The sequence below is a fragment of the Malurus melanocephalus genome, unplaced genomic scaffold (assembly GCF_030028575.1).
Source record: "Malurus melanocephalus ecotype Western Australia unplaced genomic scaffold, MMel_1.1 scaffold_347, whole genome shotgun sequence".
Taxonomy (NCBI): Eukaryota; Metazoa; Chordata; class Aves; order Passeriformes; family Maluridae; genus Malurus; species Malurus melanocephalus.
In genome coordinates this window covers 366,654-438,490 of record NW_026623579.1, presented here as the reverse complement: position 1 = coordinate 438,490, position 71,837 = coordinate 366,654, and the positions used below count along the sequence as shown (strand labels likewise).

General features: G+C 43.6%; 2 long non-coding RNA genes across 2 annotated transcripts; both read left to right on the top strand.

Moving 5' to 3' along the window:
• The first annotated feature begins 30,907 nt into the window (after positions 1 to 30,907).
• On the top strand, positions 30,908 to 42,503 carry LOC130580605 (uncharacterized). The gene is made up of 3 exons (XR_008966124.1): positions 30,908 to 32,500; positions 32,729 to 32,934; positions 41,171 to 42,503. It is a non-coding gene; the product is annotated as an uncharacterized LOC130580605 (long non-coding RNA).
• Positions 42,504 to 47,269: 4,766 nt separating this feature from the next.
• Positions 47,270 to 52,117, top strand: LOC130580606 (uncharacterized). The gene is made up of 3 exons (XR_008966125.1): positions 47,270 to 47,455; positions 49,186 to 49,504; positions 50,332 to 52,117. It is a non-coding gene; the product is annotated as an uncharacterized LOC130580606 (long non-coding RNA).
• The last annotated feature ends 19,720 nt before the right edge of the window (positions 52,118 to 71,837 follow it).

The window sequence follows — 71,837 nt, the reverse complement described above, 5'->3', positions numbered from 1 at the left end:
CGGGCGGGTCAGAGGTGCTGTGGCGTAACTCATGGCTGGGACAAATCCCTATCTCCCAGTGAAAGTCTCAGAGCTGGCTGGCAGCAGCGTGACCCGTGGCAGCCAATTCATCAGAAGGATTTCCCGTCTCAATATGCAGATGTGAGCACCATTATTTCACCCATCCTCACAAACAGCGCCCGCGTCCCTGCGYGCTTAAATAAACCTTGGCAGCGTCCTTTGCGGGAGGCGTTTYGGGTTCAGCCTGGTTGCCTGCATCCTGCGGGGTTTTGTTCAGCTCAGTCCTTGCAAACAGCCCCGTCTCCTCTTCCCTTTCCGCTTCCCCTTCCTCCTCCTCCCATCCCACCGCAATCGCTGCTGCCCAGACCCATCCTTCACTCGCACAAAACTGATTTCTGTTTATGGAGCAGCTGGCAGCAGCCAGGCTCGAGCGCTGAGCGATGACTAAGAAACAAGCCCACTTTTCCCTTAGCTGTCAGGAGCTTTTAGAAATAACACCCTCCTCTGAGGAAGTCAGAATAGCAACAGGAAAATAAGTAAAACCTATTATAAAACAGTTGTCCAAGAACTTAGGCACGGCGCGGGGTAGAGATCAATATGCTGTGAAGGTTAAATCTATTTTCACACTGTGTTCTATTTCACAGTTTAATGGTGTTTTAATGTGTCTGTCACTGAGCCCCCTTCATGTTATGCAGGTAGAGCCTTTACAAAGGAGAAATAGCACTGGCTTTACAAGCTTCACAGTAACATCTTATTTACCAGCTGAGATCTGAAGCTTTCCTCTCTGGAGGTACGCCAGGGCTTGACTATTTTATTTTATTTCATTTCATTCATTTTATTTATTTTAATTTTATTTTATTTCATTTTATTCTTATTATTTTATTCCATTTAATTTAATTTTATTTATTTTCATTTTATCTTATTTTAATTTTTTATTCTTTTATTTTATTTCATTTTAATTTTTTTACTTTACTTTTTAATTTTTTTACTTTACTTTTTATTATTTTTAATTTTATTTTATTTTATTTTAATTTTTAAAATTTTTTTCTTTTTAATTAGTATTTTATTTAATTTACTTTTTTTTTAAATTTTTTTTTTAGAGCACTCAATGTGGTGTTGCATTTGCAGTAATTTTAGATGGCTTTTGGGGAATGCCTTTAGGGTTGGGAGCAGCAGGAGCATGTGTGTGCCTGTGTAGAAGGGACAGAAATATCTACTGTTGTTTATATGGAGGATCTGCAGAATTCCCAGGCTGGAGCTTGCATCCAAYTCACAGTTGTGTATTTGAGTGCTTTGGCTTGAACTCAGCTGATGCTGGGATGTTGCATCAGGTTTGGGAAGAGCATGGAGGACAAAGTGAAGGTTCTGGGAGAGGTTGGGGGAGCAGGAGAGCCAATTTCAGCCTGTGCCAGTGGGAAGGGTGAAAGGAGAAAGAGGAGCACCCACCTCCCTCATCTTCTGCTCCCTCCTTTGCTCTTCACCCTCCTCTTTCTTCATCTCACAGCCCAAAGCCTTGACTGTGCCCATCCTCCCGGGAGGGGCTGTGAGAGGGGAGCAGCACAGGAGGGGAAATAACATCAAATCTTCTCAGGAGCAACTCGTTAAAAACCTCAACTTGCCCTCAACCGCTTGCTTTGCCAGCGTAAAAGCCTTTGCTGTGTCTGGGTGTGCCGAGGGCTGGTGTTTGCTGGAGTGTGAGTTTTTAGGGTTGCAGAGCACTGATTTGGCTTAACCCACGCACCCCAGCACAGCAGCAGTGCCTGCAGTGTGAGTTTTGGCTCCTGTGTGCTGCCTGCTCTGAGTTCATCTCTTCCCCCTTTCCGTTTCCCATTGTTGGAACAACAATCTTCTGCTGGATGTGGAGCTCGGCCGTCCCTCTATTGTGGGGCCAAAACAAACTCTCTGCCTGCGTGTTTTCCATCCTCCACGAGCTAAAATACCRCTGCTGAGAGCAGCTGCCCTCCTGGGTGGGAGCCTGCTGTCCAAAAATCCAATGGCTGGCTTCACAGGGGAAAACTTTGTCCCAGGCAACGCTGCTGAGAGATGAATTTGCATCCCCTGCACCTTTGGAGGGCTCCAGGGGTTCCTTCCTCAGCCACCAAAGTGCAGCCTGGTGACCTGAAACACGGCCAACAATCTTTGCTGGAAACTGCAGCGCTGAGCCCATGCTTCATCTGTGCTTCCCAAAGGGATGGAAACCCCTGGAAAGGTCAGAGCTGGGGACAGAATCCCAAAGAGCTGCCAAAAAGAGATTCAGTCCATTTCTCTGCTCCAGTTTTTCAAATCTAAGGATGGTTGTCACYCAGTGCCCCTTGCCCAAAATCCCAAACTTATTCACATCTGGCCTTGTGTGAAATGCTTAGAAAAATATCTTTTCTGCTTGATAACAGAACCTGTTGTTTGAATCTTGTGTCTTTGGGTTTTGGTTTCTTTTGTTTTTTTGGGTTTTCTTCTTTTCCACTGGCCTTTGCTGTTKAAGAGTTATTTCTCCTACTCCAACCACTAGACCAAGTCCATGAATATCTGAATTACAAGCCTCAATGTACACTTTGAATATTTATCCAAGTGAGGTCACCTTTCTGAAAAAAGAACGGGATACCTGCTATAGTTCTAATATTTAGGGGGCAAATTTATGCAATTTTTGCCACCTTAATCACAGAGTTTTRGAATAAACAGGAAATTTRAGAAAGCTGCTTGATTAAATTGAAGTTTAATGTTAATTTTTAGAAGTAGAACTTYTGATGCCTTGGGCAATCCAGGGCCAGGTGCCTTATATCAGGTGGTGGTGTTTTGGAAAAGTGACAAAAGCCACACTGAAACAGAAATGCTTCATTATTGTAAACTCAGTTTCTTTCCTGTTTTATAGAGGAGACCTGGGGAAAAAATGTTTGGTTTTTTGTCTTGCTCAAAACAAATATTTACTGAGATCATTAATGCAATAATATAGCTTGTTTGAAACCCCAGATTTACTCTGAAATATTAAAACACTGAWTTCACAGATTACAAGTAAATAAAAGGTTAGAGACAGGAAGATATAAAAAATAYTGTGAATTTAAAAGAAATTCTTAACAGATAGGGATATGATAGTTTAGCATTGGCTAATCCTTATTTATAGAATCTAATGGATGATCTTCTAGTGCAAAAGAATTMATGTTTCTGGTAGTTGAGAGAAGAGTTTTGCATCTCCTGCTGTGAGAAATTCAACATTCCCTTGGAATTGGAGTTTCTCCACAGGTGGGTGTTGTCTGCCTGCCTGAGTTGTGCACCAGAGTCGTGCTGGGGCTCATTTAAAGGGTCAGGTTGGGAGCAGAGGGGGTGGCAGAGGGAGACTTCAGAGATCTGAGCATCTCCTTGAAAAGAAATGGATCTGGATGCTCACAGAGAGAGGGACAAGAGAATTACTGGGCATCAGCCAGGGCAGAGGCTGTGGTGCTGTCCAGACAGAGAGAACTCTGCAGGTTTGCTGGCACAGCCCATAGAAATAAATAGAAATGAATAATCTTTGGAATATAATTAAGATTTTTTTTCTTCTAGACATTCTGTTGATTAAGCTTGGAAAGTATTTTTCAGAACTTTTTCAAATGAACGTTTGAAAATGTGAAATGATGTCATGTGGAGACCTTGTCCTGGTGGGTTTTCATGAGCACCCAGAAATGTGATCCTGGACTCTGAGGTAAAGAAGTTCTTCTGCAGTTCATAGCCAATTCCATTTGCATTTTGTATAATTTCCATTGGAATATTTTGGAGATTTTTGTCCTTTGAGTTTGTTTTTGAAGCCATGTTTCTGATACTGATGATAGCTTGTGGCTGCTCATATTTTCCAAGTGTCTAAAATTTCCTTACTTCACATAAAATTCTCTCCCTGTAAAATTGACCCTATAAAACACCCAAGGTGCATCGGCGCCACTGAAGCAATTTAAGKGAATCCAAATATCTGAAAAGCATTGTTTAAAACCCTCACCTAGACCTAGCACTTTGTGAAATTTAGTGCAGAATATACATTTGAGATATTTATAAGAGAAAATCAGTTCATAACCTGATAGTAAGYGCTGTGATACAAATTTATAAGTTGCTCTGAAACGCTGAGACCKTCTTGCCATTTCTGAATTGGAAAGTCACAAACTTTGTTATGTGCTTTATTTACATCTCCAGCTATGTTTTATTGCAAGACTTTGGAAAATATTTTGTAACAGTGCAGTAGTTCTGACAGTAAGTCAATGTAAGATATCACAGGAAAAAAAATCTCAACAATTATCCTTCCCACCCAAACCTTTTCTTAGAAGCAGTATTAGAAAACTTTAATGGCATTTTACTCCCACCATTGGCAAAAAGGAGTTTTTTCATTGACTTGAAGGGAAGAAATGTTTAACCCCTTCATTTTTGCATTAGCAGAGAGGAATAGTTGTGTTGCTGATGGGTTTTGGATTGAAATGCAGTTATGTCTGTCCTTTCCAAACCCCTCTGGAGCAAGAACATCCTCTCAACAGGACTCCCTGGACAAACAAATGTAGAAAATTAATAAATGAGGAAAGTTYCAAGGTCAGAAATCACCTTCAAACCCTGTGGAAAGAGATATATTTTGGAAGTGTGAAGGCCATTCTGGATCCTTGAGCTCTCTCTCACAGCTCTTTTTTCCATGCTGGAAGTTTTGTACCTTTTCTTTTTCTAAAATATTTGCTAATGCTCTTCTCATCCTCTGCCCACCTGCCAATTCTTCTCACAGCTGTTGCATTAAATGACACATTTACAAGGTGTGATTGACCAGGCTCAGCTCTGAAATTCAGTCCATTACACTTAAAACTCTGATTCATCACTSCAAAATTATATCAACCGAAGTGCAAATTAGATAAATTCAGGATACCAGTTCTCACCTGAATTTCAGCCCTTCTTGAGAGCATCAAGTCATTACCTACACCTCTGCTGTGAGAGCTCAGTGTGGGCTGCAATATCTGTCTGAGGAGCTGGAGATGCAGCAGGGTTAACTCCTCCTGAAATGGATCTGATCGGATTGTCCACGTCACACAAAACATCTGGAACATGTCTGGGGATCAGCTTGTGGCCTTCTGTAATCATTGCAGCATCCTTTCAAGCAGTTTGCTGAGTGTTTTTGCCGCTCACAAACTCATAAAGCATTACCAGTGGATGGGAGAATTCTTGTRTAWATGTRAGTCTGTGAGRATGGGCTTGATCTTCACACCAGATYTTATGGGCATAAATCCATACCTCCCTTCAGGTGCATGTTTAGTGGTTTATTTGAAACCAGTTGTGTGCTTTTTATCTTCGTCTTTAGTGAAATATTTACATTTCTTCAGTGACCACAACAAAGTCACAACATTTAACATCAATAATATACRGAGGATTTTAAGCATTGCTAAAATCAAAAGAAGCAAAGGGCCAATCACCAAAAAAATCACAAAAACATCGAATGGCCAGTAGGATTTTAAATGGCCATTTATTCCAAGATCTGGTAGCCCTGCTTTTGTGTAACCATCCCCAGATGTGTCACCATGTTCTGAGGGAGAAGTCCCACTCGTAGGAGGAGTGTTAGTGAACCAAGGAAGCCCAGGGATTTGAGGAAATCTAATAGCTTTTATTTGACACACTAATCTCGGCTGTGGGCAGGGAGACAAGCTTTCCAATAGTGAAACCTGCTGTCAGGTCTTAGAAAACGTGCTGCTTTGCTGCTTGCAACTCTCCAGTTCAGGATTGATTGTCTCTGGTTCTACCTCAACACATAAAACCAYTGCAAGGAGCTGCAGATCTCTTTTAGTGGGATTTTCTACTGGAAACACAGTTCTTCCATTAAATTCTTTAAGAATGAAGAATTATTCGCAGCTGCTGGACCATGAACTGGACACAGCCTAAAAATGAAGCTCACTTTGACTTTCAGTTGGTTTCTTAGCAAACCAGTCATGTGTTTTCCCAGCGGGATTGCTGCAGTGAAAGTGTCCACTGTGTTCTGGCCCAGTGCAATCTGCATTTCTAATTAAGGCTATTTGCAAGTCCACTTATCTGACATGAGCAAAGAACAAATAATAAAGCAATGAGAAAGCAGCAATCTGCAATGAAACCTTTGTTTTAGATTTCCTTCTTTTATCTCTGTCTCCTATAAATGTCGAGTGCAGACAGCACAAAGGATGCCCTGGCAATGGCACTCGCTGCTGCTGGGGCATTTTTGGTTGTCCTGACCTGTTTTCCCTCTCCAGGGAGTGCCCTGTTTGGGCACAGGGTGTTGGATAGAAATGGCTCTGTGTGMTTTTAGGTCCTGCTGGTTTGGGGTAGCTCAGCACCGTGCAGGGATGGGTCTGATGCTGCATTTTGATTTTCATTCACTGTAAAGATCCTTTCCTCCTCGAGCTCTCTGTGTCCTCAGGGGCTGAGCAGGAGCATCTCCTGCTCAAAACCAGAGCTTCCTAAATCACTCACTTTCCAGGTTTCCAGTCTTTGCTCTCTTACCTCTCTTGGAAAGAGAAGTGGATTTTGAAACTCTTAAAAACAGATTATACTTTCATCTGTTTTTTAAAATTTTTTCCCCATCCTTTTTTTCTTTTTTTTTTCCTCATCACTTGACACATTTTTGCAAACTGTCTCTGCTTTCACTTTAAGCCTCACATAGAAACCAACCTTTTTTCACTGGCCTGGCCACCCTTCCTGCTTGATACCTCATCCCAGGATTTGTCTCTGATGTTTGCTGCCCATGCATCACACTCTTGGGTGAAAAACATCCACCTGCTCAGGCTGGTTAGCTCTGATTTGGGAACTGCTCTGGGATAGGAGAAAATGAAAAGGTGTGAATTATGAAGGGAAAGGTTAAACCCACCTTCCTGGAGTGTGGGTTGCTGATAATTCCTCTGAGAATTTAACAAAATGAGTGGTTCTGGACCAAAATTCATTTTAATTGGAAAAAGGAGTTTCAAATGGCCTTTAGTTTTTCTTTTCAATTTCCCCTATAGGAAAATGCTTTAAAGGGCTTAAACACCACGTTAKTTTTGAGTTGCTTAGGGAAACTGAGTAAACTGTTAATTCTTTTCAATACAAAAGTAAACTGGAGATAAATTTTAATATTCATTTTCAAATTTACGTTGGCAGTGCCAAGAGAAGCAAAGCCTTGAAGATGCACTGGCAGAGGAGTTCCCTGAGACACCACAGCCTCCCTGTGCATCCAAATGTTGGATTTAGAGAGAGAGGAGCATTCATTTTGGGGTTTGGTTTAGCTCCTGAGACTTCTCYTGTTGTAAAAGTCAGGAAAAAGCATGACCTCCAATTTTAGGTCTCAGATTCACTCCACAGAGCTCTTCTCCTATTACAAATTTTTCCTGAAACCCTGGTACTCCGTCCTTCCTAAATACATTATTTAACATGATGCATCCCAGTGTTCAGAAGTTGCCACAGGTTGTTTAAATCATGAATTGCTTTTAAAAAGCRAAATAATTTCAAGCTGTGGGGATTTTTTAGGCTCCCTCTCACTGCTAAACCTTTAGCAGTCCCTTCTTTCTATTATTCATGATTTCTCTGCTGTTCTCATAAGAGGTTCATGATGATTTTTGATTTTAGAAGACAGTGCTAAAAAAAGCAATTAAGAAAGTCAAAATATCAATAGACTTGTGATATATAACCACAAGACTTGGCAATACTTCATTTTCCTTCAAATTTAGTGTCTTCTTCCCATGCACAGGTTTTCTCAGATTTCTTTTGTGAGCAGCCAAGTCTGGAGCTTCAGTTTTGCTGGGCACAATACAGAAAGAAGAAGAGAGGAGCAGTGGACCCCTGATCTGATGGGGAAACCTAATTTTTGTSAATTTTGGTGGGTCAATGCTGTCTGGATGGAGAAGCTCTTGTGATCAGATGGAGGAAAGCTGGAACTGGGATGTGCAACCTGAGAGCTCTTTTCTGTGAAGACACAGGGAACAYAACTGGAGGGAAATATTCAGAAAAGAGGTAAATAACTTGTTTATCTTTGTCCTGTTTGGGCTGTTTTATCTRTTCAATGTTGTGTTGCTCTGTCCATCCTTTATTTTTGTTGCATCCAAAGTGTACCAAACMCAGCACCATTTGTCCCTTTCATGATTCCCTCTACTCTTTGGCACTACAGGATGAGAGACAGATCCATTTTAATAATTTCTCACCTTAGTAATCTTTCCATGGTCCAAAATTCAGCAGGATCTCATGTCTGCTGTGATTCATAGCCAGGAAGACAAGAAAACACCTGGAGGCTGCAACAGGTATGGAAAGGAAGGGAGTTATTTTATTCTGCTGCTGTCACCAAAAATAGATCTGTAAGACCAATGATGGAAACCATCAAGATRAAATGCAAATAAGAGAGAGCAGAGGTGAATCTTACTCTTTTGGTAGGTACAGAGAAATGAATGTTAGGGAAATACATGTGTCTAAACTGTGATATGCAGCTTTTAATTTCAATTTATGTTGAAACAATGGCATGCAAAAGGAGAAATTCCTGCTTCTTSCAGTCACTGCAGAAGCTCAAACCAAGACAAACCACCTGTGACCCTTGGCAGGTCAGACCTGAACAAGTCTSACCCTCTGTGTGAGGACAGGGAGAGCCCACCTCCCTTACCCATCACAGACAGCAGCCCTGGGTGCATGGGGGTAAAGAGTTCCGAGATACTCCGACTGGAAAAGGTCAGGAGAGCATCACCATCCCTTCCAGGAGCTCTGACACCGAAGGGAAAAATAAATCACACCGAGCTTAAATAGGAAACCGCAGCTGCTGTCAGATTAAATCTGTTACAAGTGCATTCCGCTGCCTCGCTGAACAGTGTTTTATTTCACACCTCAAAATGTGAGGCCCTGTGCCACGGACTTGCTCCTTTTCCCTATTCCCCCTAGATGACTTAACAAGCTGAAAGTGCAGCTGGAAATTAATGCTTCCTGTCTTTTTAAATAATGTGACATTGAAATCCTGGTATTTAATGCGTTGGCATTTAGCATGCCACAATATTTCAGTTACTTTGCACTGGTTGGGGTGCAGAAGTGTTATTACAGCTGTTCTGAAATTCTGACAAAGAGGTGCATTTCTCTCTTCTTTTTTTTTTTTTTTGTTTCTTTTTTTTTCTCTACTCTGTCCCACCATAATTGCTTTTTGCTGCATCTCTGAACCGTAACCATGGCGATTCGCCACATTCATCAGAGGACCCTCTTGTTGTTTTGCTTGTGTGAATGTAAGAAGAGGAAAAAATATAAAAAAAATTGAAAGAAAAAAAGAAAGAGGAGGCATAAAACATTTGCAGAACTTTCCAAAAAAAACTCCACAGATTTTTCTTTTTTAATCCCACCCCTCCTTTTTTATTTTTATTTTTTCCTTTTTCTTTTCTTTTCCTAAAGACAGAAGCTGCATTGGAGAAGGGGCCAGGCCAAAACACCAAGGACTTGTTCATAATCTAAAAAAGGCAGAGGAAGAGTCTGGGTCTGGAGGTGCCACTATTTGTGGAAAACAGACTTTGAAAACTGYAGCTTTCAAGCCATTTCCCCCTGAAAGGAGGAATTGTTATGTGCAGAAGGGGCAGCAAAGGTTGACCCTTTTCCATTTCTGTCTGATGTACAAGCTGGTCCTTGTCTGGAGAACAAGTTCATGCAGAACTTCATTACCATAAACTTGTGTGACTGGGGAAGGAGAAACTGCTTGGATTTGGACAGGAGCTGCCCTTTTTTGGGTCTGCTGGGTGCATGGTCTGTTCCTCATGCCATGGAATGGAGAGATGTTGAAACCACTGGCTGTGATGAGGCAGGAAAGAGATGAAGGGGAAAGGGAGTGTTCTTGCTCTGAGATGTTTTTCTATGTGACACCTTGGTRGAGTTTCTTCAAGGAGCTTTGAAAATCAGCCTGGAGTAGAGGGATTTTGGGCAGTTCATCTTTGTCCTGGAGCTGGTTGGAAAGGTTAGGAAAGCTCTCTGACATCCAAAATGTCCTTTGATCAGCTTTCCCCACCCAATCCATCACTCCTGGGGGATTCTTYGTGACACAAGGAAAGAAAAGTGGTTGTCAGAGGGCCTTCCTGGGATCCTGTAGTGTGGAGCACAGGGCATGCAATAATTTCCAGTGTCCAGTCTGTCACATGAGGTGGCTGGGGCTGAGGGTTTGGTGTCCTGTGAAACCTGGCTGGTTTGTCCCCGTGTCGAGGTAGCACAGCTCATTTCCATGGAGCAGAAACAACTGCCTGACRTTGTTTTGCCATCCTTCAGCATGACAGCCTGGAACTGAGTGATGGAGCAGCTGTGCTCTGGGTCCTGTGGCAGCACTCACAGGGTGATTTTGAGAGATTTCCTAAATGTCCTTGCTGTGGCAGCCATCTGCAGCAGGACCCAATTGTCTTGTGAAGCRGTGGCTCTTGACATAAAGCTTCATCTGAATGAATAATTGCGTGTCTCAAGGCTGTGTTTGTAATCAGGGACTGGGCTTTGTTTTGGCTTTACTGTGTTTGGCACAGGGGGCTCTGGTGTCTGGGATTTCAGAGCAGCAACAGGCTGGTGCAATTCACCCCCAAGCCTGGTCTGAAACTCCTTTGGTCTCGTGTTGGTGSCCTGCCTTGGCTGGGGGTGCCATCAGCGGTGACAGTGGAGCTGTGGCAATTTGGGGAGCTTTTCTGCCCCTCTTTGCTGTCCTCTCTAACATCCTCAGCAGTGGTTCTGGTGGATCACAGCCCCCGTGTGTGCTCTCTGGGCTCTCAGCACACACCCATTCCGTGTCACTGTTGGTGCCACCTCGCTGGTGCTGGCCTGAACAGGGGCACATGTCCCTGCTGCCACCAGCACAGCAGCCCTGGAGGAGGCAGGAGGGCTCCTCAGGCACAGCTCCTCACTGATGTGGGCATTCACTGGCGAGGCAGAGCCACCAGAGCATTGCTCAGTGACCTGAGAGGGATTTGGTTGGAAAATGTCTGCTCCTGTTCTCGTCTGGGAGCCATTTGATCCGTCCCCAAAGATGCAGCCCAGCAAAGGCCCTGGGGCTCTCCCATGGGTGACAATGGATATGTTTGGGCTCTGCAGAGCAAGCCGGGCTGTCTGCGAGTCAAAAAGTCTTAGGGACCCGTTTGTAGGTGGGATTGTCAATATAGAATAACAAAGCGAAAAGCACTCGGGGCTAAATGTTATCAGCGATTATTTTTAACTTTATTTTTACCGTTTCTGATGTGTTCTTCAATCTGTCTTGTTGATGTTTATTTTCCCCTTTGCAGTAAGGGTCATATGTCGTGCCTCCCTTGCATCAGGTGCTGCACAGCCACGTCCTGTCCTTCCCCCAAACAGTTCTCAAAGTCTTTTTCTGGGGGTGAACTCTTAATGACTTTTGCATGCCCTTTAAYAGGAGTTTCTTTAGAGGGTGTGAGACCCCTTATTTCTCTTCTGAACCTCCTGATTGGAGGTAAAATAGAACATATAAAGCGTGATAGCATTTCAAAATATTTTCYATAATCACAATTCATAATAATTAGCAACGCCTCAAAATCCAGAGATTTGKATGTTTAATATAGGGAAGCTTACTTGCCCTGGGGTTGTTTTCTTGCTTTCTGCCTTTTATTTCCACATATTTCCTCCACATTCCCTAAAAATCCAGGATATAAATGATAATCTCAAAACAGGTTTTCAACTATTTATCAACTGTATTGTAGAACTTCTAAAATGCTGAAAATTCCCTGCTGAATTCTGAATAATGGAAGAATGCCCTGTATTTTGTTTGCAGGGGGCAGTCAGAGGACAACGGCAGAACCTTTTTTATTTAGAGCAGGACCTGCACTAAAACCTGTTCCACAATGTTTGATTAAGGATTCAGTGAGTACATGTCTGCAGATGTAGAAACCTACTAGTGAAAATTTATATAAAGCTGAAGCTACTCAGTAAATGRCTTGAAAAAAGGCAAATTAAGGGGTGATTCATAAAAATTGCAACAGCAACTTTTCACTGAACAACACTGTCTTAACTTCTTTTTTTATAAGGAAAATAGGACAATGAAGGAACTGTGAAAGGTCCCACTGGACCATGTGAGGTCCATCCTGGGAAGCTMCAGGAGCTCTGGGAATGCAGCATCTCATCTCAAGGTAAAAGGGCCACAGGATGARATGGATTTGGAGATAGTGGTGGATGTGATACAAGCCTGAGGTGCCAATTTAAATTTAACTTTTTTCCCCTAGAAGTGAGCAAAGCCTGGAACTTTCAGTCTTCTGCAGATARAAAATAATAAAGAGGTTCTGCAGGGATGTGTCTTGGTGGGACTAGAAAGGTGCTCTTTCCATCCTGCTCATCTCTGAGGGAATTGCTGGAGTATGAGGTCGGTTCTGAGCCACAAATGATTTTCATTTCTTTTGGTTCTGTTTTGGTTGTTATGGCTGAGCACAAAATTCGGCCCAGAGGGGCAATTTCATGGAGCTGCTGTGGGCTTGAGCCTTCCACCGAGCAGCCCTGCAGCGTTCTGTGSGATCAACACCAGAAACTGCAATGCCAGGTAGAGCAAATGGAGCTCAGAGCTGAAAATTAAATATTTTTAATTAAAATCCACATCTGCAAGCCTTTCTCTGAGAGCCAGGGTTTGGCTGCTGAGCTCTGCTGCCTCTCTGGGATCACTGTGTCAGAGATGGTAATTCCAGAGAGGCAGCCAGCAGATCTTGCTGGTTAATATTTAAAAAGGTGCTGGCGCCTGATGGAAAATGTTTTGTGAAATGCCCTGTCAGGAGTGGTTGTGTGTGCTTGTGAGTGGTGCCACAGGTGGGGAGTGCAGCTCTTGCTGCTGCTGGGGTKAGCCTGGTGCAGGTTCTGAGGTGCCTTGGAGCCCTTTGGATGTGATGGCCACTGAATTTGGTGTAATGCCAGCAGTGTGCCATGAGCTCAAACTGAGCCATGCTCTGAGCTCCTCTAAAGTGCTCTGACTGCTCTTTCTGGGGCCTTGGATAGCAGCTCCTGACCATGTCTCTGTTTTTGTGCAGGAGGGGGCTGAGCAGAGATGGATAATGTGCTGCTGGKGTTACCAAACCTGGCGTTTGTCCCCTGTGCCCCACTGCTGCTGGCTCCTGTCCCTCCACCTCCCCCTCTGCTGCCTTGGGCACCTCACAGCATCCCTGGAGCTGAACTTCTGTCTCTGTGGGGTCTGAAGGAGCACTCTGGGGCTGCAAACACCTGCCAGGAGAGGTTTTGTTCCGCTGTTTTTTAATGGAATAACTGAATTGGTCTCACCCGTCCTTCCTCATGCAGCTACTGAGGCAGGGAAGAGCCGAGGAGGAGTTAATTACATTCCTCTGCACCTCTCTGTCTATGTTATAGGCCGTGAGAGAACAGGTTTGAAGCCTGTTAGCAATGATTTCAAAGCCAGAGTAGAGCAGCACATTCATACCTGGTTAATGTGCCTCAGCTCTCATCAGCATTTAGCAACTCCCTACCCTGCCTTTACTGCTGCGTTGSTTTTCTATGCAAATGGAGCTAATATTGTATGTTTTTCATGAAAAACAAACAACAAAACCTGCATCCCCTAACATCTCTTAGCAGGAAAGGAATAACATCAAGTGGCAGATTAAGAAAAACATGCCAGAAATATTTAGAAAGGCTTTGGGGAAGAGTTTGAGCTTTCTGTTCAGTTCCTGAATTTCRGGTTTGCTATTTAGGTTTGTGTCTGCTTAAATGGACAAACAGGAGTGGTCAGAGAGACACGAGAATTCACAGACTTCAGATGTGAAGATCTCTGCAAGACAAGAGCTTGTCACCCACCACATCTTCCCAATCAGCTGGGAAACGAGACTTAATCAGCTGAGACAGCAAACAGGGCTATCGTGCAGCTTTCTCTCAAACTGGYCAGATTAACACCTAATTCTGTCGAAGGAGAAGTGAAGTTTGGAGAATCCAGCCCACCTCAGAGAGGGGCGGCTGTCGGTGCTGGAACACGAATGGTCAGGTTCACTTTTGTTTAAAATCAATTTCCTTTGCTCTAACGCAACCTGGTTGTGTTTGTATTTTCAGTAAAGGCTGGGAATAATTAATTCTCTTTTAGTTTAACAGATCCCTCGCTCTCTCGTCACTCTAAAGAAACCCCCAAATTATATTAAAAAAAAACAAAAAAAAAAAAACGCTTTGACACCAAATTAACTGGAGGTTTTAAAGCAGTTGTCAGTGTGCCTTTAAGTCAAATCCTCTTTCCACTTATAGAACAGACGCATGAAAGAGGAGGCTGCTGTTCCTCCACGAGCACAGGGGAAGATTGAGTTGTGTGTGGGAGGACAGAACAGGAGAATACTCCAGTTACTTGGGCCACTCCTCCGGCAAAATTAATAAGTATTGTTAGAAAGTACTTTGCAAGGGAAAAAAAAAAAAGATTCATCTCCTAAGTGTAGTCGAATGATGGGGCTGAGCTGGCAATAATAATAATTAAGGGGAAAAAAAAAAAAAAAGAAAAAAAGTTGGCTAATTTTCTCCACCATTCAGACTTATTCTGGGAAAACAGGAGAGAGCGCTTTTGTCGCTGTTTCCAAACTGGATAAATCACCCAATCTACAAGCCATAACAAATCTTTCTTCTGTTCCAGCTCTTTCTGAAATTATTTTTCCTCCAGAGAGGGAGGATTGCGGCCCCAAACCTGATTCTGAAGGGTCCAGGATATTTGAGCCTTCAGAGGTCACTCAGACACAAACTAAGACAGACCATCTAGCAAGCATGTGGGGATTGAGTTGAAAATCAAATCTAGGTACTACAAATACCCTGAAGAATTTTCTTTCCATTTTCTATTTTGCCCCATCACTCATATATTGTACTATTGAGTTATCTAAAGAAATAAAGCATGTTTATGTCATCTAGGTATATTCAGCAAACTTATTCCCCTCTCAAGAGTTCATCCATCAGTTCCAGCCTCCATCGAGGTTGGGGACGTGGATCTGTGAGTTCTTCGCTGCATCTTTCTACATCCTGTTCCTTATGATGGCTGATCAGCAATTTGTGCTCACAGAAATGCACAAGGTGGACCCAGACAAACCCCACAGGCCTGTCAGAAGACAAAAAGGGTGAGGAGGGGATAAATCCTTTTTGCTCTCCAGAAGTAACCACAGAAACCTGATGCATAGGATAAATATAATGCAAATAAAGAGGAATCCCATCTCCTGTCAGTCCTTTGGGGTTACACTAATGTGCAGGATTCGTGTCTCCTTGGCAATGYAGTCCCTTTCAAAGGCTTATCAAATTTCAGTTCAGATTCCCTTCTGTTTAATTTTGGAAAATGATAACAGAGTTTCAATACTCAAAMAATAAATACTCATTTTATGTTCATGTGAGATTATCCATGGTCGATCTGTAATTAACTGATCCTGTTCCAACAGTGTCCTTCAGCTTGCAAAATCTTCCTTTACTGTTGCCCTTGTCTCACCATCCTGGACCCTGAATGCATTTAAGAAGTGTCATCACAACCTCTTTTCAATCTTTAGGTGTTTAAATAAGAATAAGTTGTTTAACCTMTTCCTGAGGGAGCCAGCACACTTCTGTCAAATATTTATACCCTCTCTGCACTTGTCCCAGTAAAGTGTCTATTCTTAAACAGTTACCAGATTAAATATTTCCACAAGTTTWTCTCAAAGCTTTGAGCATTGGCAGCTTTATATCAAAACCACCTCTCCTAACACAGTCTAGCCATTCCCTGACTGACCAATAAACCAGATTCTTTCTTTCCTTATTCCAGGCTCTTACTGGACTACCTTTTTCCAAAGCTTTGACATTTCTCTTTCCAGGACTTGGTGAATGTTTGGAAGAGTCCAGATATGACAATTCCAGTTTGAGGAAGCCAGAGCTTTGATTGTTGATGAAACCTTAATACTCCATTTCTTCTTGGCATCTCTTCAGACATTTTCTGGTGGAAGCAGAGCAGGGCTTGTTTCTGTGCCTTGACACAACTGGTAAGATGAATATTCTATTATGGGGATGATAATAATAATAATAATAATAGTAATTAGACCTACATGATAGTCYAGGTGACCCCCTCTTAGCCTGTCTTCCTCATGTGTTTCCAAACCAGCAGATGAAAAAGGATTTTCAAACATGCGAGCGTTAGCCATGCTCTAAGCATCTTTTGTTACCGAGTTTTGCAAAATTACAAATCAAATTGATGTTGCCTATCAGGTTTTCTAAGAGGCTCAACAGGAGTTGAAGCAAATTGTGGGAACTGTGGGAATTGCTGAGGTGGTGCTCCAGCAGCCCTGTGGTGGTTCCTGTGTGTGATCAGGTCAGATGAGTGGAGACTGYCCTAAGTTACAATGCACTTTGAGATCAAAGATCATATTTTGATATGAAGAAAGCAATTATGAATAGTTTATAAACTGTTAGTAAATTATTAATGGAGGAGGATACTCAAGACATGAATAACATGTTATAGATTATTTAAAGCTCATCAGTTCTAGTAGTGTAGAAGAATATAAACCTGGCTAATAAGCACAATATTGAGCAACCCATAACAATCGATTTACTCATTATTAATATATCTATTACTGGCTTATTAATGTGTTTTTCACTATTTATGTGATTGCTCTGGCAGTGAATTAATCTAAACTGATTTCTTTTTAAACAATTATTTGCAAAAGTCATTCTTCTTCATTCTGAATTTGGAATTTGTTGAAGGAGATGTGTCAGCACCTTTTTGTCCCTGTGGTAAATTAGAAACATGTGATTGCATTTAATGGCCACCCAAAAGGTGGTATTTCTTCTGCCACCTCTATCAAAACCCCTTTCTATACATTAATTAAATTAATGTGCAGTCAAGGGAGAAAATTAAAATAATTGTGTCGATCTATGGCTTTGAAAGGYAAAAAATTGGCAAGCAGAAGTTTCCAGGCCTGTTGGAAGCGTGGTCCATGTGTGAGCACCGTGGTGAGATGGGAGGGATCTCGAGCTCAGGTTGCACATGAGATTATCTGGGCACAGCTCCAGGGATAACGCTGGGGAAGAAGTTGTAGGGTGAATATCAGGAAGCATTTCCCGGCAGTGAGGTCTGSGGGCAGTGCAATGATCTCCCTGGAGAAATGGAGGAAGTCCTGCTGCTGGAGTCAATTAAAGGCCAGTCTAGACAAACCTTCCATTAGGATATTCTCCTAAGGAGCACCCTTGTAGCMGGGAAGGGAAATGACATGAGGGATGGGAAAATGACCTCATCCATCTCTGTCAYCTTTAAAATGCAGAGGCTGTGTTGGTGTTGGCTACCACTCCACAGAGGATGCCAGTAAAGATATTAATCGTAGAGATGGCTTTGTGATATGGGTGGGAAGGAGGCAGTGAATATCAGTGACTCATAAGAACTGGCAAAAACGCCCCTATGACTTGTCTTTGGTCACTGTTTTTGTGGTGAGGTCTGTACCACAATCAGCAGAGCACATGGGGAAAACTGTTTGCTCCATTAATAGAGCCCAAACAGGTAGCATTTGGATTCCATAATCTCAAAAGATAACAAAAGAAAAAAAGATTAAATTTAAGTACACCTATAAACATTGGAGCATCATCCACTAGAGACAGTCATCTTGGCTCCATCCACAACTGTACTCTAGAAATAATGCTGTAGCATGATCCACAAAAGGAGCTCAACTCTACCTGGGTAATGGCAAAGGGTTTTATTTTATCTCTTGTGACAGACCTTGTCCCTGTGGTTTGTGGCASCATCAGGGAGCTCACTGGGTGCCTGGGACACCCACTGCAGARCAGGAGGGCTCTGAGGACATCTCTGCCCTCTCCATCCTGGCTCTGGCAGATGCGACACAATCCAGGACCCCTTCTGCCTGCCTGGCACAGAGGTGTTGGAGCAGCTCCCTGCTGCTCTTGCAGGCACCATAAATGAGATCAGATTTCGGGGAAGCTCCAATTTATTCAGCATTGGCACCTCCAGGACATCTGGAAAACRAGAGGGGCTTTAAAACATCGCAGGGATGCACCAGATCAGTGCTTAGCTCAAAAACTGCCTGATGCAGGCTGACAAGGGTCCATCAAACTCTACCCGTGCAGAAGAACAGGGAGGAAATAATGATGGTTTTACCTTGCTAAGGTGGGAATTATTTTCATCTTTGCAATAAAATCTTAATGGCGTACATGCAAGGCACGGCTGTACAACTCATCTCATAGTCAGAACGATGTCCTGAAAATTACATTTTAGTTAACAAAGCACCCAGCAATTCTCCTCTTGTCCAGCAGCTAGAAATCCTCAAAAAAAACCAGGTAGGGAAGGCAGGCTGTGAGTAATTTTCTTCCTYGCACAAAACATAAATTGCTTTTGACTGTTTGTTTTTGTTTAGGTATTTATTTAATTTTTTTTTTTTTTTAAAAAAGCAAGTTTCCAAGGTCATTAAAAATGAATGTAGGCCTTTAAATTTCTAAATACCAGAGGAGCTCCCATTAGCTTTTATCCTCCCGTCAGTGTCTTTTTCGGGAAGCCACAGATGCGGAGGAAATGCGCCSGGTCGGTAGATAACGCCTGACTGGCCTCTGACCCCGGGGTTAAACTGCTGTCTGGGCTGTGTGGACCACGATCCCCCTTCCCAGGGATGGAAAGCTGCCAGGCAGCTGTCAGCGTGCCAGGGCATTGCATCCAGAGCAGGGACACGAGGAGACGATATCTTTTTAATGCCCGTGCCTTTCATGCCCCTGTGCGCTCGCAGGGACGGAGGGGATTGCGCTGAGCCTCCCATCAGTTGTGTTTTCATAGCTGCCAACTAAATCTGATTAGTTTGTCTGCATTCCCGGGAAAGTAAATCTGCTGTTTATCGCCGGGCCCATCAAATCCTGGTTATTTCGACTGATGCTTGTTAAGGCATATTATTATTTATTTTCCTTATTGTGCAATRGCCACGAGGATTTTTACAGTCTGTTGAATTATAGGTAAACGGATGGTTTATCAAGCTAATACAATGAGACTGGCAAGGCAGAGCCAGGCTCTCTGAGCCTCTGGTGCAATAAGGGAAGGGACAGAATGACAGAGATTCATGGAGCTTTGATTTGGTCCTGATGGCACTAAGGAGGGAAGAGTGATGGCTGTTGTTGAAWCTGGGCAAGGCACCAAAGTGGGTTTTTGAGGGGTCTCTGCCCTTGCTGCAGTCCCCTCAATCCCTGCTGCAGGACAGCTTCTGCCTGAAATATATCACCAGAACATGCCCTTCCCACAGCCTGGGCAGGCTGCAGCTTCAGTGGTGATATCTGCTGCTGCTCTGGTGACTCAGATCCTCTCAGTTCCTCCCTGCCCCAGCAGCGTTTGCATTTGCAATAACACTGAATTTGGAGATGGGAAATGGAGATGGGAAGATGCACACAAAGACTGTGCACAGCAAAGGGCTGAACTGGGGAAATTTAGATCCTGAGCCATCCCCAGCCCCTCCTTCCTCCAGCCTGAGATGGAAGGAGAGGTCAGGACCAGSCATGCTTTAAAGCAAGAGTAGGCAAGGGAATGAACAGCTTCCAAACAGGATCTTCCTACATAAATACATCCAGCAGTTCAGATGCAGAAAAGGCTCATCACTTCCCTCTAGACTGTATTTATACTCAGTTGCTACTCCAGATGTGCATCTTTGGTGGGTGCACAGCCTCCTGGGAGGACACCAGTTTTATTAGAGCCAGTTTTCCTGCACTTGGAGCTTCCCAAGCTTTGTGTCAGAGCTGGCTCCCAGCAGGATGCAGTGCAGTCTTTTAGGAATGTGGACAGAACATGGTGCTCATCAGTCGCTTGGGCAGGATATTCTGCCCTCAGTGCAGAATYTCCTAATACTTGTTTTTATCTTCYTAAAAATTATTTAGAAAGTGGCTTGCAACATATGTKTATTTGTATGTGTTTTCCCATTATTGCCATGAATTAATTTTTACGAAGAAAATCCCAGAAGTGATTTTCAGTTTGGAAGTTAAGAAGTGAGTACCACAGTAAAGCTCAGCAGGCTCATAACAGATCTTTTCCTCAGGTGATGAAGGCCTATGGTAAGGCTCAATTTGAGTCTTGACTTTGTATGCTTAGAGAGAAATTGGAAAGTCAAACTCAAACTGCTGCAAGTGCAGCAGTTTTGGTTAGCAGAGTCTCTGGTAAGAACGTGGAGGATGACACAAATACAAATTACTCTGGTTTGGGTGTAAATCATTGCATTTGGCTTAAACTCAGCATTGTTAAAGCTTCCTCCAAACATCCCTTCCACACCAAAACCCCTTCACACCCCAAAGTATCCAAGCCTGTGCTTAAAACATATATAGGCCTGGGAGAGCACATCTGCTGGCAGCAGCAGCAGCTGTACAAAAGCATCCTCTGCTTGCTTTCATCTCCTTCCTAATGGAAAGGAAAATGGAGCATAAAGATATTCCGTAGAAGGTTAAGTGCTCCTGTCTAAATGCGGTGGGTTTGGAGGGATCAGTGAAGCAAAGCGGGATTGGGGGCTGGGAAGGGCAGGGGGGGCCTGGAGGGGATGCACTGGGCCCTGTTGTTTGGCTGCAGATGTGTTATTCCAATTAACTTGAAAGCAGGAATGCGAGGGGCGAGCGGGAGGGAAGGTGAGGAAGGGTTTTTTTTATGGCAGGAGGCGAAGTGTCCGCTGCAGAAAGTGATGGACGTGGCCCTCCTGGTCACCCTGGGGTCATCTCCTGCTCCCTCTGAGGTCATCTGGTTTTATGTGGGGCGAGAGGTGCAAAACCAGTCCTTGAAACCCAAACAGGAAGGGTCTGAATAGCACATGTGGAAGAGCTTAACAGGCACATGCTTGACCTGGGGCTTGGATTGCTCATCAGCRAGCAGCCCTGTAATTACAGGCTTTGCTGGACACTCACTGCACAGAGTTACTGGATAAKCCACTTGCCTTAATTTGATGATAAGCACTGCAGTTTGACCATGTGTGGTTGTCAGGGTCTTTGGGTTTGTTGGGTGGATGGATAGCGTTAGGGTGCAGATAGAGGGAAAGATATTTAAAACATTCCTGCTGGATTTCAGCACTGAAGGTACCTGTAATTGCACTGTGGTGAGAGTCTGGTGAGTTAATCAGCATTCCAGGCTGAAAAAGAGGAGGGAAGGAAGCGTGTGCGTGCGGGGAGGACATGATAACACTGAGAATAAAAGTTAATTAAAAAATAAAATCAAGAGAAATGTGTCTCTGAGGCCACTTCTTTTGCAGAGACCACCTGTCAAACGCTTCCCTGTCTATAAAACCCAAGATTGGCTTCCAATCTACTCTGCAGTTCTTTAATTTTTAATGCCCCTCCCCTGGTCTCACAGGTGGCTATTACAGACAGAAGCTGTCGCCTGGATGGATACAGATGTGTGTAATGCACACACTGAACACGAGAGCTCTGGCTTTGGGAACTGACACCAGCCAGCAGCAGGAGGAGGTTGTTAAGCTGCAGAGAGCAAAGCGYCTCAGCGTTGTTAGGGATTGCCACRGCTCTTCTTCCTTCTCCCTCTTCTTTTCCTGCCTCCCCAAAATGTCATCTCGGAGAATATGAGCTGACAGCAGCTCTGGATGGTGAACTGCAGGCAGGGGATCTGAGGTGTGGGTTGTGTATGGGATTTTGGGGTGAGAACTCCTGTTTTAATCCAAACCTCCTCCGTGTTCCGATCCTCAGCTTCCCCGTTGCCGCAATTCCAGGTGAAAAAGCGAGGAGTCATAATTCTTTACCTGACTCACAGGGGTGTTGTGAGGCTCAGTTAGTTAATTATAGTAAAGCTTCTGAATAATAATCATAATAACACTTAGCAAATGAAAAGCGAGCATTATTATCGTTAAAGTAATGACAAGGCACCCTGCTGAAGGAAGCAAATATAATGCTGATTATTAAAATCATTTGTATTTAGTGGCAAATGTAGCCGCTGCTTTATAAACTTAGAGATGTAATCTTGTCCCCAAGCCATAACAATAAGTAATTCCAAGTGTTTTGTTGTTGGGCTTCTCAGGATATAGGAACAAACAGGTACCTTCAGCCAGAAGGGATTTTATTTTAAGAATTAAGAGAACAATGGAAGAAAAAAGGAGAAAAACAACACCTCGCTGAGATGAGGCCAAAGGTGGGGGTCTTATCTGAGSACTCGCTGGCTGCTAGACAGTGAGCCCCAGGGACAAGGGGTRAATCTGGGGGAGGTTGAAGTGGAAGTGGAAGGAGAGGGGGTAGTTGGAGTTTGGAGGASATAGAAACCAAGATTTTGGTACAAATACACTAATTATTGTCATCACACCCAATGGTGAACTCTCAGAATTGTTGCTGTGCATACAACTAATGCATCTTAGCTTTTATAGCTGTCACCACCTTCGAGGTGACAGTGCCAMAACCTGGTTCCTCTTTTCTTTCTTTTCTTCATGGTTGAAGTTTTCTCCCAGAAAACTTTCCTGCCTTGCCCAGGGTGGAGCAGGAATATAGCCAAAAGATGCCAGGGGCTAAACTCAGGAGTGCTGGGATCAGGAAAAAATGGAGAGTTTGGGTTAAATCTAGTAAAGGGAGGAAAAAAAACTCATGATTTTGAAGTAAACATCCATCTTTTGGGTAATGCTAATTTTTTTCTTCCTTTTTTTGCCGTTTCACCACAGTGTAAGATTTGAGCAACTGGAAGGGGCCAGTCAAAAAGTCATTGCTGTCAGCTGCCACCTGGAAAAAATGCCTTTTCCCATCAAAAATAACACCACTGCAGCTGGTCATGGCTGCCTGACACCACAGATGTCATCTCAGAAAAGGGTAAAAATATCGAACGGGTCTCTGGAGGTTTGTGTCACTCTCCAAACGTGCTCTTGTCGAGTCCTGCTTTAAAACAAACGGTAAAATCTGCAGAGTCACTGTTTGCCCTGTGTATTTTGTGTTGATGGATGGGCTCAGTTGCGAGGGCTATTAATCCAGCAATTTTTTGGAACATAAAATTAATTTTTGGAGGAAATAAACTACATAAATAAAATGAGTGTAATTGGATATCGCTCCGGTTCCATTGATTCTAGGGGCTGTAAATTGCTCTTGATGTTCACAATGTCAGGCTCCGAGGTCCTTAWTTCTGTTCCTTAAGGATGACTTATGCAGTCAGGGGTGAGTGTTTGCTTCAGCAAGTTTGGCCATCTCAAGAGGATCCCAAATTTGCTATGAAGGAAAAGGACTYGCTTGTTAGTACAACCTATTTGCTTTTGGGTTGTAATATTTCACCTTAAAGCTGGCTTTTGATCCCAGGAACGGTTATTATTCGTATAAATCTAACACGTGTGAATGTGGCATAAATATTCAGGCTGGCATTCAGGTATTTGTGTTTTACTCTTGGCTGTATTGCAGTTGAGGTGGTGTTGTGCTCTTGATCCTGAGACTGCTGTCTCTACTTCCAAAGTATTTTGTGGCCAGTTTTGGAGGGTTGAATCAATTTTCATATTGTGGGGTGTGAATACASGTATTTCAGCTTGCAAGCCTTCAAGACCACAAATATGGTGAGTGTAAGGACGGGATAAGCTTTGCAATATGTTGGGCAGCTCTTCCTCTCATCCCAGGAATCTGCCAGAAAGCGTTGATCCATTTTTGGAGGGGCAGGTTTTGAGGCACATCAATTCATTGCCATAACTGCAGCACACTCAGACAAACCCTGAGGGCTGCCAAAAATAAAAGAGATATCAGATAAATKAATTTCCTTTAATTCTTGTAAGGTCTTGAGTGGAAGAGAAACAGAATCCATGGAGGTCTCCCTTCTGGTCCACTCTGACAGAGGCACTTAGGACCTCCTCTTCACTTTCTTTGTTTAATTTATTTTASTGCCACATATAAACATCTTCATGAAAATATTAATTAGAGTCCGTGTTCCTTGACAACTAACTCTGAACGGATTAAACATGCTCTACCCGATGAAGCAAGGAGGTGTTGATTAAGAGAAATTGAATTGTATCCCTGAGATAATTTTCTGTTTCTGTGCCTAGAGAATACAGGCAACACCAATGCTTGGAGAAGAAATGGAGACACTACACAACAAGTGTCTCAAAAATAATAGTCAGGACATGCATATTAATTGGTTTAATGCAAAAAAGCTTGATGCAAACTTGTGCTGAGACTTCAAATTGAGGTCCTGACCATTCTCTGTGGTCACTAGAGGATCCTTCAAGAATGGGAACGACCTGGCAATTTCCAGTTTGGATAATTATGTTCTGCTTCCTTAATGTTTCCCATGCCCTTTCAATTAGTATGGTAATCATCTCCACTCTGCGACCTACACTGAAGCGTAAGTGATGGTACATGCTGTTAAATGGCTGCTGTGCTCCACCCCAGAATCCACTGTTTTCCAGGAGTGATGCCAGAGTGGGAGAGCTTTGTCACCTGGCAGAACCAGGAAAGTGAGGGATTCCAGGGCTGTGCTGGAGTCAGGGCTGTTTCAGAAATTAACCTGCATGAAAAGTCTAAAATGCATAGGAGATCTCACTTCAAAGGAAAAAAGGGACAAATACACGARCATGGGAAGGAGGAAAGAGTCATTAAATGCAGTAAAAGAACAGCAGGTGAGGAAACCTCYGCTGCAGCTCTGGGGTGAATTTTTAGTACGATTGGTGCAGTCCATCAAGCAGCTGTGGAGGAATGAAGAGGTGCTGCAGCTCCTCTCTCCCTGACAGTGTGATTTAAAGAGCTGCTCTTTGCTAGCCTGGCCTTGTGCCTTTCAGTTGCCTTGAAAGGGAGAGAACCGTGTCTCTGCTCCCTCGYTGGCATTTGTCTTAAAAATAATAATAATTTTTTAAAAAAATAAGAAATACAAGGGAGCATACGGTTGGGCGTGGGTGTTTCCCACACTGAACCCCCCCGGTCAGCAAATGAGTAAAAAGACAAAAGGAATATTTCACTGGGCTTCACATGATTTGTTTACATTCCCCTCAAYGATAAGGAATATTTTAGACCAGCGTTACACCTTGCAGCAGGCACGGCTTGCAGCACGACAGCAGTCCCAGCTGCCTGTTGGATAGCAGAGTTTCCTTGCAAGAGATGTGTTGCTATTTTCTGTGGTTTTTTGGATATGCAGCCCAAATGAAGTCTCTGAAGGAGTATCTGTCTTTTGCTAACAGCCATCATTTTTATATRAAGTCGGAGGTATTCATATTATGTCTTCATCTTCTATATCTCAACTAGTAACAATATCACAACTACTCCCTCCTGACAACTATATTCATTTCTCATTAAAGATATTTCATGTTTTATTCAGGAATTTAAATGAAGCTATCAGAGCCTGTAATAGCAACATTTTGGGATAATTGTATCTCATTGATGGCAGCCTCAAGAGTTCTAATTAATATATATTTAGCTCCCTGGTTGTCTTTAGACCAAACGCCTCAATATGAAAGACAGGGAAAGGCGATAAGGGGAGGGGGAAGGGAACAGACTCCAAAATAACAGCCCCTTTTGAAATTCGGATAGGAAAATCTGTGTTGTGAGAAGGAACGGCGTGCTTTGGGATTCTTGCTGGTTTTTTCCCCCCTGTTCAATACAAAATAACTTTTGAGATATGGAGTCCTTCCCAAGAAAAAAAAAATACAAGAACCCAGGTTTGCTGTCTGCTTGTTTGGGGGGAAGGAAGGATGAAAAATATGTATTTTTCTCCTGCAGTGATACACCTGATATCCGAGTTCAGCTTATCAGTGGTCTCTGCTTTTATTAGCTCTTTCCCTGCCTCCTCCAGCCAGAGTGCTCCATTCAAAATTGCTTGGTTTCAGAGATATGATCTGCAATGCAAACAGGCTCTCATTACACTTTTTCATGCTAAAAAAAAAAAAAAAAAAAAAAAAATCTTACTTTCGTGTGTGCCTGATTAGCCCTCACCACACAGCTCTCAATTTTCTTATCCCCTTTGGGCTTTTTATTCCTTTCCTCTCTTTCCTTCAATACTACCTTTCTCTCTGTTGTATGAAATGAGCTAAAAAAAGATTTGGGGAGGGGGTATTATTCTGTCATTGGAATTCATAGCACTTGTATTCACTTACAAGCCTGAACTATTTTCTCAAATCACTTCAGTCTCTGTGACTTTCTCAGACTGTAGTTTATAAATCACTTTTGTGGTACACTATCTAGAGGGGATCAAGACCCCTGGAAGCTTGAGTCATATTGAATTGCATTGTGTAACGGAGAGTCATTAGGAGTTTACAGTCAGGGGGAAAAAAGAAGTCTTATAAATAGGCTAATTCAACTGGCACTTATATGTTTTAAAGGCATTATTGAGGAAGCAGGATGGTAGTATTATTTGCTCCCAATTTTGCTCTCATCAGCAGCAGCTAAGGGTGGCTCTTGAATAGGACAGGAAAAGAGATTTTATAGACCTCCAGCTTTAAAACCTCTATTTTTTTTCTCCCCTTTATTATTTAAGCAAGTACTAAGGACTGTTTAGAGGTTTATTTAAATGGCTTCCATGCTGGAAGCTAATCCAGCCTATACTGGCTCAAATTGCCTCAGTTTCTCCTGAATAAGGACTGCTTTTCTCTTACTTCTACTGATTTTTTTTTAAAGGTATTAATTTAAGAAAAATATATTGTGAAGAACCGGGGCTTTCTGGCAGTGAAAGGATTTTCAGCAAGAGGTTTGTGCAGCTGCATTTTTCCAGTCTGATTCTGACAGTAAGGCTATTCCAGTAAAGCATCTCTCTTTTTTTTTTTTTTACCCTTTCTTTTAAAGTTAAAAAGAAGCATGACGATGTAACGAGAAGTCATTTATTTCATTTGGGTGTGTTTCACTTACGGATTTGTGACACAAAAGTGTCAACCCCTGGGTGTTGCCTTGCTGCAGGCTGGATCTTCTTGGCTCATGGAATACCTGGATATCCTCACGCCTACAGGTGTGGTAGAGGGAGAACAATGACCAGAAGCAGGTGCCTGGGCTCTCAGGAACTCCAGCTCACTGCCAACAAGCTCACTCCTAGCTGAAATTGCTGTTTTTTATTTAAAAAAATAAAAAAAAGACAATTCACAGCATTGTCTGCAGTTCCCAGCCCCGTGTCATCCACTTCCATGCCATCTGCATCACCGCCACGCTCAGCATGGTCAGGATTTTCTCAGAAAAACAAAGTGAACCCAGCCCAAGCCCTTGGCTGCAAACAAGGCAGGAGTCAGGAGTTGACAGGGTGCAGAGTTGAGCGGGCTGGCGTGGCCAGCACAGCTCTGGGATCCCACTGATGGGCTGGATCTGATGGGCAGCTCTGCCCCAGCACTTCCATCACCTGGGCTGGAATCCAGCCCAGTCCTGAGAGATGGAGGGTCAGCCCAGTTTGATAGTGTGAGGTCAGGAATGGAATGAGGCTGAGATGTCTCGACTGAGATTTGAGGGTGTATAAGTATAAATCAAAAAAAGCAAAATCCTTGAAGGGGCGCCTTGCAGCTGTCTTGGGAAATGAAAGGCTTTAAAACAAGGAGGCTCAAGAGCACGACAATCCTGCAGTCAGTGCAACTAATAAAGCTCTTTGGTCTCAACTCAGAGAACAGTGAAGTCCTCTCTGTTGTCTGGAAAAGTGGAGGGTGCGTGGCAAACCTGAGGGAGATGCTGCTCCTTAGCACAGCGAGCTGCCAGGATTATATGTGCACATAAATACAGACCACAGCTTTTATACTGCTGCTTCTCAATCAAACACGTTGAAAAGCTTATTCTAAAAAGGCTTTGTCAGCTGTAGGGACCCTTCTTCTGCGTCCTTGAAAATTCTCCATAGGCTCAAAGTTCACCACCAAAGTCATGGAAGGGGAAAAGAACGAGCTTTTTTATCCGCATCACTCCTGAACGCTGCTGTCTCATTTTTGCTGCAGGATACTCGTAATTTTATGCTTATTTAAACAGACACATATCTAGTTTATGGGCATATTCCAGAGGAAAAAAAAAAAAAAATCATGTAGCTTAGAGTGCAGTTCTCATGGGCAAACACCTGATCCCCTTTAATAAGAGATAAAAGGGAAACTATTCCCTTGCCAAGCTGCTGCATTACAGGGTTTTGCTGGCAGTAACAGGCTGGTAAGATGCACATCTGACTTGTGCATGGCACGGCCCGGGCTCAGCTTGCAGGTACAGGGGCTGTCAGCAGCTTGTGCTGCTGCCACCAAAACCCATGGCAGCAGAAGGGGAGTGCCCCAAAATTGGGGTGCAGGAGAGGTCTCAGAGTTCAGGATGTGCCCATCTGCTAATTAAACACAGGTCAAAGGGGGAGCTAACTGATGTCTCAGGCTGCATCAGCTGGGATCCTTACTCTTTTAAGAATTTAGGTGGTTTTATTTTTTTGTTTTTTTCCTGGAGTTCCCAATGGTTTGAATTTTTTATCATTATCAGTATTTCCTTAAGTGCTGAGTTCCCTGAGTAATTGCAATTGTGTACTAACTTATTTCCCCCCCTTTCCAAGGATATTTTAAGTCTGCATTCATGGATTTTCTCTGAAATGGTCCATGCTGGTGCTCTTTCATTCTCTGCATTGTCTGTTGTTAGTTGAAAGCTTTAGATCACCTTGTCTTGCCCAAAGAGATGGTCAGGGCAGTTCAGGAAAACAAATGGCTCAGCTGTGTAAAGTGATAAAAGCAGTGCAGGTTAAAATTCCTGATCAGTTTTGATAGGGACAGCCATAAGATGTCTCTTCACAAAATGTTAAAGCTTTGCACCTTTGTTTTTCACAGGTAACTCAGTGAGAGATGCTAAGGGCAGGTACCTGACAGCAGCTGGTGATCTGGGATAGCTGAGGATCCAAAACAGGAAAGGCAGGCTGATCTCTGTGTTCCCACTGCCCACCACCACTTGTGTGACAAGGAATGGTGCTGTAAACCCCTTTTTAAGGAGATGGAATATACAGAGATTGGTATTTGTTACGACTCGAATAAGAAAGGCAGTAGGCTCACTTTTCTGGTTTGGATTTGTGAATCTGATTTCACTTTTTGTCCGTGCTGGATGAAATTTTGCTTTTATTAAGTCTTTTTCAGAATACTCAAGGGCTGATCTCTGAGCAAAGCAACGTTTGGGATCTCAGATTTCAAAAAAAAAGCCGCTGCAGGTGAGTTCGGTGGTTCTGACATAACAAAATCCAAAAAAAGTCCTCTAGTTCACTTTAAAACAGAAAGAAAACATTGAAGATGTTGACTGAGTAACTTTTCAGGCAAACTTGTATCTTCAGTGAACCAGAAGGTATCTCTTATTCACAGCAGTATGGACACACCAGGAACTGGGTAAGAAACTGCATTTAGGAGGAGSTTCCACTGAGCAAACCCAACGTGCACTTAGTTCAGATAAGCCCTGGAGAGCCAACCAGTGAGACCTCAAAGTCCAGGGTAATTTTCTGATGTATCCCAGCCCAACTTCACTGCTCTCTTTTTATAAATCAAATGGAAAAAAAAAAAAAAAAAATGAGGCAAAACCATGAGGCACTCAGATGCCGCCCCAGAATAAGTGCAGAGTCTGCTTGGTGGTGTCTGGGTCTTGTCTGATTTCTGCTCACATGCCACTCAAGAAGTCCATGTAGGCTTTAATCTGACATTTAACCTGTGCAGAAGCATCTCTGCTCTTTAAAAGAAGATGTTATTCAAGTGTATTTCATTTTTAGTGATGGTGGAATCGAAATATTTCTCAAATTCCTTTCTTTTAAATGTCCTGTCTGTGCAATCTCACTAAAAGAACAATAGAGTTAAATGCCTAACCTGGAGAAACTGGTAAAACACTTGCATCTAAAGCTTTATATGATGCTTTTTATGGAATTATTGAGTGAAAAGGAAGGAAAATATTGTGGAGGTGTAGCTCATAAATTTCTTCTAATTTTTCTGGCAGCCATGGAGCACAGAGGGCTCCTCTATGGAGAATGTGTTTTCCCACCAGGGAGGCAAAGGGGACCTTTACAAGTTATTTCAGCAAACTGCTTAAAATAAATGGATAAAATACTGAGTCCAAAGCTGTGGTAGCAAGAAGGAATTCTGTCTGTGAGAGGATGGAGTAAGCAGGTGTCCTCTCTTTGCCCATTTTGCTCTTCCCTGGGTTCTCCACCTTCTTTTAGGATTTCATTGATGCTTTTGCAGCATTTCAGATTTCTGTGGTTTGAACCCGTTATAGTTTTGGTGGTGTCTGACAGCTCCTCCCTTTCCAAACAAGAACAAAAAAAATGCAAACACTCAGAGAAGCTAATGGTATTGAAAATCTGCTGAAAGCAGGGTGAGAGCGAGAGGAGAAGAGAGGATTAAGGAAAAGCCCTACTGGAACCCATCCTTTTGTTTTATGGCCGATGCAGCCTTTCCTCGACACACCAGCAAGAAACAAAGAATTGGAACCAAACGGAAGGGTCAGCGAGGAGGAGAGGATTGTCTGCAGCACCTCAACAAAGGCAGCAATGGCTTTTCCCTCTCCCCCACCACTCCCTCTCCGTTCCCCCTCGTCACACGATCCTACTTGGGAACATGTTATCAAGGACTGAGAATCAGGCCAGCGGCTGCTGATGTTAAAAGGACATGACATGTGCACAAGGCAGGGCATAGGGGCTGGCTGCACATGTTAAAGGCAAACACATCACAATCCAATTAGTAGAAATGGAGTGGGTGCGCTGGCTCTGGGAATTTTATTTTTTTTTTTTTTAAAGTAATACTTCTGCGCTTTTTCTATTGATTGGTTTTTTATTTTTGAAAGGAGTAATTCCCTTCTAGCTTCCCTTCCTCCTCTCCTCCCTCCTTCTCCCCACCTTCAATGCCTTCACCCCTGAGTTTTCACCTCACCAGAGGAACACGAGTTCAAAGGCAATTGGAGTAGAAATAAAAATAAAAACAAAATATTGCAAATGCGAAGCGTTCTCTGATCTCTTTTTGACCTTCCTGTGCAAAGGGCAATTTGTGCAAATCTACTGCAAACTCGTAAATCTTCAGTACTGGAAGGGATAAAAGCAATATATATTTCATTATTATTTCCTATATTTCATTAGAATTTAAACTGACTAGCTAAATGTGTGTCTATGCATGTATAGAGATTTCTCTTTGCTATATTTTTAAAATTGTTTTAAGTATGTCTCATCTTCCTTAACAGGTTACCTAGCCACCAGAATTTTTTATTAATTTATTGGAATGCATTTCCTGTAGTTTTCATTCACTATTTAAGAAAAAATGAAGGGAAAAAATTCCTAAAGGAAGAACAGGTTTTAAAATTCTGATACCTGAAAAGAACATGATTTTCATTACATTGGGCATGTTTTATTGAATGCAGAATTAAGGATACAGTCAGGATTCAATATCTGCTATGATGCATTCAGGTTCTGATACAATACTTTGCTATTGGGCGGTAATCTCCCTGCTTGTTTAGCTCCTAGTCCAGTTGAATAATTAAACTCATGTAAATTTGAGATTGTGCACAGTACCACTGAGAATAAGGGAGTTTCTTGTCTGCCTAAAGTACATTTCATTGTAAGTAGTTTGTTGGTTGAGAACCAAACTTTTATCTCAAGTCATTCTGCTCAAAGGTGTCCTTGCTCAGCAAATCTCTTTAAAATGTGCTCGGTTTTAAGCCCAAGTCCTGCTCTTAGGAGTGATTTTGGTAAGATGTGTGGTCATGAGGATGGTCTAAGGAAAAGGTCAAACAGCAGAGAAATCAGACAGGCTTTTCTTTGCATTCATGGTGGCAAATACACAGAATTGAGCGAGAGGAAAACAAAACCACGGGGAAAAGGAGAAGTTCAAATGAGGTAGGTGGACCTGCATGGGCATTCTCGCTTCCTTCCTTCCCACAGCTTCCTCTGTTCCTATAATCTCAGCACAGATGTTTCCTTTTTAATCCCTGGCTCCAGCTGGCAGAGCATCTCTGCTCTACCGTACTTAGTCGCAATTACTGCAGACATTAACTCTGCACATGCTTCGGAAATTGACTGCTTTTTCTTCCTTGGAAATGTTGCTCATCATCAGGTTTTTAACAGCCAGAAATAAAGGCCATTTGTGTAATGATGAATCCGATTCCCTTCAAGATTTGTAAGAGAGATAAAAGGCACAAGAAGCAGGCTTAAAACAATTGCTGGCATGGTGGAAAATTTGGATGTTGAATTTATAATACCTTGCTTCTCTAGTACAGAGAGTCTTCATCATGTGATAGAAAAGGAATGGGAAAGATGTCAAGCAGATGCCATATTCACCTGCCTGATGCTACTTTTCCAAATTAATCACAAGTGCTTGATTTATTTTGATTAGCAAAGCAGACACTCGGTACTCTAAGCGTGGGCTGTGTCTTCTTGTAGGTGAACTTCCATTTATTCATGGAGTAGGGGTTGATCAGAGTGTCAAAGCTGCAAAACCCTAAAGCCAGACCCACTCTTTTCCTTGCACCCAGGCACGAGGCTGGGTCATCCTTTTGTGGTGTGATGCTGCTGAAGTGCCACCAGAGTCTGATGTGACCCAGGCCAGATTTTAGTAGAAAAAAAAATCTTGGCCTGGGCTTGAACAACACGAAATCCTCCAGCTGCTGGATTCAGTGGTCCCAATTTACCCTGATTGTCCTGATTGTGTATTTTTTTTCTGTATTCAGCAACTTTCCTTTGGATGTAAAAGCAATCTGAGACAGCCACAGTGCCAGGGAAGGTGGGATGGATGGACAGAGGGGCAGTGAAGAACCTGGAACCCTCACCCATCAGGTAAGGTGGTTGATTTGCGTTGGTGAAAACCCCTAAATAATCTAATCAGAGTATACAAAATACATTTACAATTACCAGGAAACCCTTCAATTGTTCTGTTTGCTGTCTTTTTCTGCATGATGCTCATGGATTCAGCTTTTCTGCTCTTGAGGACTCTTGATTTATTGCACGAAAACCCCTTAATGAAGTCACTGCACTGCTCCCTTTGCTCTCCTCATTCCCCTGCAGCATTTGCTGAAATCTCTGGATGAATTCCCACTGCTTTCACCCCGTTCCTGTGGAGGAGGAGGATGGATGGCACGTCCAGCCTTCAGCTGGCTGCTGATATGACACGTACAGCTTCAGACATTTGTGTGAGCACCCAGAATAACTGGATGAAGTTGGCCACAACTGAGGTCATCTTGCCTATAAACCACCCAACCACTGCCCTGCAGGTAAGAAACTGGAACCCTGTGCTTATCTCTGCCAGTCAATGTTCTTAAACAAGCAGACCATTGCAGATCACAAAGATGTGCTGCTACAGACACAAAAAACCTTCCAAAGGCCCTGGAGAGCTTTCAGCCTGGATTCCTACTGCCTCTCAATCAGTAAGAAACATGGCATTGGTTTGACAATGGAAGTTCTAGGGCTGAAATGAGAAAGTTCTGGCAAATGGTAACAGCTCTGTATGCTCCTATGGAAAACTTGCACAGATGTGTGTACGGTTTTCCCAGGAATGGCCTGTAAAATCCAGATTATTGTATAAAAAGGAGAGGTTTATTCACACTGCATTGCCTAATACTCTCTGCAGCCTTAGTATTGTTATGGTCCATTGAAAGGGCACAATGCTGGAGTATTTTGGCTTTCTATTGAGTACATTCACTGATGGGGAGCAAGAAAGGAGAATGAGAAGAAGAAAACAAAACTGAAAGTGCTTGAGGACAATTCAACTTTGAAATTGTTTTCGTTAAATACAGGGAAAGTGCAAAATGAGCCCTCTTTGAAACTTGTTGGATAAAAGCTCTTATGAAAGCTTTCAGTATTTTTTTTTTCTGCTTTGGCTCCTCTTGCACTCTTCTAGGCTGGATGAAGTGTGTATGAAGGCATCACTGACATCAGCTATTGGAAAGTAAAGAAAACAGTAAGTGCAGCTTGGTTATTTCAGAGAAACTGTGCAAAAATCTACAGTATAAGTAAAGTAGGAAGAAAAGAGAAAGTTAATGATTTTTTTTTTTAGCTCTGTGACTTCTCTTTGATCATATTTCATGCAGCATGCACAATAATTCCACAAATAGTTTGATATCTATGAGAGGGGGAAAAAAAAAGATGGGGGCTTTTGCTTTGAGGGAGTGCTCTGCAGGAAGAACTTGTTTAAAAAAATAACCCACACATCCAAAACAAAGCCCTGCAGAGCTGTAGAAGTCACTTAGAAGAACTAAGAAAACTCCAGTGAGGTTAGATTCAATAAGACTTCTAGATTGCAATATTTAAAATTGGAAACCAGTTCCAGGTGACTCACAAAATAGTTGGGCTTGTGAGAACGAACATCAGCAAAAAACTGTAGCAATAGTCATATTCCTTGGAGGATGAAGGCACTTCAAAGCAATCTCTCCTCACCCTCCCAATTCTTCTAATTTAAACCATAGCAATGACCATTACAGTTATTTTTCTCTGTTAATGAAATTCTGCAAGCTTTTTGGCTTGAGCTTTTATTGCCTGATCTTTAGTAGGTAGCTTAAAAATGATTAAAAAGAGCTGATCTTCACTTACTTATTTCTTAATAAATACATTATGCTTCTTGCAGCGTGTTTGTCGCACATAAAATCAGCTAGGAAAAGGCTCTCAGCAACTGTGTGCAGCTAGTTAGATTCATAAAAAGTGTTCTCCAGCTTCTTTGAACTAATTTCCAGGATCTCCCAAGCCTGTTTGGTCTCTCAGCACCAGAGGATGTCGAGCAGTGGAGTTTGGAGCAGGGGTTCAGTGCAGACTCTTGATGTGCTCTCTCTCTAATGAGAGCTGGCTACTGTGGCAGAGTTGAACGAGAATTCAGTTGTGCTGGGAGCTAATGGGATTTATTTTTATTGCTGGGACGTGGGTGAACCTTGGAGTCCACTTTGGCTCCCAAGCCGTGTCAACCAGTCCTCCATGGTCCCTCTGCCTTTCCCAGCCCTTCCCCAGGATGGTTTTGCCTCCAGTCAATAATTCATCCATCACCTTGTGAGCTGCTCCAAGGAGGGCAATGGCTGATTCTGGGCCTCATTTCTGTGCCACACATATTTGAGGGATGATTTGTTTTTTGCTTCCTCTACTACGGCCCAAACCTCCAACAGTTTGGGCTCAAGTTTTGTTATTTTTATCTGACCTTGCGTAGCACACACCACAGTGCAGACTGTGGGGGTGACTGGGAGATAAAAGCACATTTCTAATCCAAACAGATACACAAATATAGCCTCAGCCTACGTTTCCCTCTTCCCAGCTGCCTTATGAGGAAGAGGAGCTGGCTCAGAGAAGAGATCCTCCCTAAATCAGAAAGGCTGGTGTAAGCAACAGGGGAAATGGAAAATAAAGCCTATTTTTTTTTCTTTCTGTTTTTGAGATATTTATGAGAAGGCAAAAACCTCTTTGTATCAGCTCATAATTCCAAATAATTCTCACATAATTTTGGTGGGTGGTTCTGGATGTTGGCTACTTGGTTCAGTTTGGAACGAGGGACCCGGTGATTTGGTTTTGTTGCCTAAATCAACTTGATGTTTAGATTCATGTTTCTTGAACTGATAGTTTTGTTATGAATTTAAGCTGGCTTCTCACAAACACTCCTAAATAATTGATATGTTTTCCTAGGGAAACAGCCAACTTGCATGTCTCAAAGTATTTGCAAGCCCCAAATTTATATTAAGATCTGAATTGGAATCGACATTTCCCCACACAGTGTTTGTCCGTCTCCATTGTGTTTATAGGCAGAGGTTATGTTTTTGGCAAGTTGACATTTAATATTTTTTTTTCTGTAGTTCACTCCAAAAGGAACGAAAATTGGCTCAGATTATGAATTCAAATGGAGTTTTTCCAAGTGCCTATATTATAAGTTCCCTTTCACCATCTGAAAACTGAGCTAATGCTCCTTTTAGTACTGCTAAACTCTCATGATTACAAAGCTGGTAAATATTTTTCATGAAGTTACACTCGTCAATCCCATGTTATCGCTAAATGGAGTTTAGAAGTGAGGAAAAGGAGAGCCAAGAGACAACCTGAAATGTATTTGTCCCAAAGGAGCATGAAAAATATGTACCAATGTGTCTTCTCACCTACTAAGACAATGTAAAAATGAAATTTTAATGTAAACCAAACAGTACAAAACTGGTGGCTCTATGCCAGCCAGCAAACTAACTCCAGAACCACTTAAAATCAGACTTCCCCCTGGCACAAGAGAATTCTGCTGCCCCACAGCCCCTTACTCAAAACTGTAGGGAGGAAAATGAAAAAAAGAAAAAAGGGGAAAATAAAAAGAAAAGGAAAAGCCTTTAAGGTCAGCTAGTCCAGGCATGCTGCTGACAATGTTTTCACATCCATGAGTGCTTTGTCCACTCTACTTCACCTCCATCACTGGGGCTTCCATTCACTCTCAGGAGAGATCATTCCATTTATTTGTTATGAGTTGACCGTATGGATTTTTTTTTAAGTTTTGTTTTTATTTTCATTGACAAACCAAGCAGTAAAGATTGGGTTGCCAGGCCCAAACTTCTCCACAGTACAGTTTGGGTTTTTTTTTTTTTTTTTCATTTGCTGAGAATGGGAAAAAGCTTTCAAAGTAGAATCACCTCCCCCTTGCTGCTCACCATCACGAAACCCTGACTACAGAAGCATCTCATTCATCCCCTGAAGTGTAATCTCTTGAGAACTCAGAAATACTCCATAACCTGAAAACACTCTTTGTTTTGAAGGATGAGAAATAATGGACTGCTTCCACAGTAGGTAAAAGGCAGGGTTTTGTCTTGAATTAGTGTCAGCTTTTACTAGGACATGGGGTTTTATATGTATTTCTGAGCTAGACACGTGTTGTGATCCTGTGTTATGTTCTCTGCTGCTTCAGCTCTGCCACTAAGCAGAGTCTGTTTGTTTTGGGGTCCACTTTGCAGCATCAGAGAGTTTTGAGCCTGATTCTGGTTTTGTTTTTTTTTTTTTTACACCACTGCTCTGAATCAGTTGCTCTCAGCGAGATGATGGATATCAGCACGAAGCAGAGGTGGGTTAGTTGGACCCCATGCACTTTGCACTTCAGGAAGGAATCAAATTTGGCCTCCCAACTTTCACCTTTGGTTATAGGCAAGCAGCATGGAGCTTTTCAAAGGAAAGCAGTTGCAGGGAGGCTTTGTGGGGGACAAAATGCAGCCCGGCTGTGCTCTGCCTGTGAATTTGCAGGCTGCTGTGCTAGGCATCCAGCTCTTTGTACTAACAGGAGTGCTAATATGATGTATTAAATGTCACACCAGCATCGCTGGGTATGCATATCTCTCCTGTTGTACTGCCTGTTTATGCTTATTCAGCTCTTTGAATAATTTAACACATTTCATACTCCAAATTACCCACAACAGTTTGACGGGGCTGCTGGCAGTTTACTTGAAACACTCAGTGTTAGGTCAAAGCAGGGCCCAAGCATCTGCTAAATAGAAGGACATTTCATACTTAGCAAGGCATAATTAGATGTATTCCTGCACACTTTTCTTTAAAAAAATAGGTAAATCCGTGCTGATCCCGGTGATACCATGGAAATAGGGGCTGTACTGAATGCTGCCATGAACAGCCCAACACCAGGAATGATTGGGGCTGAAGAGAAATCATTCTGGAGACCAGCAGTTTTTGTGGGCCAAGCAAGATGAAACCAAGCAGGATAGCACAGCTGTGTCAGGGTGCCAGTCACGCTGTTTCAGAGCAGAGGTGTTGATTTCCTTGGTGGAGTTAGGCTGGAATCAGGGATTGGGGCAGCTTCATCCAAGCAGTGCAATACTCTTCATGCATTTATCCAAAATTTGACTGAGAGCAGCAATCCACTGGCTGGGTAATGAACCTGGAGCACATGGAGCAAACAGACAGGGCCCTGCACTCATCCACACCCTGTGCTGCTGGAACCAGAGGTGCCCATCGTGGGTGTACACTGTGAATTCTCCCTCTCTGTCCTTAATTAGCTCAGGCTCTGGCACCGAGAACATTTCAGCTGGATGGGTACAGAAGAGATTTGGGAGTAAAGAAAGCGGGACATGGTTCTTGGCTGGACAGCTGGGGCTGGGAATCCTGCTCAGATTAAAGCAAGTGGTCTCCCATAAATGCTGCTGTGGTGTGGATTAAATTAGGAAGGAGACACAGAGCTGAGGGAGACAAAGTGCCTGGAGCTTCATAGATGTGCCTTTCTGGGTCTGGGGTGTGTTCAGCCACTAGGGCTGTCATCCCTTTGTGTTTTCATTGTGAGGAGGATGCAGAAGCAGCATTTCTTTGGTGGGGTGAAGCTGTGTGATGTGTGATGTCCACACTGGAGTTTTTTAACTTGACAGGGGCAGCCCAGCAGTAGATGAGTGGACTTGTCATGGTGCTGCTCAGAATAGTTTTGGCAGGAGGTTGGGAACTGCTGGATGCCTGTGGCTCTGAGCCATGGGGCACTGATCTCCCCCAGGGCCACCCAAAGCTCCATCAGCGCCTCTCCTCACTCCCCTGCTCACACAGAAACCAGAGGAGGGACAGCATGGCGAAAAAAAGAGTGTTTTCAGTTAAGACTTTCAAAACCTCATCCCTCAGAGTGCATCAGGTGGGAGGAATCTCTGCGCAGCCCAGCAGCTCACCCAGGGCCCCACAAAGTGATGATGCAGGGCACAGGCAGAGGAGATATTTGCCAAGTGACAGCAGGGCTCTGATTGAGTGAACCTCCCAGGTCCAAAGCCCCGTGCTGCTCGGGAGGATATGCTGAAAATCTTTCTCAGGGATTTGCACATCCTTACAACAACTAAGGGTCTGTAATGAAATGTTTGCTTATCATCCATTTAACCTGCTTCGGAGCAGGCTGAACCTGCATGGTAACCCCGGGTCAAAACTATTTTGGATAGCTGAAACTCATGATAAACACATGCTTTTGAAGGTTAGAAAGCCATCAGTGGGAGACATCAGATTCGCTTCTTTATTATTAGAAGGGGAGAAAATCCAGGAGTGTTCGGAGCAGCAAGTTTTGTATAAAACATGAAAAGCAGATGGGGGGAGGTGGCAGAAGGAAGGAGGAATCTTTTTTGATACCAAACAACATTGCTTCTGCAGCAAATCCTTTTTTCCTTGTAATTTAAGATTGTGCTTGAAATAAGGAGCCAGCTGCACCCGGGGGGAGCAGAGGGCAGCCTGTCCTTTTGGGTGCTTGATTGGCTCTTTGCTGTGTACCTGATAATTACTGGGGCTGCCAGGAATCCACTTGTGCTGCTTGAACAGCGTCGTGTCCACAGCAGCCCTGTTGGGTCTGAGATCCCCAAAAGTGGGAGAGAAGATTGGCACAGAGCACAAGCCTTTACTGATAAGTGAATTATGACTTTGCCTAAACTTCAGTCCAGCTGGATCTGCTAATGCTCTGCGCCCACCGAGGGGCTTTCAGCTGCGTTAAGCAAGCTAGATTAAGGCATTTCACTTAGAAAATGCATCTTTATTTCTCAGGTGCACACAGAAATCCTGCTGCTCTCTCTGTGGGATGGGAGGAATCCCAAAGCATGATCCTGAGTGCAGTCTTGTGGATGTTGCTTTTAACATCATCATCATCATCATCCAAGTGCTGTACTGGTCAGGGGGGATGGGAGGAGATGGGGACATGGGGCGAGATGGGGAGATGTTGGGGTCTCTCTTCACACCCTCCTGCTCCCAGCCACATCTGCCTGCCTGAGCACTGCCTAGGGAAGCCAGAAACACTCTCACTGCTTTTTCAGACAAATCTCCATCCACGTGTGCACGTGTGCCTGCACAAACACACACACAGAAGAAAAAGGCACAGATCCATCCCTCAGAATCACATTCCTTTGAAGCCACCTGTCTCTCAACAGTTTTCTGTATAATGAGCAGAGCTCTGCACTGTAACTTTTCCCTTTGTCCCCAGTGCCAGTTGTACAATTCCCAACCCAACAAACATTGCACCCTTGCAGAACTCCTGCTCAGCCCCACAGTGCTGTTGTACCAGGTTTTTTTTTGCCATAGCAGCCGCCTACAGGAATGATCAGCAAAGCAACAGCAAACAAGGATTCTTCCACTGGGAGGACTCTGAGTTTCCTCTCTTCCCAGGACCTCCACGCTAAGTGGGCTCAGTTTCCAAGTGAAAAGATCCTGTTTTTCCTCATTTCCCCTAATGGTCAGAGATGGCAAACTCCCTCTGGGATCTGTGCATTCAGCTTTGTTCCTTCTCCCTCCCCTGCTGTCGCCAGTAATTAAAACTGAGCGAAAAAACCGAACATGCTATTTTTTGAATAGATATTTGAAATTTAAAGTGGAAAAAAAAAAGTTGTGAAACTTGTCAGATCMATGATTTGACACATATTATTTAGCTGGCTCTAAATATTCTGGAGTGAGAACTTAGTTAACAACTTGTTAACAAAGCATAATTCGGAATAAAACCCAGCTCTCTCTTTGCTAGCTACATTTGCAATATGGAGCTGGTTCTAATAACTCTGTCTCTTAAATACCAATGTATTTCTCCTGCAGTTTCTTGGAGTTTTTGCCACTGTGGTGCACAGAACTGTGATGGAAACAAAATACAGAGGCAGCATCCACCAAATCTTGGATGTCAAGGTAGTGCTGAGCACCTTGATGTGAGTAACTTGTCTGAGTCAATGCAGGACACTGGTGCTGGGGAGCTCTGGCCTGTCAGCACTTAAAAAAATGGGTTAATCCTTTTAATTAGCCACTTGAGGATGAATGACAGATGAAGAGCAATTTCTGTGAGGAGAAACATAAATACAGGTAATTTTTCTAAGGCCTGTGTTGTAGTTTACTCTCTCTGGCCATGTTACTATGTCTTGCTCTATCTTTGGGTTTCTTTTAAAGACTACTTTTTAATGAGGGATAAACAGGCCTGTTTTCCCCCTGAAGTGCATCCCTTACACCCTCACACCTGTAAACAATGGATTTTTCCACATGAAATGAAAGGGCAACCACATCCTGCTACCAGTTTTGACTCTATAGAGTGGTGTAGCATATAATCTCCATTACTTTTCCTGTGATTTGTAAGTGACTGTTGCTAGGTAATGCCTTTTCCACTAAGCATCAGTGAGCTAATGTGAGGGCTTCGAGAATGTTTCATTATGTAATTAAGGCTTTGGTGGTGCTGATTTCTACTTTACAAAAGTCTCGTATCTTTTTCACGGGAGCAAAGAAAGTTTTTATGGCATTACACATAAGGACACAAAAAGCATCCTTGAAGCCAGACTAATATTTTACTAATGTGATTGATTTTTTGTTTTTAATTATTTGTTACACACAGCTATCAGCCACCCATCACAATGGCATCTAGCTAGGCTGTATGTTGTTTGGGTGGAAAACATGACAAATGCATGGAACACATGACCCGTTGGAAGTATCACTGGATCCCAAATATCTCTCTGGACTCCATAATCCATTAAACAAATGTGGTCCCTTTGTTCTGACATCTGGACACTTAGTCTAACAGTGACCTTTGCTTCCCAGGGACAGGACTGGGATGCAGAAGAGCTTCTTCAAGAGGATGTGACTGTTTTGACTGAACATTAGAGAGGAAATTTCCCCAGGATCTTCAGACACGTGAGCCTCGAGGTACTGTGAGTTCTGTTTCAAGGAGGAGATGAAGAAAGGGGTGGAGGACATGTAAGTGAGAAGATAACACAAAACAAAAACAAAGCACAGAATATGACGGTAAGAGTTTTTATTTTCGCGAGCTTCACGCTAAATATCAAGATCAGTAACTGCCATTGGAGGGGGAACGTTTGGCCATCACAATGCACAGGACTGTGATGCACAAAGCAACCCTGATGCAAATTTACTTAGCATCAAGGATCCCTAGCAAAAAAAAAAAAACAAAAAAAAAAAAAAAAAAAAAAAAAAAAAAAAAAAAAAAAAAGGAAGCAAGAAAAAAAACTTTACAAGGCAGCTTTGATCGGCCCTGGCACTGCGTGTGAAAGTCTAGCTCAGTTCTAAGACTGCCAGGGTAAGTGAAAGAAGAGCCTTTGTAATTTTTGTCTTACAATTATGTCACTCAGCCCCGTCGCCTCCATTCTCCCCATGCAATTTGTAAGGGACGACAAGTCATTCAAAGCACCTCTGTTTACAGAGAGCCCCGGTAACACAACACCAGGGCCGGGCAGATTCCGTGAACCGCAGACCCCGCGCTGACAGACGGGATTGTTTGATGGGCGCCGTGGGTGAGGCTGGAGGGGAAGAGCGGCAGCAGAACGGGACACGGGTTTTTCTGAGCTCGGAGGTCATGTCAGCAGCCAGAGCAGCATTCAGGGTTTTTCTATTGCGCTGTTATCTCGGTGCTGGCGATGAAGTTTTAATTGGGAAGGGTGAGCGTGATTCTGCTCTCCTCCCACGCAGCTCTACAGATGCTGCTGCTTCCAGGGGTAGGATTTTGGGGTCTGCTCGCTCCCCACCAGCAGAGAGGAGAAATGATGAGGTGGGGATTGCTGCACTGGTGAGGAGTGTCTCCTGCAGATAGTGCTGATCTGATGAGGAAACCAAAATGATATGTCTGGAGGTACAAATGCCTTGCACACAATGGATGTGGCACAGACAGCAGCATAAGTCTCCCCTCCGCACTGATAATACAGCTTAACCCAATCCAATCTATTCCTGTGTCATGGAAAGTTTTAGGATTCTCTGCTGGAGACATCTACTATCACGTTGGTGATAAAATGCATTTCATTTCCATACTGTAATTAAAAACTCCAGCAAAAAGCAGCCCACTAGAAAACGAGGAAAAACCCCCGTGATCTATTGCCTGAAAGCCACTCAATAGCAATTAGCAAATATCAGTTTTCCTCTTGCTGTATGGGCTTCCTGATACTGCAAATCTAGTTTGCAAAAAAATAGTTTGGCTATTGGAAAGCTAACAAATATTTATCAGGTGCCTCAAAGCATCTGGGACCCTGGTTATAGGATCCCTCGTATTTGAGGGCCGAAAAAACAAAGAGCAAGAGAAGAGTCCCCATCTAACACTCTCACAAAGTAACTAGGAGACAATTGGCAACAGATGAATACCCAGAGAGGCAGAGGCCACGCTGGGAATGATTATAGCAGAACTGTCAGCATGAAAGGCAGGGCTCATGAAATACCTTTAATCACTGGCGATTATTCTTTTCCTGGGAAATCATCTCTTCCCCACCCCTGCAATATCTGGCAGGATCTGGCAGGATGCATCCTAAGGTGCTGTGCTCTGGCAGGAGACCACCCTCCATCCTTGTCTCCATCAGGTGAGAGACGAGAGATTTTCAAACCTGTTACGAGTCAGATGGAAGCAAGGGATAGATCCCCAGGATCCTGGCCCTGGGTTTCTCACCCTGAAGCAGCAGACAACGCTGTCATTCAGAACAGCAAGTTCCCATTCGCAGTTATTTGTCATGTTAATTACTACAGACAAATTTCTCCTTCATCTCAATCGTGCAGGTCAAAGCGGAAAAGTTTAGCACTTCAGAACATCAAACTTTGCTTTCATCTGAGTGCGGGACATCATTCTGAAATTCCTTTTGATCATGAAGGAGGAAAAAAAAAAAAGAAAGGAAGACAATTTGAAAGTTTGCTCTTGACAGGAGTTGTAATTTCTTTGTTAAAATCAAGGGAAAAGGAGTCTCTCTTGTCTAGAGCTGGTTGTGTTCATAAACTCAACAGAGCAGGAAACCCATGAGCAAGAGCCACGCACAAATATTGACAAATATTGTCATTTCCTTCCGTATCAGTGCAGGATCCTCATGGTATCATTCCCACTTCATTAATTTCACTCCGAGCTGTCAGCTCTGCCAGATCCCTGTGTGCTGTGCAGGAAATCACCCCTGGCTCAAGCCCCACCACTTCTCCCAAAAAGTGGCTGCATGTCACGCCTGCGGCTCGCTGCACAGCGCACCTACGCGCTCCCACGTCAGCTGCAATCTCTGTCGTGCTCACGCCAACATTCCGCCACTATCTGGCATTTCACGAGCTCGGTGTTTATTGCACAAAGCTGCAAAACCCTAACGAGGTTTATCAGCTTTTACAAAGCATCTCTGTCCAGTGGGGTGTGATGTGCTGGGTGTAATTTCCGAGCGAACCAGGTAGAGGGGGGCTTCAAAGGAATGTTTCGTATCGCTTTAAATTAATCAAGAAATCGAATGTCTGCAAAGCCTCTGAGTTCCTGCAGGTGAGGTGGGCACCCAGAGCAGCCTTTCAGTCAAATAAAATCTTCTCATTGTTACTGATGTGGCGATTATGGCCCTGGAAGGAGCGGTGGTGTGGTGAGGGGAGAGGGACTCACACAGGGTGTCTGGGGGCACATCAGGTCAGCCAGCCTCAGTTTACCTGCTGTCGAGGCAGAAATCACCACAGGCACTGAATTTATTTCAGAAAGCGCAATTAACCGTGCGAGTTATAAACATTTTCCTCTGAAATTTTGAAAGATTGTGGTATTGGCATGAGGAATATTGGTAACCTGCTTCGCTGCCAGACCAGCCCTTGTATCTAGGACTAAAGCAGGCACCAAAAAGCTTGAAAAGAGACTTGCAGTATGTGTATTTCTGAGTATCTGCATGCCCCTGGGTATGTAGCACCCCACCACTACCCCTTTCCTGCTCATCAGGCACAAGTGTGACACACTGATGTGGGTGGAATTTGATTGAGAAATGAGCTAGTGTTTGTATTGTCATCACAGAGCTCTCTGAAAGCATGAAGTCGGGCTGAAAGAATCAGAATGTTTAAAATGAATGCTATTTTTTCCTTTTCTTCTGTGTTTTTTCGTTCTTCAGTCTGCATTCACGTCACTTGTGTAAGGTGGTGTTGGGATATTCTTTTATAACAAGACCTCACAAATTCTTGTTCTCTCTTTCATTTAATTCCATGATATTGAGAGTCAGGCTGATAATTTTAATGTCTTCAGGTAATTCCTTAACTACTGTGTAGTTTTATAGTTCCATTGACTCCAGCTGAGATGTTACGCTATGCACCAACCCACTCTGTGTCCCCCGATACCTGGAATTTATAAGAATAAAACCAGCCAAAGTTTGTGTGAGGAGCCCAGCAAGGTATCCCCTGCCAGGGAAACATTTGAAATGGCTGGAGAACAGGATGGGAGATCTTACAGATTTATAGAAGGAAAAATGATTAATTAATTGTATTTAAAAAATTCAACGCTTTTTTAGTTCTCCTTTTCAATGCACAGCTGTGAACGCATCCCCTCGTGCCAGTAAGTGCCTCAGAGACATCAGGGTGTCCATTTAAGCCACTCTTTGCACCTATAAACCACGGTAAATTTTTCCATTCTTTTTTTTTTTTTAACCTCCAGGACCATTTTTGCTGAGTTTTTTTACAGCCAGTGAGTTCCAAGTGCTTCTGACTTGGATCACAGAAGTGAGTTTCCTGCCTCCGTGAGTGACTCATGTTCTAACCTCGGTCAGGCCGCTTCCGTGGTGTTGTTGTTCTCTGTTTCTTGGTCTTTAAAATGCATATTTTGTTCCCCTCACAATTCTGACATTGTAACATCTTTCTGGCTCTAGCAACAGTCTGTATCATTTTAGATATACATTATCTCGTACAAAAATACCCGCCCACATCTCATACCCTGAAAAATCACAGTAGCCAAAACTCCAAATTTAGAGTGAAAAATGTAGAGCTGTGCAGACAAGAGGACATTTTTTTTTTTTTTTCCAAATGCGAGCCGATAGCCTTTTCCTCTCTAAATAGTTTGGGCTATCAGAAATTTTGAGTATTTAAATTTACAACTGAGGCTCCTGCTGGGAGCTCCTGGATTGCTGGACCACCCAGCAGGCAGAGTTGTACTTCAGGGGTGATTTTGCTTTGCCAGGGGTGAGGATGGATTTCCAAGAGCTGGATACTGATGTTCTTTCCCTCTTGGTCCTGTCCCATCCCCTACATCCCCCCTTCCTTCTCCCCACAGCAGGATTTCACTTGATGTTGCCTCACCTCCAAAAACTGAGGAAGAAGTGGCAGCAAAACCAGAAAAAAACAATTTTCCTGCTGCATTTTATCCTGGCTATCCAAACATTTCTAGCAGCTAAAAACCAGCAGCCACCAGGAGATCCCTTCTCTGGACCTGTAATCCTGGGCTGGGAAAAACCCTGTTCAGATGCAGACATCAGTGGATCGTTGTGCAGTCATCAGTGGGTCTTTCTGCCATCCTGTTCATCCCCTCTCCCTTCCCACCTCTCACCTTCCAAAGCAGGTTTACATCAAAAGTAATCCCACCTTTTTTGTTTGTTTGGTTGTTTGTTTTTGTTGTTGTTGGTTTTTTTGTTTCATTTTTTTTTGTTGTTAATCTTAAAGGTTTTTGAGAGACCTGCGAGGAGAGAATCAGTTAAGGAAAAACCGAGTAAAATCCAGTTTTGCTGCATTTTGAGAGGAAATGAACTGGTGTGTTTTGAAGCGTTCCCACAAGGCTCAGATTTTAGAGCACGATGAATCACTCTCTGAGATGCCTGCTCCTTCTCCTCTGCCTGTACCAGGTGCCCAGGCAGGGCTGTGGGCTTGGTGAGGGTCCAGCCGTGCTCCTGGCAGGCAGGACCTGGTGTTTCCCAAGGATGAGTCCATCCAGACCTCTCCTGACATGTCCAGCAGGGTTGCCCTCACCCTCTTTGGCCACTTCAAACCCCTCCAGCCTATCTATGGAACACTCTGTGGACATCCAGTAAAAGTTATCCCCCTTTATAAAGGTTAAATGAAACCAATTCATGGCAAATAGAGATCATTCTTGTTTACCAAAGCATCTTCACCCTGAGCTGCCATCATCCTGATCCTCTGCACTGTGGTGGCATCAAAGGGCACCTGGCATTTTCTGGGGCTTGGATATTCCATGGCTCACTATGAGGAGCAGAGAATGGAGCTGAAGGTCCCTCACAGAGAAAACCCTGGCTCTGGATCCACGAATAAACCCCCTTTATCCAGCTTGCTGACGTCTGTGCTGTCTCAAGCCTGGGCACAGACCTGAGCTGGCACAGGAGGAATAGTCTGGAAGGCAGAAAAGGACACATATCATGCCTTTACTTTGTAGAGCAATCTCGATATTTTGTATGTACTTATTGCTCTGAGTTCATCTCCCTTTCCCACCTGTACTTACACTGTCTTTTTTCTGAGCCTTGTTATTATTTCTATTGAGCAATCTTCAGCCGAACTGGGAGATCTCACAGTGACTCACTTACTTGAACATTATTGCCTAGTTCTTTACACAAGACAGATTGGATATGAATGAGATCTCTTGTCCTCATGAGCATTATATTTATTTCACAAGACATTTTCTTCAGAACTCTCCCTGCAATAAATTATGTGGTATATTTATTTCTTTTCTTCTACCATGCTATAGCTCTGTCCCTTTTTTTGTTGTTTCTCATTTTTCAGACACTTCTTCTTCTATGATCTGCTGTTGTTGTTTTCTGTTTTTTTCTTCTCACAATCTCTTAGCTGTATCCTTGGAATTTTTTTTTCCCTTGTGCATTTTTTAGCACAGTGCATGTATTCGATGTACTCAAAATGAGAGCTTGAGATAAGTATTTAAAGTAACAAAATGATTTCCCTCTCTTATCTTTCAGATGCTGTGTAATGACGAGGAAAAAAAATAAAAGCAGGTGAAGTGTTTTAAATTAGGTATATAACTGTAAGGAACACAATCGTACGCATCATTTTCTGATCTTCATAATGTCAGCTAAATGAAAGATTTTGGAGGTGCTTTGCTTCTAAAGAAATACCCAGATGGATTTTAGCAGCTGCATTTGGGGAGAGCCCAGTGTAACCCAAGTAAAGGTGAGTATATTCAGGGTGGATGGAATGGGGCACAGAGGTAGCACGTGTCCGTGGTATTTACAGGGGTCCCATCTGAGGTCTCAATGTACATCACCATGGTCCCTTCTGCTTCCCAACCCTCCTGCCTGACCTGTCCACCCCTCTCAACCTTTTCACTGCCCCATTGCTTGGTGGAGGTGTGTTGGAAGTCTGCACTTTGCTCAGTTGTGGCCTTTCTGAGGGTCAGTGCTGGAGAGAATGACGGTTTGAACAAAAACTGAAATGTATATGATCCGGTGGGTGGTTTTGAAATCCAGGTACCGACTGGAATTTCAATATTGCTGAACCATGTTTAGCTACTGAGGATGAGTTTTTCACTTCAAGGCTACTTTACCGTCTTATGTCTGAAACTAGAATTAAACTCCTTTACCTGGAGTGCAGTCCCACACTAGGACAAGTCATTCAGGCAGTGGTGGAATTCCTCTCCTTGGAAACTGTCAGGGCTCACCTACACAAAAGCATCCCCGGTCTGATCTGGTGTCGATATTAATGAAGCTCCAAGAAGAAGGAGGCTGGCCTAGAAAGCTCCAGAGGTCACTGTCAAATGTTTGGGGTTTTTTTTTTTTTTTTCCCTATGATCTTACAGTTCTGGTAAGTGTGTTACAGTAAAATAACCAGATGGACTTTTTTTGGAAGTATAGAACAGATACCCTGAGGGCAGCAAACAGTATGTGGAGAAGATGCCATGGGTGGGGGTGGGGAGAAAGACACTTATTTCCATTTATGAGTTATAGAACCAGGACTCCTACAAGGAGTTGAGAAATTTGTCTTGATCTGGAGATGAGAAAAAAAACCACTTCTTATCTTTTTGCACTAAGGCTGCCTGGCTTGTGATCCTCACCCTGTCTCGAGAAGGGTGTGCAGTGTTTTGAACGTTGGGGTCGGGCTGGTTCCTGCTCTGTCTCATCAGTCTGGTGCCCATATCTTTGCAGAAGGGATTAAATGTGCCTTGTGGTTATATTAAAGGGCAGAGAGGAGGCGAGGAGCCTGAGAATGGGGTGTCTGCTGCTGGGGGAGAGGGAGGGAAGGGCAGCCAAAGCTCACTGCTGTCCCCAAGGCTGATGCAGGGAGCTCTGTGGTGAGACCTGAGCCTTGCTTCCCCTGTGCACAGGGCCAGATCTGCAGGAGAGGGGTGCAGGGGTAGTTTTGGACAGGGTGAGATGGACTGACTGTGTGCCCAGGATCCCCACCATGGGTCTGTTTGGCAGCCAGGGTTCTGAGCTAAGGACACCCAACCCTGAGATGTGTTGTGTGAAAGCCTAATCTCACCCTTGGGATGAGCCAGTGTCTTTTCTTCCCTTTTCTGTACACATTCCTCTTGCTAGGTCAGCCAAAACCTTCTGCTGTCACTAAAACTGATGGGTTTTTTTGTGTAAAACGAGATTTTTTGCACTCATCAAGGCCAGCTCTGGCTGCTCTGCCAGTAGATGTCCCTGCACGCTTGGCTGCAGTGGATGTGCTGTGCCTTTTCCTGGGAAAACTGACTTCCAGCACGCTGAACTTCACAAAATTCCTGTTGGGTATTTGTTCATATGGATTTTAATTTTTCTTCCTCTCATTTGGGCTTCTGGTTTAAAATTTAATCAATCTCCACAAATATAAAAGCTGAAATTAAAAAGAAAGATCATTATTTTATTGCAAAGCAGCCTTTTCACAACCTTTAAATGTTTTTGTGTTTATTTATCAAACAGAGCACTGACAACAGACAAAGTCCCTGAACCATTTTACCCTGCTCTGTCCTTCACTCCTGCTCTGCACCACTCATTCAAATAACTTCCACATTTTTTCCCTTCCTTGGACTGCAGCATTTTTTTTGAAGCAGACATTGCTTTGGTGCACTGACTTGAACAAAACAAGACAAAATGAAACCAAATAATGCTGAGCACCAGGTACTCACTGCTTGGTAGGAGTCACTTGGCAATTTTACAGATGCTGAGAGTCTCAACCTTCAGCCTGCAAGGTTTTTCCTGTAATATGAGAATTTATCAGCTGGCTTTCAGAGCCACATAGGTGAGTTTTAAGTGTTTTCCGCAGCGCTCTGTGCTCTGTATTATAATCCTGCAATTACATATTTGCATGCCCGCTGAATTAGCGCTGGAAAGTTATCTTCAAAAGTGCAAAGCCTTTCGCTGCTGCTCTTCCTGGGAATGCAGGGGTGATAATTGTTACGGAGGAGAATTACCTTTGCACGCTATTGATTTTGTGCCCTGCTGCCTGTCATCGTTCCTGGGTGGGTTTTTCCAGGCTCAGGACAGGGAGCAGCTGCGACTCATGGGGGGCACCAGTGACCCACCCCGACATCCTTTCCTTCCACCTTTGAAGCTAAAGGCTTCAAAAAGCTGGGAGCCACAGCCTTGGAGTGGGGAACAGCTCAATGGATTGGTGGAATAGAAGTATTTATTGATTTAAGAGCAGTCTTTTCTTTTGCCTCGCTTTTGTCTTCTAAGGGAACTTTCTTTTAAATTTATGTCCCACATTGTCACATCAGGAGGAAAATACATGAGAAATGTTTTGTTATTTCAAATTTATCACCTATTACGTCAGCTGGCATTGTGGACTCACAATATGTAATGCTTCATAAATTATGAAAAATAAATGTTTTATGGGCATGCTACACACTCTGTTTGAAAACCGTTGAGCTGGGGAGACTCGGTGACCCCCGTACAAATTAATGTGCACATGATTTTCATTATTGCAGCTCAGATAGGAAGTTTGAGCATCTTTATATATTTATTTAAAGGAAAACGAGGACAGAAGTTGCTTGAATACAGTTAGTCTTTTCTGGCAAGAAGCAGGTATCGTTTAACCCAGCTCATAACCTATTGCTTCCCTCACAGTCATTGTTATTCCAGGCCAAAGCTTAAACTCAAAATCAGAGCTGCGAGGACTTAGCGTGAGCTTCCAGAGGTCAAACCCTGCAGTCTTTAGCCAGGCAAACTAAACCTCGGAGCCGGTAGGATTTTGTCTGCGCAGGGACTGCGGCGTTTGCAGAGCACGAGCCAGGCTCCTGCAGAAGCCAAGGCAGGGAAGGAAGGATATTCCTGCCCAGAATTCCAGCCCTGCCTGCCCTGAGCATGATGGAGAGCCACAATCAAATCAGAGCCGCCCATCCCAGCTGTCAAGGGCCTCGCCAGGAAGGGAATTTTGACCTGAGGGTACGGGGGATCTCAGCATCCTTACGGAACACGGCATCCTCCAGCACGGAACCGCCGGAATCCGAGGGGAACGTCCTCACCCGCCTGCATGGGGAAGTTGTCATCCCATTTTCTGAGGAGCAGAAGTTCTCTCCACCTCATCCCATTTTCTGAGGAGCAGAAATTCTCTCCACCTCATCCCATTTTCTGAGGAGCAGAAGTTCTCTCCACCATGTGTTGCATGGGAGGCGCGTCTTTGTGGGGAGAGGGCACGGTGACGGTACCAGCAACCATGAAGCACTCACGGTATTTTTTTTTACACAGATTTTTTTTTTCTCCCCTCTCCTCGCACCCAAATATTTCTGGTTTTTTGCAGAGAGGGGGGTCAGGTGTTGAAGGTCTCCCCTGGATGGTTTTTACACTGCTGTGTTTCTAATAAAGCCATCAAGAGCGCTACCAGGAGTGCCCTGCGTGGTTTTGAGCAATATAAGTCACTGCTTCAGAGGACTCTCTTAACTTGGGGCTGGATGCACTCAAAAATCATCCAAGTTATTCTCTCCTAATTCAAGTCAGCTGAGGCATCAAAATGTCGGGCAGATGGACAGGATCTGCAGCCAGCCTGTTTTCTGCTGTTACTCACATTGCAGTCAAAACTTACGAGACTTTTATTGTAATTGTTTTTTATTTAATCAGTGGTATTTTGAGAATTTAACCTTTATGTAAGCATACTAAAGGAGATTCCTGTGTGCTTTCTAGTGTAAGAGATTGTGCTCTAAGGATCCTAACTTACCCTAAACTGCATTAAACGGTGTACTTATCTTAAAATCGTTGTTTTTCTTTTTTCCTTTCCTTTTCTTTCTCCTCATATGTCTGTAAAGAATAACTGAATTTATAGACAGTGGTTAAGGACAGTCACTATCACAGTTGCTTGGTCAAGAAAGCAAAATTATTTGTATTTGTTGTATTTTCTCGGACTTATTAACTTCAATTGTGCTCCGTGTTAGGGAGACGCGAGAGAACAGATAAATAAGCAAAGTACGACCCAAGTTCATACTTTCTCTTTTATTTTTGCTGTGGCTTTTGCAGTCGAGGAGAGCCTCTGCCTCTCTCCTCCAGTGGATGGCAGTTGAGTACCACGGAACGGAGCAGAGCTGACTTGCACCTCATTGTAACTCTCTCAAGGAGGCAACCGCTGATTGGAATTAGCTGTGCTTTGCCTGTGCGAAATATCGCTCAGAAATACCTGAAGAATTGGAAAAGGAAGAAATGGAAGGCTTTTCAATTTAAACTGCTTTGTTAGCAGAGCAGGAGCTGATCTAAAAGTTTGCTTCAGCAGCTGGGGGTGGGGGGAAAAGAGTCTCATATCCATACACAAGTTTTCAAGTGTTCCTTTTTATATGTTAATCTGAATTTTCAGTACATGGATGCTAATGAAGAAAAGTTCCTGATTTTCATTTTGTTTCCTGACCTCCACAGTCTTTATGTTTTAATACTATACTCATAAATTCAGCGCGAAGAGTAATTTTTAAAGGCAAATTTTCCTGTCTTGAAGTCTCATCTGTACCAGAAAGAATAGGACAATTCCCAGGGACTGGGGTTGTGATGTGAATTTAATCATCATTGAAACTGTGACTAGTTTTTGAAATGTTCCCCTAAAAGAAAAGTTTAAAACAAACGTTCCAATCAGAAACAGAAACCTCACCATGTTCCTCTTAAAAACGGGTCTCCTCCAACTCCTCCAGTTTATAGCACATACCCTTGGGCTATTACAGTCTAGAAAAATCTGAAATAAAACCACACTGTTTTCTGGGTCTGATCATGCATCACTCGCTCAAAAAGAAGTTTAGGGCCTCCTGAGAAATACAAGGTTTAGGCCTTTCTGACACATGTTGCTTCTTTTTAAAGAAAACAGTCTAGTGCGTCTTTATGGCAAATACATCACTTTAGTTTTATGCCCTCTATAAGGAATCACAGATGGATTGAAACAGAAAGCTTAAAAAAATATTTGCAACTCCAGTTGCATATAAATAATTTTGTGGGTCAGCATCCTAGTTGTTTTTAACATTAGTAGTTATTTACTTTTCAAATTTTATTTGCTTCTACCTCTAGTCTCATGCTGTTTTACTATAAGATCAGACACAAACAACTGCTTACACTAAAAATTAAGTTTCTGTAAGTAACTGTTTTAAAATGCTTACTTTTGTGTTTACTGCTGAAGGATCTCAAGCACTCCTGCCAGAAAGGAAAGTCTCTATTATCTCCCTTTTACAGATGAGGAAACTGAGACACTGTGAAATTAAAAGCTTGGGGAAATTAGTACACAGTAAATCACGGTGTGAATTTACTGTGTACCATCCGCCCTGCACGAACTCATCATGTGGACTGGCAAAGCAAAAGGATTAAACTCCCTTAAATTATCTCACATTTGCCATGGACAGACAGTGGCCATGGATCAGCTGACAGGCAGCAAGTTCTGAACCCACAGAGAGCCACTCATGTGGTGAATCTCCCATCAGAGAGGAGCCACTCAGCTGGTTCACCTAAAAATCACAGAAGGAAATCTCTGGCAGGACTCAGACCTGAGTGAAAGCCGCAGTGAAAGCAGAGGCTGAGAGTTAAAATATCAGGAGGAGATAAACTTTGTCCCTTTTAAGGGTGGAGCATCTGCAGGATGTGTCCAGGCAGTGTATGGGTTAAACTGGGAATTCGAGTGGTGGAATTAGAAGATGAGTCCTGGAGTTTAAGAACCACCCTCATATCTCAGGGGTTTTTGGCATTGAAGATGTTTCCAGTGTCATGGCAACACCCGTTAGCCCAGCCTGTTATGGAATTCCACACGGAATCTGTGCGTCCTGGGAATCCCATCAGACACCTCTCCCCAGCCCACAGCCAGGTTGGGTCGGTGCCTGTGTGCCCAGGGCACCCTGCGAGTTCCCCTCCATCTCACAGTGCCACTTGTGGGCACCAGAGCCCCTGGGCATGGCCACTGCAGCCCTGGTCACTGCTGGCCAGTCCCACAGTGACCCCTGGGCTTTGGGGCCACCACTGAGGATGCAGAGTGACCTCCTCACCCTGCAGCAGGCTGGGCATGATGTTGAAATGGCTTTGGCAGGAGCCCTCCCCATTGTGTGTGATCCAGGCTGGAGAGAGGAGCACATAGGGAGCTGGGACAAAGGTTGGCTGGTGGGAAGAGAATCCCTGACAAGTCCCTTCCACTAATAAACAAAGGCATAAATGATGGTGCTGCAAAGAAAAAAGCAAGATTCTCTGGAGAAAACTGTGGACAGACCTAGTAAGGAGCAGAGATGTTTAGACAACAGTTTTACATTATAGCACTTGGTAAGAAATGTTCTATTTTAGCTCCAAGCTTGAGTCTAGTTAGAGCTGCACCAGTGCTCGGGAAACAGAATGTATCTGAATGCCCTGCGAATGGGAATAACTGATAACTACTGCATTTAAATGTGAAAAGCAGAACTTTTCTCCGAGGGAGGTGTTATTTTTTTTTGTTGTTGTTGTTATGGATTTTGTCTTCATAGTTTACATTGCAGCTATAGCATTCCACTGGCAGGCATTTATCTAATGACTTATATCTTTCAGCCTGTGTAAAATGCAGGATAACAGAGAGAGAGAAAAAGTGGTGGTAAGTTCTTTTTAATTTGCATTTCAGGGCTGAACTTTGGAGCACAAATGCACAGAAGTTAGCCCCTCCCTCATAATCTTATTTCCAGAGAGCTACAATATGAAAACAATGGGATTAGGGCACTATTTGCTACAATCCCTCTCACCCCAAAGTATGTCTAAATAGAGGTGGATTTTTTTTTTTTTTTTTTTTTTTGTTTGCCTTGGCACTGGAGTTCATCTGGGGGTTGGTGAGTGCATGTGGGGTGGGAGCAAGGTCTGTGGGACCTGTTTCACTCAAGACCCACCTGTAAGGACAGGAAAGTGGAAGCAAGGGATGTGTGAGAGGAGGATTTTTTGAGAGATGGTCCCTGGTTTGAGGACAACAGTGTTTGGAAATCCTGCTGTCTGGTGCTGTGAGGACCTTCTCCATCAGTGCACCATCCAGAAACACTTGTTCTCAGAAACTTCCACACCAAAATCATGGGAAATATTTGAACTTTAGGTGACTCCAGACTTCAGTTGCAGTTTAGTAGGATTTTAAGGCTGGCACTTTATATATATATATATATATATATGACATATATAAATACACATTCACGTGCAAAATATATATGTGTGTGTGTCTGTGTATTTATATATATACCTCAGGTTGTTTTGATTCTGTCAAGTAAATTCAGTAGCTCTTCTTTAAGGTAGAACTGGCAGAGACTCTCGTGCAGGGAGAAATTTGATGGAGCCGTGTTAAGCATCGGGGAATTTGCATCAGAGTTTCTTCCAATGTTTCATCCGAGGCCAGCTTGTCGCTAACCTGAATATTTGAATCGAAGTCATGCTGGTTTCACATGTCAGGCTACCCTGGCACTGCGTGAAAGTGGTGGGAGGAGAGACTGGATGGGGGGAATGAGCAAGCAGGGAAGGATTTGGTTATCAAAGCAGAGGGCTTAGATTCGATGGTAATCGACAGGAGGAGATTACTTGGGCTCGTGGTTCAGACAAGGGCTCCATCCCAGCTCACTGGGCCACCCCCTCGCACAAACAGGACCTCCAAGAGCATTGCCAGCTTCATTCAGGGCTGAGGAGATGGTGCAAAGCCTTTGCTGCTGGCCCAGGGAAACAACAGCTTCGCTAAAGCCCGACTCTCAAGAATATTAATAAAAATAAATGATTTTACCCTTTCTGCTCCTGCTTATAGCAGGCTGCTAATAATGCCTTATGAGGCTGCCACACAGTTCAATCAATAGTTTGATTTTTCTGCCCTAGAGCTGCCACAAGCGCGAACCCCAGGCTGAAGTGGCTGAGTAAGGAGCTGGCCAGAGACAGAGAGAGACAACAAAGGGGAAATGCGGGATGTGGCACCTCGTGACTTCTGGGAAACTTGGGGATGGACCATTCCTGCTGAGCCCCATCCACTGCCACATCCCACAGATGCTCCTTGGTGCCAGGGCTGGTTATTTATATATTTCTGTGTCGCCTATGGAAACATTCGGGTTTGACAGAGGGGGGAAAAAGCAATTCGGCGTCCTTTGACTGAGGAAGGTTGATTTTCATTCGAGACAGAATGGCTCATTTTTACCTTTTTAGCTCCTGGAAGAGTAAAAAGTGAGAGGTCAAACCTGCATCACCATGACAACCCCTGCAGCGAGGGTTTTTGAGCAGATGAAGGGGAGTGATAATGGAGCTGAAGTTTCTGCCCGTTCACAGTCGCTGGGCTTTTTGTTTTGTTTCCCCTTGTTCCTTTAGGCCTTGTAAGGTGTGGCCCCGTGGATTTTTCTGCCCTGTTTGAGACCAGCCCTTGGGTGCTGCAGTGCCTGGACACACGTGGAGCGTGTATAAACCACATAAAAAAAAGGGGTTTGTAAGAGATACTCACAAGATCAAACATCCCCTYGGATGCATTCCCCACACTCCTGTAGCTACAAGAGCAGCTGCATCACCTGGGCTGCATCAAAGAGAGCTCTCACCTCTGGATTCCTGACAGCACCTTTGGAGTCTGAAAATAAGCAAAGGAGAAATTCTCTGGGGTGGGGAGGCTTTGTACAAAAGGAGAAATTGCGAGTGGGGTGTGGGGGGTCTAAGGAGATTCACTCAGGAGGGGCTGCAGGTGGGAGCTTATTTCAGTTTCTGATTTGTGGCCCCATTTCCTACCCCTGCACGAGGGGCGATGTGGAGGAGCAGACTGCAGATAGCTGAGGGTCTGATAGCAGCTAAAGGGCAAAACCAAGCCAAAGGGAAATCCCACAAACGATCCCCCAGGTTCCCTTTGCCTAAAAACTGATCCTGCTCCAGGGAAAAGCAAGTAAAACAGCAGATTTATCATTTTTGGAACACCTTTGGTTATTGTAGGTACCTACTAAATCTGGTGTTTTCCTAAGGTTTCTGTATTCTCAGACTGCAATATGCCTCTTTTGATGTGAAAACATAGCCCCCGTGAAGGGTCATCCCAAAACCCCATCTAGAGCTTCCAGATATTTGAATATTATGCCTCTTCAGAAGTTACGAATCATCTTTTTTTTTAACCTTGTTGTGGTCGCAACAAAAAATGAAACTGAATAAGAAATATTAACTCAGATAATAGAGTGTCAGAAAAGTTAATTTTGTGGGAAGATTTTGCCCGAGTCAGGCTTTAGTAGGATCTATACAGAAAGTTACATGGAGAAGAGGAATAGCCAGGGTTAACACTAAAAAAAGTTTTGAATGGCTATAAAACCTCGAGTTGAAGCAATTCTCTGTGCCCAGAGGATTAGGTTAAAGCTTTTGCAGTGCTGCAGAGATGAATTATTCCATTTTTGCCTAGTGAGTGGTTTCTCATATCTCCTTCCAAAGTGGTGGACGTGTCCCTCATGTCAGGATGGAGTTACACAGCCCACCACCCAGAAAGGCAAACTGCAGAGAAAGAGCACAGCAGAATGGGAACAATAGCTGCATCAACCCAGCAAGAAAGCAGAGCTGGGCTGCTGGGATCAGCCTGCAGATAAATCAAAGTGAATCTGAGTGATAGTGATGTGGTGTTGCAATAATAATTCACTCCTCATGCTGATTTAGAAGAGGAAGCCAATTCAGAGCTTCACAAGCACCAGGGCCAGCACAGAGCCCTGTGGGACAGAATGAAAGGGAAAAGTCAGTTCATGTGGACACAAAGTGGAGGTTATCAATTGCACAAAATGCATACCTGGCAGAAGAGAGACGAGAGGATTTCTGGAAATGCTTTGGATTATAATCTGTGCTTCGGATGACTGATATATGAAATGCTGGATTCTTGTGTTTTATTCAACCAATCTGAAAAATTATGTTAAATGTGAAGCCTCTGTATTGTGAGAGGATTGCAGCAACAGTAATTTGAACAGGGTGTTAGAGTATGACAGAAAATGCAATTTCATCCTTGCAGTGATGAGCCAGAGACCTCAATTTTCCTCTTCCTGTGATGTGACTCTCTTGAGTCAGACTTGAACTTTTGGTATGGTCTGAGATGGGGGCAGATCTCGTGTCTGCTGGTGCAGCTCAGGACAAACGCTTTTTGGGAGCTCAGTCTTTGAGGACAAAATATAAAATGCCAATCACACTGGCATCAGACCATTTGGAGGCTTTAATTACATTTATTTGGTTTTTATTCCTCACTGCAACTCTACTCATCCGTTTCCAGGCAGAGTGGAGTCAATGAAACTTGATGTTGTTTTCAATTTACCAACATCTCTTTGGAAAACAGACTCATCTCACTGTGGAAATGTTCTGAAAACAAATTGTGACCATTCCTCCTAGCTCCCACAAGTATAATCAAGCATCAGAGTTTTATTTCACACTTTGCTCGGGACATAAATGATACCTGGCAATTGTTTCTTCATTGACATTGTATCTTTAACATTTCAGATGATCAAGCTGGATTTAATTTTTAAGAAAATCTTTGCCACAGCAGTGGAGTGCACAGTTTCAAGATGAAATTCAGCCTAGGAAACACCCATGGACTGGCACAGAGAGTGAGAAATACCACGTGAGCCCTGCTAATAAGCCAGCACAAGTGCAAGAAGTCAGTGCAGTATCGACTGACACCTGGGAGAAAGAAACCACGAACGAGAGGTTTCTCTCTGCAGAGCGTTTCCAGCTCACCTTAGGCCTGTGGAAGACGCTGGCATGGTGAGCAAATATTGCTGCCCGTGGGTTAAAGTTCAAATGCATCACTTGAGCAGATGAGGAGTTCAACCAGGGCAGAACAACTCACCATTTCCTGCAGGGAGTGGTGGCCGTGGGGTGGGGAGAGGCGTGGGTGTGAGAGGAGGATGCAGACAGCCACAGCCCTTCTGTGGCAATTACCATAAAGATTAAATAAATAAAATAGCCTAATTTCGCATGGAAGTACACTTTAATTAAGTCTCTGCAGAACAATGAGCTGCTTCCATAAGAGCTGTGAAAATCATCACTAGGGCCTGTCCAGAGGAAGAGAGAAACAAACAAGAGAAGGCCTCTCTGTATAGAAAATATGTACAGGAAGTATTTTGAAAAGCTTGTCCCTAGTTAATTTACCTAGGAGGAATTAATGACTAACTCCAGGGTTTTGATGTAATTTTATACAAGTTCCCCATCCCAGAGCCTCATGGAGCTTCCCAGATTGAGGGAAACAACTCATTTGCAGAATTAATGCAAGTTTTTGCATTCCAGACTATTGCAAGAGCTCTGCAGTTTATTGTGTGTGATGTACACCAGGAGGCTGAGCTTGGCTGAAACGCTTCTGGGAGGCAAAGTTGTGCAAGATAAGCTCCAGGTGAATAAAAATAAATATCTGTTCTCCCCACTCAGTAAATGATGCATTCCCTGTGTTCTCATGTCAGGGATAGAGTTCAGTAGGAGGAGTTAGGGGAGCATCACTTGTAGAACCTCCCTTCACTCAAAATGATTTCCCGTTATTTTCTTTATCTTCCTTTATTATCAGGGCTCCCAAAGCACAAGAACTGCATGAAAATGAGCCAATTTGCCATCACCATTTCTACAAACACTGCCTGAGCACAGGGAAGCTGGGCCAAGATCATCTCTCTTCCTGAGATTGGGATGTCCAGCAGAGAGCAGCTCAGCTGCTGGCACCACCTCAGCCACCCCATGACTTGTGATGAGTTTCAACCCAAAAACGCCTTCAGAAGAGGCACCTTCATTGCAAAGGCAGAGTTGAGATGTGCCCTAAATGCCAGCCAGATAGGAATCTTCTCAATGTGCAGGTGACAGGGCAGTTTGAAGGGCAGCTCGATGTTTCTGAAGGAAGATTTTGCCTTGAAGCTCGGATGGGTTGTGGGTGTAAATTACAAATGACTTTTTTTCCCCTTCAGAATATATTACAGGCTGCTTTAAAAAATTAATATTATTGCTTTACAGAGTGCCAGCTGGTAGCTTTCAGCTCTCAGCTCTGCAAGGCTTAGGCAGGTTAGACCTGGGGAAGCCTTTTGTGCTTGATGCTCATCTTACACTAAGGTTGGGGAGGTTTTTGGTCAGGCACTGCCTTTGTTTGCCTTCTTTGTTTTCATGCAGCTAGGTGACATAGCTGGGCCCAGCTCCACACAGGGTGTCTTGGGCATGACTGCACTGCAACCCAAAAATCATTACAACCAGACAGTCAGCTCTCAGAGCATGCCAGGCTCTGCTTTTTCTTTGAAAGGGAGTTGAAGCACTGGTGGAGGTTTAATCGAAATCTGAATACACGTGACTGAAATTGGCTCCCTGTGATTATTTATACAAGTAAATCTCCGCTTCTCACAAGTTCCCAGAAATCAAATGCCAGGCTTGTATGATCATTTTTTTAAAAAAAAAAGAAGTAAATATTTGTTGAAAATTCTTTGCTGTATTAATTTTCCTCTGCCTTCTCTCAGGCAGCCCTGATAGTGATGGAGAGACTCCTGGTGTGCATCAATCAACCTAGGGAAGAGGGATCAAAATAGCTGATTCCTTGGTCCATAATGTCTTACCCTCAGAACCAAACTAGACTTTTCAGTTAGCTTTTAGAATGGTTTGTTTTCCTCATACCACTGCATGCCCAGCTAAAATCTTCCAGGAAACGATCTTTATTTCAACAGTAGGTTTGTCAGGTACAGGTATTTTGAGGAGGAGGTTGTTTAAGCCAAGGGCTGCATATTTCCATGTTTTCCTAACCCCCAGTTGAAAGCCCATCTGCCAGTAAGTTTTTTAAAATTTGACAGTCAGCCACCACTATTTTTTAAAATGTTCTATAATGTTTATAACATTGTTGTTAACCTTTMTTTCTTTTTTTTTCTTTTACTTTCTTTACTTTCTCTTCTATTCTTTTTTCTTTTTTTTTGTGGTAACCCTTTTACCTTCTTTTTCCCCGCTCAGACCCATTAGCAGGATGTTGTGCAATATGGTGCTTGTCATCTGTTTCAAAGACACAGTGATGAGATACAGGTATGCCAGATGGATAAACCTAGTGTGACTAATTATTGTGTATTTGCCTTTAATTATTATCATTTATTACCAGAGAAAAGACAATAGAGGTTCCCAGACTTGGAAGGGAATGTCGGCAGAAGGGGAATTTTTGTCTTTCTTGCTTTTATTTTTTTTTTTTTTTCCAAGAGACTGGCACATCAGCAAGAAAAGTTTTCCTCTTGGAGAGAAACATTGCAAAACATCCGAGGCGAGAGGAGTCAGCATGACCCAAGCAATTCTTTCCTTTCCCTGGCACATACTTGAGGATCAGATCTCTCACAGGTAATAAATAGGTTTGTAGAACAAGTATTCTCTCAGCTGAATGTCCACTCAGGACAAAAGGAATGTTTGGATATCCTTCAGCCATCTCTAAGAGAGCTCTGAGATCAAAGCAAACTCCAAAGATCACCCAGCCCAACTCCCCTGGAATTGTCAGGGACACCTTCCACTAGAGCAGATTGCTCAGAGCCCAGTCCAAGCCGGCTTGGAGCATCTCAGAAATGTGGCATTCACAATTTTCCCTGGGCAGCCTGTGCCTGGGGAAGGATACAGACGTTTACAGCCCTGGCTCTGCCCTTTTGGCACCAGAAAAAAGACTGAACCACAAGATGTACTTTATCTCCTCTGTGGAGAGGTGAAACCTGCAGTCCTTAAGCAGCAATTTGTGACAAAATTAGGTTGAGGGTAGCAAACAGTGACAAAGGCCTCTGTGCCTTCACACTGAGCCCTTGATCCTTTAAATGGAATTTGCCTCCATTTCTGTTCCTAAGGCAAAAAATTTCTACATTGTTTGGCAAAAATATGAATTTTTATCTTTTCAATATTATGACCTTATTTTCAATCAATCACCTCACAAACACACACTTTTATAAACATGAAAACAAACATTTTAAAACAAAGGGGACACTGCTGTTGGGTTTCAGTAGATGCCTGTTGAGGACAGACACTTGGCTCAACTCAGAGCCCACAACCTGATATTGCCAGATGATTCTGAAGGAGTCTAGAAGGCTGACAATGGTAAGAAACTTTTGGAAATGTTTAATGCTGTGTTCCCAAGAGCTGCTTCCAGGTCACAGCTGAATCATCTGCCATTTACAAGTGCAAAGTAGGTTTATGATGGCTCCTAAGTCTGATCTTGCTTATGGGGCACTGCACTTTTATTTGAGAGCAGCCACACTGATTTGGTAAAGATTGAGGAAGAGCTTCAAACTCCAGGCTTTAAAATTCACGAGGGTCTGATTTAGTACGTTTTACCCTGGTATTTTAACATATTTGCTCCGTGGCTAAATTGCAGCGTAACCCAAAGGGCCAGTCATGTGCCACAACCTTTCGTAGATAATGCAAGAAATAATCAATGTCACCAGGCTGCTGAGCTATTTCTGTATTTGGTATTTGTCAAATACATGCAAAGGCATTAAAACAACAAAGTCCGTACATGGATGATTTGTGAACAGGAGAAAAGGCTAAATTTGCCACTGTTTGCTCTGAATAGCTCACCCAGATTACAGGCCAATTTTGTTTTGGACAGAAATATTTTCCATCACAGAGGCTGCTGAGGTCAAGAGGGTGCTACTCCTTTGGCCGCAGGATGGGCTGAAGGGCTGGGCTGTATTTTGGGATTGGCAGCTCTGACTGTCTCCCTTTAACCCATTTGAACACCATTTGATTGGGACTTGACTGAGCACTTAATGGTCTGTGATTGCCTTGATTGTGGACTTCTACTTTTAAACCAAATGCAATGTCATTATTATATATCGAGAAAAAATGGTCCCTGATAACCAAAAAATATTACATTAAATTGGCACACTGAGAATCAAATATGCAGAATCAGCCTAATGAAATAACTTGCCTTTGGTTGCAAGAGCCTTCATCATTCTTAAGAAGATTTAATGCAAATCTGACTTGGAGCTGTTTCAGTCCAATTATTTTTCGGCAAATTTTTGAGCTTTATTTTCCTTTCCAGCAGCATTATTCAGTCTTGACAGTTTTTATTTTGTTATTTTTCGTGGATATTGAGTAAATGGGAAACCAATTCAGAACCATTCTTAAGTAGAAATGAAATGCCCTGTAATCCAATTTTGATCAAAATTCATCTTTGCTTTTCGGGGGCCGAGCAGCCTGTGCAGTTATCTCTGCACTGCACAAGTTGATAATAAAGCAAAGCAAAGCTCACATTCTTTTCCCGTTGCACGTGGTGGGAACTGGGCATTGTTCAGCTGGAGAACAATGTACTACTCCCCCAGCATGTGGCAAAGCAGCAGAATGGCAAGAAGAGGATTTTTCCCTGTGCTTCTACTTCCATTTCTCTAAAGTCTGAAGCTAAACCTTTCTTCCCACCTGAGTGTGGGTGGTTCTCTTCCCAAGAAACCTTCCTGTGTCCTTCTCCTGATGCCCTGTGTTTGCAGAGCAGAGCTCACTGCGGCAGCAGCTGTCCCAAAAGCACTCCTGGGGAGCAGAGACACATCCAGCTGCTGTCACAGCCCTGGCTTACATCTCTGCCTTCCCTTTCAGTGTCCCTTCACCACCCTTTGGTGGTGCACAGATCTAAAATCCAAGATAAATCACAAAAATGCAATCCCTGTCCGAGCAGTGGCTGGACAAAGAGGCCTCGTGTGTCTTACACAGGGAGGAATCCCACACACCATGGGTTTTTGCTTCATGCTTGCTTCAGTGATTCCAGCTGAGTTCTTGACTGGCTATTATTCCACTTTGCCTGGCAGAAGCAATACCTCAAGGAAGGTTTTTCTGGTGCAGCATCAGCCAGACTGGCGGCTTTGAGCGGCTGTTTGCAGTAAGGAAAAGCTGCTCCATTCCTCCTGAAAATGCCCCTTCTTCCTTCCCATCACTCATTTCTCCACCAGCTCCTCCAAACTTTTTTTTCAATGTTCATTTCATATCACATTCCACATTGTAATGCAATGGGTATTTTCCTAGGATGAAACAGAACATTGAATATGAACAAGTTTTATCAACTGACAGAGTTTATTTTCCAGGCATCCGTCCACATGAGCCACACGGGCTTCTGAGTCCACAGGACCCTGTGAAAGATCATAAAGGAGGGATGCAACATTAAATAATCATCTCAGCATAATCAGCACCTGCCACCTGTCCCCAAAAGGAGAATTTAGTAGAGGTAAAACATCAGTATCTGAGGGGATTAAGTGTGAGTGTCTGGTACCCTCTCAAGACACACAGAAATGCCTTATTTTCCTTGGTAACTTTCCTTTTCCTTCAGAACTAAAGGATGCAAACTTTTCCGAGAGATTGAGCTGTCTTTCCAAGGTACCTTTACGTTCAATTACCCTTCTTCCAGTTAYCTTGTTGTTTCTGTCTATTCTTCCCATTACATCTTGCAATTTCTTGCTGCTTCACTTTCTGTTTCACCATCTAACCTTAGAGCATTCCCTCTCTTTCTTCCTTCTCCTGAAAATCTGCCTGCTGGTATTTTCCATGAATCCATCTGCAATGAATTATTTATAGATACAATAAAGTCCTCTTTTGTCTAATGTTTGTTTTCTTTAATAACAAGAAACATGGGGAAAATGTTCCAAAGAACCGAAAAAGGACTTGACTTTCCCTGGACGCTAGGCAACGGTAGCCAAAAAGCACAAAACAAGCTGTAGGATGTTCGTAAGATGCTTCTAAAAATAATAATCTTAGTTCTGTGGTATCTGATATGTTCTTTGAATTTGTTATATTTCCCAAATGTTGGTTTTTTTTATGATGTCATGGCACTCTGAAGGGTTTAATGGACAATGAGTCACGATGGAGGCAACCGGGAGCAGATGGATTGCTGCTGGTGCAGCCAGACCTCTGCTACCTGTTTTCCTTGTCCTAAATGTTTGAAATATTGGTCATGAAGACCTCTCACACTGGTCATTCCCAACCATTGGGTTTATCTTGCACCTGGTAAAAATCAGAGCAAACAATGTATCTTGCTAAATGAGTCACGGCTTCTCCTTTGTTAACCTTTTACTGTTTGTTTGAATTTGCTTTCCATCGCGATTTAAAGGCTTTTCCCATCTCCTTCTCCCTCTCCAGCCGAGGGTTTGTGTTGCTCACTGCCTCTTTCTTCCCTTCAATCATGCGAACCAAGCAAGCATTTCCCCTTGAACATTTTCCAGCTGCCCCCACCCCATGGCTCACCCACGCCGTGTCCTCCCTCTCGTTCTCACGGCTCTGCTCTCGCCGTGTTTCCTGCGCTGCCTGCACTAATTATTGCGCTCAGCGTGGATGGGGAGGGGGAGAAAAGTGAGCAGAGGACTTCTGAGGAATCTGGGCGAGTTAAAACTGGAGAGTCCTCTGCACAAGGGAAAGATGGAAGGAGTAAAATAGGCGGCAGAGAGATGAGGAGAGAGGGATGGATTTGAGCCCAGATCCAGAGAGTGACCAGGGACAACCTCAGGGTAGGAGGATGTTGGTTCTCAGCTTTTTAGAGTGAGCAAGGCAGCACCTGGAAGCTGCAGAGATGAGAGCCCAGGAGATCCAGTCCCTGCTCTCCACGTGATTCAAAATCCGGAGGGTGAAGCTTCTGGAGCCCTCCCTGCCACCCCTCCTGGCAAAAGTTCATTCAGCATGTGGGAGAGGCTGCTTTTTTCTCACTCATTCTCTTTCCCTTTGTGTCCCATACCCGTGACCATTCACTCTGTTGGAATTGCTTGTCTCAAGCGCTCTGTCCCCACTCCAATCTTGTTCTCTGCCTCTGTCCCCACTCCACTCCCAAAAGCACAGGACAAAGTAGGACGCTGACACCACCAAGCTATATGCCGGGGCCGTTCTTGTGGGCTGGGGATGAAATCTGCCTGGAGGACTCACAAAATTCAGTCAGTGGATTGTGGACGTGAATGTTGCCTCTTTCTCAGAGCAGCTTTTAAGAGCGAGTATTTGTCTCAGAAAGAACAAACACACACCATCAAATGATAACCCAGCTAACAACCAAACCCTTGGAGACGGGCAGCTCCCAAAATCAGCACTCAGTACTCTCTGAAACTTCACTCTTTTGGATTCAAAGGTACCTGGATGCAGAACACTTGGGCTACAGAAACTGCACATCTGTGGAGTGCATTTATTTATTTATTTACCTGTTTTCCAATCTTGCACCTGCCTACTTTAGCTGATCTCTAGCTATCAAATTGTGATGGAGCAAACGTAATAAAATGCCTGTAGGATAGAAAAACCCCTGCTTGAAGTTCTCCCATAGCTCAGGCAGTCCTGGAAGATGCACAATTCAATTAAAAGAAATATAAAGTTTTTCTCTCTCCACCTTGCCATTTTCCCCTTCTCTTCTGTGCATTTCACATACCCATATATATATAAATAAAAATAAACATAAATATAAGTATACACACACACACGCATACGCACACACGCACAAACCCACCCCTCCCCTTCCCAATCCTTCCTTTAAGGTTTAATTTAACAATAACATTTGCGATCGGGGTCCTGAGCATCTCAAGGGCATTGCGCTTGAAATTGCACACACTCCGCACCATTTATCATAGCCTGACATGTGTCATGTTCCAGACTGCAGCTCCAAGAGGTTACAGCTCACGACTGCTCCTTTGTTGATCAGCTGCCGAGACAACTGAGGCACCTTTCTTTCTTTCTTTTTTTCTTTCTTTCCTTCTTTCATTTTTTTTTTTTTATTATTAAAGCCGCACCGTCCTCTTTTCAGAGGGACACAATGGAAAAAGAAAACGAATTCTCTTCTCTGTGCAGATCTTCATCAGCTCAAATTCTGATCACATTTTATTTGGGTTTGATAGCAAAATCTTGGCTGGTTAATATGATGCTTAATGCTGACTGTAAGAGGGATAAACTGTTTTTCAAGGTATTTCTGTGCTTGAGAAGAAGAGCAGGGAGTGTAACTGCTGAGGATATTAGGGACAGCGCTAAGGGAGTCCCAAAGTGCTTTTCTGTGGCGTCATCTGGGCTTGCCAGGCCACTGAGCTCTTCCCCTTGCTGAACTTCAGTCCTGCAGCTTTGGGGAAATGATTTTATTTTTCTCCAGAGTTCCTATTTCATTTATTCCACCTCTCCTCCTTCATTTCCTTGGTGTCTTGCAGATTTTTTGCTGCCTGCAGAGCAAGAGACCTGCGTGTATCTCTGCAGGAACGGTGCATGCAGCAGTTCAGCAAACCAGACTGTTTGTAAACAAAGCCACAGAATTGCATTCATAAATCACTTTTGCATCCTACTTTTGCCAGTCTTCATCCTGCCAACCAACATTTGTGTAGGGTATGGGTACGGGTGTCATTGCAACTTAACGTGCAAAGTATGCAAGGTGCTACTGGTGGAGAGGAATGGGGTGTGAAAATTGGTCTAAGATCTCAACAAAAGCAGACTTTGCATTTTTCTGCATTCTCAAGAAGGTCGGCATATCAGGTAAGCAAATAATTTCTTTTTTAACTATTTTTAAAATGGAGACTCTTGAAGGCAGGAAATGCTGATCTGGAGCCGATTTCTCCATTTCCTCCCTCCTGTTTTCGTGTTCAGCTCTGTCCTGGAAGACCTCGAGCCTGAAAGGTTCAGGTCCCAAAGTCTGTCAGTGTTTTGGAATGATACTCGATCTTTCAGATTCCTATTCCCCTCTGAGCTCTAAATCACGCAGTGCTCGTCACCACCTGTTAGCATCAAGCACAGCCCCTGCCGACACAGTTGGAGTTGTCTTACTTTCTCTCACACTCTCAGCTCTTGTCGATGGATATTTTCGGAGGTTTCCTCGGTTTAGAGGCACTTGATTAATCAGTGGTGCCAGATGGGAAGGCTCAGCTACTACCACCATGTGTGTGTCACACACCTATTMGATTCACAAACAGAGCGTTTTCTTGCCGTTGGCCAGCAAGATTTCGCACTTTATCCTTCATTATGTGTTTTTTGCCCCACATCAGACCTCTTTGCCTCCCAGTTCAGCGCTCTCCCCTCGAGAAGTCTGATCCAAACAGATTTTTTTTCTCCCTGTTTCTCAAGAAGAGAAAAGCCCAGTTTAGTGGCTGTGGCTGGGTAGTGCCCTAAATGAATATGATGTCTCCCTAAAACTCCTAGGGAGACTTACTGAGGGAATTCAAGAGGGCTGGAGTTGTGTTATTTATAGAGGGGCTGTGCCCAGGGTGTGCCTGTGCCTCTCTCCCTTTTTAGGACATCAGTTCCCATGGAAGCTGCTGCGGTGTTTTAATTCCTCACTCTACACAGCACAGGGGCCCCTTTAGCCCCCAGCAGTTCTGAATGAAAGATGAATAATTTTAAGGGTATTTTGTGGATTTATAAGGAGGAAGTTAGGAGTCTACACAAAGGCAAAAAAATAACAGTCTACGGCAAAAAATTTTAAAAATAACTAAGAAGCTGCTAAGAATAAAAACGCCCCTCTGCTTTCCCTCTCCAACCATGGATATTGTCATTGTGATACTGCTCAGAAATGGGATCTCTTTGGGTTAGGAGTGAAAGTGATACACAGATAGTCTGAGTGCAGTAGAAAAGCAACGAGGAAAGCAGCACACACAGAAATTAGGCGAGCAGTCAGGGCTTCAGCTGAGACCATCCTCTGAATATCTCAACCATGGTGTAGAGCTAAGACTGGATTCAAAACTGGCTCAACACCATGGTCTCCCTGTGGAAGGAAATATGGCTACAGCAGCCTCAATTTATTGGGATGGCATTGGGGAAATTAACTGGCTCCTTGGATATGAATAAAAAGAATAAAAAGAATAAAAGCAACCCTGGGTCCCACTGCTAAAAAGAAAAGGGGATAACCACCAAACCAAGCAACGTATAAATAATAGGAGAGAAAAATAATGACTTTTAAAAAGTATTTAAATGCAATCAGGCCGAGTGGAGGAAAGAATAATGACATGTGTACAGKAGACACAATGTAGATTACAATTTATAACAGGATACAGGATGGAGCCAGCRCTTGATTAGGGGGCCATGTTACAAATTTTTCAGCATATGTCCTCTGTTTTTCTTTGCCTTGGCATAGAAGGTTGGGCACTGCTGGTAAGTAAATCAGATAGTCAGAAAATGCCCATGTTGATGAGAATTGCAGGATCCAAGGAAATTAACTTGACTTGTATTTTAGACAATTCTGCTATATCCATTCCTTGCCCAGAGCTGTCAAGTGGGAAAGAGTTGTGCTTGCTTACAGCTTTAATCAGAGATAAAAATTACCCCTAGTTCATGAATATGTTTATCATGGAGATATGTCAATGGCAGAGAATAGATTCTCAGCACACAGTTCTGCATGTCTTGCACTAAAACATGTCACATACTGATGTGTTTTGCTCTACAAATAGCACCCTCACGCTCCACTCATTGTCCAGACACAGACAGARCCTGGGCAAGGAGAAATCCTCCAGGAGGAAGCACAGGGAGCTTTTCCTGATGATCTTGGAGGGCCTTGAAGCTCCTTGGGTGTTCTCTTGCTGCACCTTGGCCGCCGCCTACAAACCATTGACCTGAACTGCCAGGGAAGAACTGAAGAGGGAAATTTTCATTTGGTCTGATCACAAAGGCTGTTGGGGCTCCTTTGATCATCCTCTGTGTCCTGAGATCYTTCTGGATGTGTTCCCAGCTCTGCTGTTGGACCCAATGCTGTGGCATGGCTCTTGACCATTGGCACCAGTAAGTCAYGCTCTCTGGTGGGGTGGGGGGAGGCTGTGACATGCTGTTTCTTGTCAGGCTATGATTAAAAGGAAGCTCTATTCACAGAGTAATTTTTTTTCCCACTTCAAAATGTCTCTTTCTTCCCAGCCTGGTAACATCACACCCCTCAGAGTACCCTAAATTAAAGAAAGCAATACCAGGACAACAACAAAAGCGGGAATGGGAATGACATAGCAGCAAACCAGAAAGCAAATGGCTGACGAGGGATGTTTCTATGTTGCACGGGGTTATTTCGGCTGCTCTCTTTACCCAAATTGCCCTGGAAAAACAGAGAGAGCACCAGCAGCTAAATGAAAGCTCCTTGAAGCCGGGGGTTTGCCGGATCCCGACGTGTGTGGGTTCAGCATGGGCGTGTTTGTGTGTGTGTAYGGCGGGGAAAGGGGAAGGTTGTTATTGTGGTCTCTTTCTAGACAGGCATAAACACCCCTGTTTATTTCCAGCACGCCATCTAAATCCAAAATTAGCATAAGCTGATGGTGTTAATTGATTTATATGCATGCAGGCRGTGGTTTGTCAAAGGTAGAGGGACATAAGGTCACTCCCCTGAGGGGCTCCTGGGAGCAAGGATCCATCTGAGATAATATTGAGATTGGCATAGTTGGGAATACGACTGCGTCCAAATATGAAGAAACCGAGTTCTTTGTCATTAGMAGCAAAATAATTTTCCTATTAATATTGTAATTCTCCTTTTAATAAAGGCTGCTCTCACTGAGGTCCAGGAAAGCGCCCTCCAGGTCTGCTCYGAGGTGGCCCAGGCTGCAGCTGCAAGGCTGGCTGCCTTCCCAGAGAAGGGAAAAGTCCTGTCCAATTTGCCATCTGAGCAAGGCTCCAGGAATTTTGCTCCCTTCAGGTCAGGAATTTTGCTCTCTTCAGCCACCAGAACACTTCCTCAGAGGAGGTCAGCAACGACACGGAGGCAGAAGGGACCAACAGGGAGCTCTTTACTTTCTGAGGAAATTTCATCAAAATATTTCCCCTGAGCTGTACCAAGAGCAAAGCCAGAAAAGGGCCTTGCAAGTGTCAAAGGAGGAAAAATAAATCTCTTCTTGCCCTGCCACCCCCTCAGAAGGGAGRAAAGGAGAGCAGACTGTCCCTAAAATGCTGTGCCCAAAATGTCTCCTGTTGCTATCGGTTTGCACTATCTATTTAAAAAAAAGTTGTTTTTTCACAAACATGAAAATGGGTTAATCTGAACTGACAGTTGATTCTTCTCTTTTTCCTTTCCCTCTTTGTTTGTTTTTGTTTGTTTGTTTGTTTGTTTTTCCCCCCTCACCTTTTCCTGGGTCAGTCTGGGGAATTCAGACGTGAAATCCACCTAAAAAAAGCATCTTCCACTTGTAAGCAAACCTCCCCTGCCTGGCAAATTGGGATTTTTCCCCTCTGTAGCAGAGGCTGCAGTATCTGATTGCTCTCTGACTAAGCAGGAGCTCAACAAGGCCACTGAACAATCCCACACATCAGAGGCCACCCCTTGGTTTTCAATGGCTTTACTGGTGCTGAGAGAGGATATTGGAAAAAGTCTTAAATCACACCTTCCAGGTAATAAGCAGCAATGAATAGAAAAGAAAGGGAATCAGGAGGCTTATAGGATTTGAGGAGTTTCTTTTGAAGGAAGGAATCCACCCTTGGGTGTTGGGATGCTCCAATAAAGCAGGGTACGAAGCTGTTAGCAGCGGCTCACAGCCACAGACCAACTCCTGCCAAGGAAAAGCAGGTCAGGTAAACTTTTCAGGTRTTTGGTGGTGAATCTTTTCATTGGTGCACAGCCCTTGTCTGACCCCGCTATTTCACACAGTTACCAATTGCTTTGCTCGTAYGTATCAAACTTCCTTCTCGGGCTTTATTGGTTTCTGCTCTTGCTGACCCCTTCCAGCAGTTTACTTTCTAACATCCTGAAYGCTTCATCATGACTGCTCTGCACACCTCACCCAGGGCTGAGATTAAAAGTTAAAAAAAAAAAAAAAAAAGAGCACAATGGGAGAGAAAACAGAAGAGCTTTTGGCAGCAGGCAGGTGACACTGAGGGGAGTCAAATGGGATGAGTAACCACCTGGGATAATGGCAGAGGGGAAAAAGAGAGAAGAGACTCAAACAGGGAAGGGGAGGAAAGCAAAGTTTATTTTTCCATYTCAGCTCTCTGTTCCAAAAAGAGACAYTGAGCCTTGTTAAAAAAGAAAATGGGATCTTTTGGTTTAGATATCTGGGCCCACATATCATGTATTCATTCAATGGTTGCTTCTCTCCTGGGCTAAAAATCTGCTCTGCTCTAAGGTTTAAGAGCAGTCCCAGGGAAATCTGCAGTGAGGACAGGAAGGAGAGAAGGTGGGGGTTAAAGAGARGGAGAGCAGATGTTGCCAGACCCACCTTCAGTGGCTGCAGCACAGCATCAGCAATGTCCTCCCTCCACAGGTGACACATTTGTGTCCCCTCCCTCCCTGAGCACACGACTGCAGGGACACAGGGAAGGTGAGAGAACATCAGCCCAGGATCTTCTGCCTCCTCCACCCTGGCAAA